At 36.1% G+C, this 62,964-nt stretch overlaps 3 protein-coding genes, 1 long non-coding RNA gene, 1 other non-coding gene and 1 pseudogene across 5 annotated transcripts; 3 read left to right on the top strand and 3 right to left on the bottom strand.

Annotated features, from left to right (window-relative positions):
• Window positions 1-15,770: 15,770 nt before the first annotated feature.
• Window positions 15,771-19,039, top strand: LOC141724643 (uncharacterized). Its single transcript, XM_074526858.1, has 2 exons — window positions 15,771-16,605; window positions 16,993-19,039. Exons 1-2 carry the CDS (start codon window positions 16,549-16,551, stop codon window positions 17,566-17,568), a joined length of 633 nt encoding a protein of 210 aa, XP_074382959.1. The 5' UTR covers window positions 15,771-16,548; the 3' UTR covers window positions 17,569-19,039.
• A 12,051-nt stretch (window positions 19,040-31,090) lies between these two features.
• On the bottom strand, window positions 31,091-32,116 carry LOC141660504 (uncharacterized). Its single transcript, XM_074467490.1, has one exon. It carries the CDS (start codon window positions 32,114-32,116, stop codon window positions 31,091-31,093), a length of 1,026 nt encoding a protein of 341 aa, XP_074323591.1.
• Window positions 32,117-36,131: 4,015 nt separating this feature from the next.
• On the top strand, window positions 36,132-37,079 carry LOC141660503 (uncharacterized). Its single transcript, XM_074467489.1, has one exon. It carries the CDS (start codon window positions 36,132-36,134, stop codon window positions 37,077-37,079), a length of 948 nt encoding a protein of 315 aa, XP_074323590.1.
• Window positions 37,080-45,513: 8,434 nt separating this feature from the next.
• On the bottom strand, window positions 45,514-46,182 carry LOC141724959 (uncharacterized). The gene is made up of 4 exons (XR_012576950.1): window positions 46,067-46,182; window positions 45,919-45,978; window positions 45,657-45,750; window positions 45,514-45,541 (listed from the first exon to the last, which is right to left on the bottom strand). It is a non-coding gene; the product is annotated as an uncharacterized LOC141724959 (long non-coding RNA).
• A 6,763-nt stretch (window positions 46,183-52,945) lies between these two features.
• Window positions 52,946-53,709, top strand: LOC141660502 (amino acid transporter AVT1I-like; annotated as a pseudogene).
• Window positions 53,710-61,837: 8,128 nt separating this feature from the next.
• On the bottom strand, window positions 61,838-61,944 carry LOC141662178 (small nucleolar RNA R71). Its single transcript, XR_012550304.1, has one exon. It is a non-coding gene; the product is annotated as a small nucleolar RNA R71 (small nucleolar RNA).
• Window positions 61,945-62,964: the final 1,020 nt, after the last annotated feature.

Here is a 62,964-nt window from a genome sequence, read left to right as displayed (position 1 = left end):
TTGACCATTGCCATTATTAGATAGTTCATGTTATGAGCTTCGTTTTGATATGTGGTTCGTTTGAATCCGATGTACGGTTTAGGAGAAACGACCATTTTAAGTAACGGCGTTTCGCGAACGAACCATTACCACTCGCCTTACTTTGAAACATTGGTTAAAGACCTTAAATGACTAATTGGAGTATGAAACTTTTATGTAAAGTGGATTAGGCAGTTGGTAAGGTGCTCGTGAAAGAATCGCCTTAAAACTCTTAATAATTATTTTATTGAAAATGGTGGAGCCGAGGGTACTCGAGCGACTTAAGAGAATCGTTGAGCGCAAAGCGAGCGTTAGAGTCTAATTGGTTAAAGTATAGATTCGTAAGCGACTTTGGTTTAATTCCAACTTATATGTGGTTTATAGGTTACCAGACTCATCCCAGGACTTTTACCACCCCCAGTCGCTCAGGCAAGTTTTCTACCCGTTATACTGTTGTTGTGATGTATACATATATATATGCATTATCTTGTGATAGATGCATGATGGTTAATGAGCAAATCTTGCGATATATTGGAGCATGTGATATGGTATATATGCATGTCTATTTTGTAATCTTGATATATATCTGTTGATTCAAATGCTTATTAGTTGCATAATACCGATGCTAGAGATAAGCAGTAGTTGCGTATACCCTTAGTATAGGGGACCCAAAGGTGGACATTTTCTAAAATCGGGAGTTGATGTTTCCGAGTATATTATATATATATATATATTTATATAGTTATAGTTATAGTTTTCAAAACTATTAATCGAATAAGGTTTATTCGATAACTTTATTTTTATTAATGAATATTATTTTGAATATTCATTCGAGGACATATGACTCCGTTTATTTTATTAATGAATATTATTTTGAATATTCATTCGAGGACATATAACTCCGTTTATTTTATTTAATGAATATTATTTTGAATATTCATTCGAGGACATATGACTCCGTTTATTTTATTAAAGAATATTATTTTTTAATATTCATTCGAGGACTTATGACTCCGATTATTTACTAATTAATATTCTTTATTTTATTAAAGAATAATGTGTCGATAATCAAACTTACTTTTGATTATTTAAATAAAGATAGTACTTTCGTATAAGTATATCTTTGGTTATTTAATATTAATTTAAAGTATAAGTTTAAAATCTTCTACTTCAATTATTTTTATAAAGATTATTCTTTATGCGAATATTATTTAAATAATAATATTCAGATATTTTCGAATATATTGGGACTAATAAATTTTATTAAATCAGCATCACTCCAAACATTCTTAAAAAATGTTTTCGAGTCTTCAAAATAATTTTTAAAGGTTAGGGCGGATCCCAAAACTCATTTTTATATTTAAAATCCTCCTTTCGAAGGGGATTTAAATACTCGCTCAAAACCTGAGGGATCCGGCTCTGTGGTGTATTTTCTATTCGCAACAAGGTTGCTATTCTGATAAAAGAGTTTTTGATTACTTACCCAACACTCGGGAAGTAAAATTCTTGGAACAAGTTAATCCATTAACAGGCATCGCCTGGGAAATATCGGTGAGTTTTCCTTTCCAACTAGATACGACTTCTTGGTGGAGCCGTATCAACAAGTTTCTACTTGGGGAAAAGGAGAACGAGCTTTACGTTTCAGGGTCATGGATTTCATCTGAACTAGGAGTGGCGTAAGTGGTCGAGTGGCGCCGGCCCAGCCTTATTATATTGGCCCAAGTGGCCTGGAAGTTCGGTTGACAAGTAAATCCGACAGGTTCTCCTCTACATGTAGAAAATGGTGGGGTTGCACTACTACGACTGATCATCGTAAGTGGTCTTCCTGGCGCGGCAAACTCCCGTAGTGAGTTCATCATCCAATTGGATATTTCTGCAACACTACCCAGAGCACTTTGATCAAAAGGCGACGGTTGGGCAATTGTTGAGTGTTGGCAGGGTCAACTTTATAAAATGATGTTTGCATCAAATGAAGTATCTCGTAACTTCATTTTATTTTGATGATATTTTAAAGATTGATTCTATACAAGTTTTGTCTTGTAGCTTAATCTATGGGATGAACTATTTATACATTGAACGGTGGTAGTTCAAGTAGTATTCGGAAAAGATATAAGTATATTGGAGTATCTTGTAACTTCATCTTTTAAACTTATATCTAGTAAATGATTATCTTGTGCATGTCAAAGATTTTCATAAAAAAACGTTGAGACAAGGTTAGATATATGTGATCACCTTGCAACGATATTTTTATACAGTTATAAACTGGAACTCTGTGTATATTATACATGTCAGAGGATTTCAAAGATTGTGAAAAGTATATATATATATACTGAATATTTTGTGACTTGGTCGCGTTAAGATATCAGCTTGGTTCATTTCTTCTTGACCAAGAATTTCATGAGTACTATGAGAATGCTCATGTATTGTTAATTATTATACATATTATTTCGGTGGGCTTGTGGCTCACCCTTGCTTTCTTCTTGCATCACACAACAATAGATAGAAAAGATGAACATGACCATGCTTCCAATTCGCAAGCGGTTAGGAAACGTTCCACAGTTTTCTGGAAGCGTTGATGCCGCCGTAGCTGAGGTAGAAATTACCAATAGGCTAGACTTTCAACTTCTGATGTACCAGACTTATGTATCTATATGAATTGTAATAATGGCAAAGAAATGTAAATTTATTCAGAAACCCTTTTAAGGTGTAACGGTTTATAATTGTGGAATAAAATGACTTGTATCATTTTTGGTATTCATCTCTGAGACTATAACTTGTGGTGTGTGTGTGTATATTGTGGGGTCACAGTACCCAGTAGTTGGTTGACTGTTAAGATTAAGTATTGATAAGGGAAATGGAACTCGTGACAACCCCAAAATCCCCGACCCCGGATTTGGGGGTGTTACATTTTTCTTAAATGCTACTACAATCAAATAAAAAAATATTAATTCTAGTATTTTAGATAATATATTAGGATTTTAAAAATTTTATTTACTAATTATTTTTATTTAAATAAAATAAATCAACTATAAAATTGAAAATAAATAGAAAATACATTTTTTTAAATCTAATTACATTATATAAAATACCAGAATTCACAACTTTTCATTTGGTTGTGGTAGAATTTATGAAAAATTTGTAGAACTTAATAAAATATTATTTTTACTTTTCCGCCACATATTTAAAGTTATCTATTTGATATTTACGATGAATTTAGTGATTTAAATGATATCCCGTTGATATCGATAACTAAAGTGATATATGGTCTTCATTTTAGTGACACCTTTGAGATTTAACCCTACGTATAATTCTAACACTTTAAAATTTTAGATGAATTTGTTTCTCAATATGGTATCAGAGCTCAGGTTCTCTTCAATAAAAAATGGGATTTCGAGTGAAAATAATAAACATTACCAACACGTAAATTTATACTAAGAAATAATACCATTTATTTTTTTTGAGATCGGCGAATTTAACACCTCATCCGTTAGCTAGAGTAGCTAATTCTATGTCTGGTCACGAGGAGTGGTTTTCTTACACCCTCCTTCCTTATCCTCCTTCCTTATCGAAAAAAAGAAGAAAATAATATATTAAAGATATAATTAAATAGACTAAAAGTATTTCCTTTAGTTAGACACTCAAAAATAGAACAAATACTTATCTTAAATCGGAGATCCTTTGATTAGATACCTCATAATAACATATTATAAAATATTCATATTTAATAACTAATTAAGTCATCTAATATGGCACACAATCTTTTTTAATGATATACCAATCTATCTCTATATATAATAAGCCAATCTTAAGGGAAAATGAGCCATAAATGACCTGTAAAATCATGAATATACCCCTATTTTACATAATATAACTGATTGCCATTATATTTTAATTAATATTAAAAAAGAATAACTTAACCTCTTTTATATGATACTTCAGGTCATAATCAATGAGGTAACTGACTTTTTGATTTTAATTTTAAATTCTTAGTACATAACTCAAGCAGGCGTCTAATCTCACATTATTGAACATTTTTTTTATTTAACTTTTTTTGTCAGATTTTTGTGTTTTTATTTTAACTTTTAAATAAACAACATTTATGATTTTTTTCATATATAATGTCCCAACATACACTTTTAATTTAAAATTATGAGACAATCAGACAATGACACATTTTATTTAGTTTGAAATGATCGATATACCCACATGCATGCCTTAAATAATTAGATAAAATATATAAATAAATTAAAATGAGATGTTAAATATGATAATATATTTTATAAAAAACTAGATCAAAATATAGAGTTGATATAAAAAAATTATGGTTCAAAAATAGAATGGATGATACTACATGAAGAAATTACATATATGATCGATAATACCGATCAATGAAATTTGAACCTTATTTAAATTTATGTAACTGTTATGCGCATATTTTTACTGGGCTTATAACCTATTGGGTCATTGAACAAATGAGCCAATTTCATGCCAGAATTCCTGGTCAGTCTGAGCGCACCCTAGTCAGTCTGGGCGCACCCATTATAGTCTGGGCGCGCCCTGGCCTGTCTGGGCGCGCCCAAACCAGGACGGAGGCCGGTGCCCGGCAGTTTCGTGGATAATTTGTTATTGCCTTATACTTTTAGGGATATGGATATGCACCTCGGGCTGGAAACTTATTATACTAATATGAAGGCCCTCGGGGATAAATGAAGGCCCTCCGGGGTGAATGAAGGCCCTCTGGGGTGAATCTCTCTTTGAAGGCCCAGATTATGTATTCTGGTGAGTTGCCCTCATCGAGGGATCATGGGTAGTTACCTCTCCTTGACTTGAAAGATCCTTGCCCTATATTCAGCGGGTGTCCTCGTCTGGGGTTTAGGATGCATCCTGTATTTGAGGGCATGCTAGCACTCCCCTCGCTATCCAATGCGCTCTCAAAGGACTTGCCCACCTCCTCAGGCCCGGGTCCAAGATTCCTTTGGGTCGAATAGTGAGACAGGGACCGGCCATGCCTCGTTGCATGCGACCTCTTTCAAGCAGGCACTGCATGCGACCTCTTTCAAGCAGGCACTCTGAAGGCCCACTCCGGTGGGTAAAATCCTGAAGGCCCACTCCGTTGGGTAAAATCCTGAAGGCCCACTCCGTTGGATAAAATCCTGAAGGCCCACTCCGGTGGGTAAACCCAAGAACTACGTGTGCTTGATCCACTATTTTGTCTATAAATAGTGGTACGTAGGTAAATTATGGGAGAACTTGGTCATTCGCGCATAAACCCTAACAGAGCTCTGCAACCTCTGTTAACCAGCTGCTACGGTGATCGAGTATCTTGTAATCTCAGCCCCCAATCTTTATTCGACCACCACGCTCTGATAATTAAACCGTTTTGGCAGATCTTTTTTCGGCAATGAATCTCAAACTTTGTTGATTACCCGATTTTTCCATCAACAAATTGGCGCTAGAAGGAGGGGTATTTTTACATCTTAGGAGAAAAGATGTCCCAACACGACCGGAAAACTGATTACAGCAAGGAGGATAGAGATTTTGATCATGATCTTTAAGAAGAAGATGTTTAGAAGGAGCGTATTTTTGGGAAGAACCTAGATCTCAATCAGGTCATTAATGGAGTTCAACTATGTTCTGGAAAAGTTTTGGGGGAGTGTAGGCAGATGGTGGAATGTAGGGTTAAGGTGGAGGACCAAGCCCATGAAATGAAAGAGATAACGAATCAAGCCCGTGAGTCTATAATAGGAGGGTTTCGTATAGTAACTCCTCAACGACTCAGTTTTGGAGAAGCAAATGCTAGCGAATGCGACCAGACTTTAGGGCGCGCCCAACGCCCAAACGTTAGGGCACGCACCAACTTCAACATATTCCTAACAGGTTAGGCGTGCCCCAACTTCAACATATTCCTAACAGGTCAGGACGTTAAGCTGATGAGGTAGGTGATGACCAGGTAAACCCCAAAATCCCTATAATAATATTTCAAGTAGAATTGGTAGAGATCTTTTGACAGTAAAGCTTGGCTTCAAAGCTAGACCAGGACACGTACTCATCTTTGGGCACGCCCAAAGATGTAATCACGGAGGAAGAACCTTTGAGATTGGAAGATGCATGCTTTTCAGGGCACACCTTGTTAATCCCATTCTTTTGCAGGTTGTGTATTCGGGCGACGATGCCCCAAAAACTTTTAAATGAAGTACTGATGAAAATTATAATTCTGGAAGATGGGATAACAATGTAGTTTTTTGTGGCAACAATGTTGCTAGAAGGAGAAATTATAATTTTGGAGGACGGAATATTAAAAATATAGTTGTTGTTAATGGTGATGTTGTTGAAAGGAGGAGACGTACTCCTAATGCATGGAGCGATAAGGTAGTTGATGAAAACAGGCGTTGTCCTGTCCACATAAAATCTCATATTTCGCAGGAAAAAGACGGAGGCAAAATCCCTCTTGTCTCTGCTACTCCAGAAGCTAATCAAACTCCCCTTGATATTATGGGCGCGCCCAATACTCAGGGAGCGCCCAAAATGGCGGAAGCGCCCGCCAATCAGGCAGCGCCTGTTCCTGCAGTTATACCTCGTATAAATATAATTTTACAAACTCTGCCAACGCAGACCGTAACCATCCTTCCGGTAGTTCCAAATATTCAAAATATACCAGAAATTGGCAATATTAATGTGGATGACTTGAAAAAGTTGCTTGTCCATCTTAAAGGAGGTAAAACTACTTTTTTACAGGTACCTTCACCATTTTATGCGGCAGTTAGGGAAGCACCCCTTTATGTCGGATACAGATGTACAACAGACTTGTGCTATTATGGGAATTCCGACCCCATCGAATATCTGAGTAAGTTTAACACTGATATGGATGTTTATCAAGTTTCTGATTTGGTTAGATGCAGGTTCTTAGCAGCAACTCTGAGAGAAAGTGCACAAATTTAATTCCAGAAACTGGGAGCTGGCAGTATTATGTCTTGGGACCAAATGCAATTATTATTCCTAACTTAATTTCAGGTCGTGGTGAAATATTCCCCGCCTGTCACTACTCTGGCTAGTGTCAAACAGAGATCTGATAAAAGTTTACAAGCATACTTCAAAAGATTTAATGTAGAAGCTACATGAGTTAGAGGAGCTACTGAAGATACTCTTAAAAGCTTCTTAATAGCCGGTCTCAGAATTGGCACTGATTCCTGGAAGCATCTTCAGGGCAAGGAACCGCCCACTCTGGCCGCCCTGTGCGTAGAGGCAGAGCCCTTTCAAAAGAATTGAACAGTCACTGGAGGACAGTGAGAAGAGCACACCTAATAATTCTAAGACGAAGAGTAAAAAGCGCGAGCGGAGCCTTGTCTCTAATACTTGAGGAGCCGCCTCCTCAGGAAGAATTTGTTGAAGGAATTGTGGAAGACGCCAGTGATGAAGAAATGAAAAGGCAAGAACCAGCCAGATAAAGGAAAAGAAGAGCTCCCATACCTGAATTACTGCCAATCATTGTATTGGAAGATGCCTCACCCGATATAGCTCCATCCCATTCTCAGGACGCGTCCTCATCTTTGGGCGCGCCTATTGACTTTGATCTCGATCCTAGAATGCCCCTTCAGATTGAAAAAATAGGCCCAGCGGAAGATACTGTTGACATTCAGGTTCTCAGATAAATGTAAGGAATTCTTCCAAGCCATCAAAGGAGTCACCAAAGATTTTGTTTGGACTGCTGAATGTGAAGAAGCCTTCCAAAAAATTAAGCAACAGTTGGGCGCACCCCCACTCTTGGTGAAGCCCCTAGAAGGTGAAATCCTTATTTTATACGTGGTCGTGTCGGAGTATTCTGTTAGTGCCGTGCTGGTAAAAGAAGAAGGAGATCTCCAATCTCCAGTCTATTATGTGAGTAAAAGACTACTGGATGTCGAGACGAGGTTTAAAAATATGAAGAAGCTGATTTATGCCTTAATTCTCGCAGTAAGGAAGCTCAGGCCATATTTCCAGGCCCATAAAATTGTAGTAAAAATAGCTTATCCTTTAAAGTGGGTTATTGAGTTAGAGCAATTTGACATCGAGTATAAACCGAGGAGTGCGATCAAAGGCCAAGCCTTGGCCAATTTCATTCTTGAATTTCCTCCTGAATTTGAGTAAGTTGAAAAAACTCTTGTTCCCATGGAAGTTACTAACTCAAAAAATCTGAAAGATGACGATATTCTAGAATAATGGCGGACTTTATATGTAGATGGAGCTGTGAATAATGAAGGCGTAGGTGTGGGCATCGTTCTAATCAGCCCCAAAGGGCACCGTCTTACCAGTGCAATATACTTCTTGTTCATGGCCACTAACAATGATGCCGAATATGAAGCTCTCATTGCTGGTTTAAAACTTGCCTTGGAGATGAAGGTGAAATACTTAACTGTTTGGAGCGATTCTATGTTGGTTGTTTATCAGGTAAACGGGGGATATTAAGCCTAAGCCCGAGGTCCAAAAACGGAAATGTATTTGAGATGTGCTAAATGACTTGTGCAAAAATTCAAAAAAGTACGCCTTCAACAGATGTCAAGGGAGAATAACTACAATATTGATGCCTTAGCAAAATTGGGTTCTCAAAAAAATGCCCAACTGTTGGGAGTGATTCCGCTGGAAATTTAGAGAAGCCCAGCGTTTTCGAGGTAGAAGTAATGCAGGTGGAAGACGATTCTTGAGTCACTTGGATGACTAATATATTCGAGTAATTAAAAAAAGGAAATGTATTGACGGGGATGAATGTAGATACATTATGAGAGGAATACATGAAGGAATTTCTGGCAATCACTCGAGGGGTAACTCCTTGGCTGAAAATTTTAAGGCACAGGTATTTCTGGCTGACTTTGAAGAAAGATGCTTTTGAGTTTGTGAGGACATGTGATAGATGTCAACGATTTGCTAATTATTCTCCCAGTCTGGTTACTACTCTTACTACCATGACCAGCCCTTGGCCATTCGCCATGTGGGGCATCGACCTGATCGGAGAATTGTCTAAGGGCAAGGGAGGCGTAAAATATGTTGTTGTTGCGGTTGATTATTTTACGAAGTGGGCGGAGGCAGCTCCCTTAGCCACGATCACGGCGAAGAAAATTACTGACTTCGTCCTCAACGTTATAGTTTACAGGTTTGGAATTCCTTACAAACTCATATCCGATAACAGGAAACAGTTCGATAGCAAAGAACTAAGAACTTTATGTGAGAATATGAAAATAAAGAAAGACTTTGCAGCAGTGTATCACCCTCCAAGCAATGGGCAAACTGAGGCCATCAATAAAATTATCAAACACACTTTAAAGGCCAAGTTGGAGGAAAGTAAGGGAAACTAGCCTGAAGAACTCCCTCAAGTGTTGTGGTCTAATAACACAACTCCTCAAAGCACTATAGGAGAAACTCTCTGCTCTCTAGCATATGGGTGCGAAGCCATGATTTCCATCGAAGTCGGTGCTGGATCTTTCAGGAGGGATAATTTTTCACAGGAAGATAATGAAGTCAATCATCGACTTCAGTTAGACATGATCGAAGAATTTAGGACCAACTCATAACTGAGATTGGCTACCTATCAGCGGAGGACGACACGATATTATAACACGAAAGTAAGGCCGAGGCCTTTTCATATCGGAGATCTTGTACTGCGAAGGAAGATGAAGGCATGTATTCGGTGTATATTTGCGACATATTCGAGGGCACCCAAAATTTTTAGAAGAAGGATACAGATTAACTAAATTCTTTTATATTTTCAATATTTCAAGAATTTGGGGGGTAATTGATATGCGCATATTTCTGCTGGGTTTATAACCTATTGGGTCATTGAACAAATGAGCCAATTTTATGCCAGAATTGAGTTAGACGCGTCCTGGTCAGTCTAGGCGCGCCCTAGTCAGTCTGGGCGCGCCCAAACCAGGACGAAGGCCGGTGCCCGACAGTTTTGTGGATAATTTGTTATTGCCTTATACTTTTAGTGACATGGATATGCACCTCGGGCTGGAAACCTATTATACTAATATAAAGGCCCTCGGGGGTAAATGAAGGCCCTCTGGGGTGAATGAAGGCCCTCCGGGGTGAATATCTCTTTCAAGGCCCTGATTCTGTATTCTGGTAAGTTGCCCTCATCTGGGGATCATGGGTAGTTACCTCGTCTCAACTTGAAAGATCCTTACCCTGTATTCAGCGGGTGTCCTCGTCTGGGGGTTTAGGATGCGTCATGTACTTGAGGGCATGCTAGCGCTCCCCTCGCTGTCCAATGTGCTCTCAAAGGACTTGCCCACCTCCTCAGGCCCGGGTCCAAGATTCTTTTGGGTCGAATAGTGAGACAGGGACCGGTCAGGCCTCGTGCATGTGACCTCTTTCAAGCAGGCACTCTAAAGGCCCACTCCGGTGGGTAAAATCTTGAAGGCCCACTCCGGTGGGTAAACCTAGGAACTACGTGTGCTTGATCCACTATTTTGTCTATAAATAATGGTACGTAGGCAAATTATGGGAGAATTTGGTCATTCGCGCACAAACCCTAACAGAGCCTTGCAACCTCTGTTAACTAGCTGCTATGGTGATCGAGTATCTTGTAATCTCAGCCCCCAATCTTTATTCGACCACTACGCTCTGATAATTAACCACCTTGGCAGATCTTTTTTCGGCAACCAAACTTTGTTGATTACCAGATTTCTCCATCAACATTAACAAAGTGAACTTTTATAATAGAACTATATATAGTATTTATATACATTTATTAAATTAAAATACAGAGACTGAGTTGAGTTTAAAAAGGATTTGATTTCAAATTTGCATTCGCCATAATATATAATGTATTCCATATATTAAAAAAATATTTATGTAAAAAATTGATTCATTTGATACAATCTAGAAAAATTAAAATATAAAATCTTATAAAATAATAAATTAAACTAGGACTCGTACCTCGTATGAGTTTTATTGATAGTTACAATAAAAAACCAACAACCATCAATTACGACTCACCCATAAAAACACAAAAACCATCAAATCTGACACAATAGTGTAATATATGAATACTTAAAAACATTTTTTTGACAAAATACTTTTTTTTTGCCAACGGCAAAATACTTAAAAATAAGTAATCAAATAACTTCAATTAAGTACCAACATTAATGCAATAAAGAGATAATAATTTTTATTTAAAAAAATCAAAATTAAAATATTAGACTATTAAAAGACCTAATAAATATAGCAATATAGATAAATATAAACATATGAAATTTTAAATTTAAAAACAACAAAAGTTGGATTAATCAAACACTATTAATAAATATAACTTATAATACAATACACATTTACTACTATTAAAAGTAATTAAAGAAAATTAAACGTAAACACTTAAAAGTAATATAAAACTTAAAAACATTCTAATTTTACAAAGTTAAAACGTAAATTATGCTTAAAAATTAATCAAAACTAACTACCAAGAAAATAAACTAATTACCCGTAACATCACCATCACCACCGCCACATAGCTTAACTACCAAAACAAGAATCTAGACGTAGATGATCCTATAATAAATGATCATTACTCCACTAAAAAATAACAAAATGCAATAAGTTAACAAATACAACAAACACAAGATATAATCAAGAAGGTTCACTTGAGATTAAGAAAATACTAACACATAAAGTGTTATACTCCATCTTGAGTATGAGTGTTTTATTGCTTCTAACCTCGGATGTACCTTCCATGACAACCTCTATCTTATCCCATATCTTCTTAGCGGTAGTCAGTCCTTCGACTACATTAAACATTTCATGATCAAGGGACTCCATCAAAGTTTGTCGAACGGATGTGTCCAAAGCAATTTGTTCGTTGTCAGCATCTGAAAAGGCCGCTGCCTTTTTGGGCTCAGACCGATGTGGTACAATCACATCTCCTTCTATATGCTCAGGAATAACAACCATTTGCATGAATTTACCTTTATCAAGGACTTCCAAATATTCTGGATTGACGGAGTCCAGGTAAAGCCTCATTATCAAAACCCATTCCTCATAATGATCTCGGTCGAACATAGGAATCTTGAACTGATTTTTAGGTGCCATCTTTATATGGATTTAAAATAGAGATAATAAACTTTTCTTATTACTAGTGTAGTAATGAAAAGAAAATTGAATTATATCAAGATAAATCAAAGCTCAATTGCTGGTCACCAAAAATTTTCTAAGTACAAATGACTAGGCTAAGTCGAAAATCTATGTACAACTTCTGCCTAAGTCGAAAATTTTCCCAAGTAGATAATTTCTCTAAGTCGAAAATTCCCAAGTATAAAATTTCTCCAAGTCAAAAATTGTCTAAGTCGAATTTCTGCCCAAGTCGAAATTTCTAAGTAGAAATTTCTCTATGTCGAAAATTTCTAAGTAGAAATTCTTACATGGAAATTCTAAGTAGAAATTTGTTGGGGTTCACTTTAATATTGAATAAACAATATTATCTTCAAAACACCTTTTTGACTTTTGAACCTTATCTTCACCTAATCCACCTAACACCCACGTGATAGGTACAAGCTTTTCTGACAATTCTTTTTGTGAAGTAGTAAGTTGTCCAATCAAAAGCCAAAAACACCTTTTTAACTTTTTGTCTTCTGAAAAGGTAATCAAAAATTTGCTGGGTTTGTCTTCCTTGTCAAGAACAGTGATGAACACCAAAAAAAAAAGTACCCAGAAAAATTCACAAAAATTATTTAAAATACACCTAAGCTCAAAAATCACACCTGGAGTATTAGAATAATTTTTAGGATGAGTTTTCACTATTAAACAAATTAAAGCACTCTTTTCAAGAAATCTTGAAAAACAGATCTGGAGATGAAAACTCACAAAACTCTACCAAACACAAGGATCTATGTTTTGTATATTAAACATGAAGCTCTGATACCAATTTTTAGGTCCAACAGTGTTGTAGAGGGGGGTGAATACAACTTTTCTAAATAAATGATGCAATAAATACTTTGCAATAAATGAACACACAGATTCAAGGAATATATATTTTATATATAACTTGAAGAGGTTGCTAAAAAATTCATTACAGAAGTATGACAGAAGTAAAGAGGGGTAGTAAATGATTCTAAGCTCTGGGATCTCTCTCTCTCTCTCTCTCTCTCTCTCTTTTACAAGTGTTTTTCTCGAATATTGCTTAATGTAAAATGTTACACAAGTACTTCTATTTATACTACTGTAATCTATGACATGTAGACTTCAAAAGATAAGATATGAGTGGCCCAGATGTTGTCCACATGAATCTCATCTTGAATTGAAAGCTTGGAAATCTGCCACTCAGATGATGCCATGTGTCATGTTGAAACTGCACTCTATGTAGAACTTCTACATAGGATTTCTACTAAGCCCTATCTCAAACATTAAGTAGAACTTATAGATATAAAGTTCTACATAGGATTTTTGAGATAGCTTCCCATGTAGTGTAAAATATTTCCAACTCCAGAATTTCTACTTAGACTCTATCTCGAACATTAAGTAGAAATTCGAGATAGAATGTTCTACTTAGGATTTTTGAGATAGATTCCCCCTTTGTGTACTTAGAGAAATTCTGGACTTCAACTTGAAACACCAATGCACATCTTGAACTTTTGATTTCTTCTCGTATTCAATATTCTTCAACAAGCTCTTGATTATGGATCTCTGTTATTGTCATGAACTTGCTATCAATGTCCTGACACTTGATGAAACGGTCTGGTTCATAAGTGACTAGTCTTGATAAGGCTCTTGCTTCTGAACAGATTACCATATTCAATATTAAATGTGGCTTTCCAATAAATGCTTTCCTTCATTCACTTGAAATCAATTGGCCTTATTGATACTGACAGTTATGATCTTGATTCTTTTAAGTTACAAACCATTGAGGCGTGAACAACTTTGACTTGAACTTCTTCCAGTGATTTCTTCTTTGATTGATCATAGTTAACATGTTGAATTGTATCAATTACCTTGTATTCATTTAGTATTGATTTCCTTGTGTTTTGTTGTTCTTGATTGATTTCCGGTTACATATCTTTTCTTTAGTTGAGTTACATAATTTACAGTGTTACAAGTTTAGACACTCCGCCTTTCACAGTTTCTACCTCAACCGCGGAGGTAGAATACATTGCAGCTGGAAGCTGTTGTGCCCAGATCTTGTGGATGAGAAACCAACTCCAGGATTATGGACTCTTGTTGAACAAAATTCCAATATTTTGTGACAACACTAGTACCATAGCTATAACCAACAATCCGATTCAGTACTCGAGAACCAAGTACATTGATATCAGGTATCACTTTATCCGAGAGCATGTCATTAATGGTACTGTAGAACTTCACTTTGTTCCTACAGAACAACAAATTGCAGTAGATGAATCCACTTTCTCTAGGCTCGTTAGTGAACTAGGGATGTTAAATTCCACTTACTAATAATCAGTGTTCAAAGAATGCAATTTGATGTTGATAAATTCACTAGTTGATCAATTCTATATTTTTAGGACTTGTGAATTTATCTACCTATCTCATTTTAAAGTGAAAATTATGATTATTTAAATACATCATGCCATGATAGAAGAATTTATTTGTTGGTATTTATTTAATTATAATTTATAAAAAATTAAGTGCTCATATTTAATTGATAAATATTTAAGCATTTAATTATTTAGTTTTAATTTAATTATTGATGAATTTTTGTTCTTAATTGAATATTCATAAAATTCATGGATAATAAAATTTAGGAGTATAAAATAATTTTATGAAATTAAATGAATTTATATCCTTCAATGGTATAATATTAATTTAAATGATCAAAATTATTTGTGAATTATTATTATTATTATTAGTAATTATGGTATTTAATGAATTATATTAGTATGTGTTTTTAGACTTTGGAATTTTTGCCATTTTGAGTCTATGTGGCGCCCATACAAGGGAAAACCCTGTATGAAGCACCCCATAACATAAAAGGCGCCCCATAGATTTATATATACATTTACTTAACTTCTTTTGGCCATGTTTACGTGGCGCCCATACAAGGGGAAACCCTGTATAGTCGCCCCATAAACTCTATGTGGCGCTTGTTTGTGCTTTTACAATTATACTCCGTATAGGTTTCCCCCGTATGGATGCCCTATAGGACTTATATTTTTTTGTTTTGTTAATTGTTTATATTATTATCTGTATTAGTATAAATAATTTCTTTTAAACCCTATTTTGTTTATTCTCATATCTTGCGCCCCATATATATACATACACAAAAATACACACATAGTGCGCCAATTAGATCAGTGATTTTCAACTGAACAAAAGACAAACTTGTTGTTATCCAAATTTAGATTTGAGACCATATTCAGGACCTACAAACCCAGAGCTTTCGTTTGACAATAATTTTGTGAAATTTGGTTTGATTTTTCTGAAAATTATTTTCTAGATCTCGAATCTTTGAACACAAGTTTGGATAAGTTTTAAAATTTATAAAAATTATTAAAAATAAAATTTGGTCTTAGAATTCCTCAAAGAACATCCTACTTAAATTTCATTTCATTTTGAGAAATTTTAATTTTTCGTGTTCGGTTCGTATTTTTCCGAAAATTTGTGTCGACGTAAATTAGAATTTTTTTAAAAAAAATTATCATTCATTTTAATTAAAATGGCTGCTAATTTTGAAATTAAAAAAAAACTATTTTTTGTCAAATTTAGAAACTGATCTATCACAAACTAGCATTTTTCAAAAATGGATCCGTTTTCTAAATGAAGGCTCAATGGTGTCTTACGCCTTTACTGCTAATGTTCCTTTATATTTTGATCTTTTAAGACAGGTGCACACCAAAGTTAAAAATTCATCTAATAGAGATCCATTGGCGTTCCGATTCAACGTCCAAGGGAAAAAAGTTGTAATAACTGAAAATGACATCAACGAAGCTCTTCACTTCCCGACAGAAAACTTTGAGGAGGAGCCGTCAAAGGATGATTTGCTCAATTTCTGTTTCTGAGCCCAAGTATCTACCTAAAGAATAGAACCTGCACTTCACTATTCTCTCCCACTCCTTCGCTCCGAAGATTTCCGGCTTTCATGGATTGTCGAGGCTAACTCAAGTGATAGGGTATGCTGTCACTAACAGTTTGAGGATCAATCTAGGTCACTTGATAATGGAGGAGATTTTAAAGAACCAGAGCTCAGAAAAAGAACATTACTGTCTATATCCAAGATTTCTGTAGCTGACTCTCAATTCCAAGCTGACTCCAGAACAACTCCATGTGTATCATAACAGTAGAATGGTAGCATCTCCAGATCTTAAAACTAAAACTTCCATGTTATTAGTTAATGACACACACTACCCCAACAATGTTATGAATGCACCTCTAACGGACTATATTAGACTGTTCTTTTTCTCTCTTCCTAAAGCAATTTCAGGAATGGAAGGACCATCTACTAGGGGCACTGGAGCTTGAACCTCAACTATAGCTGACACAAATCCTTCTCAAGCTGAGGAGGAGGAAAGAATTGAAAGTCCAATTTTGGAAGATGATCAAGGAGCAAGTACACCAATGATCACCACTGAGGCAACTACAATTGTTGAAGATGTCTATATGCCAGGGGCCACTGTAAGTACTTTTGACCCTTCAGGGTACTTCTTTGACTTGTCTTCTATCTTTGAAGACTTAGAAGATTTAAACATCATACAAAGCTTTCAATCTTTGTTGCACACACTCGTACCCCCAGTAGTACTAGGAAATGACAGTGGATCTACCGACCAACAGATTTATAACCCAGTCGTAGAACCAAACATATCTTGTACGCAATCCTTTTCTTTTAAACCCCTGCTACCCCTGAAGAGGAAGGCTGATAGAATAGATGAGGGTGAGGGAGTTCGTGTTTCTAAGGCACCAAATAAGGAAGGATCTGTATGTACCCCAACAGCTCTACCTCCCTTGGAGATTAGAAGTCAAACTTTTGAGGTATCTGCTAACCCTTCGGTAATCTCTCGACAGGTTATTGATGTGCTTCAAGGCGAAAAACCGCTTCTGGGATCACTTTCTCAACAGGGTGAGACCATTGAACTTGGCTCTTCATACGCCGGAGAAACCTGTAATGAGTCATGCACACCACTGGAACTCACTTCAGTGGAAGCCCTAATATCAATGTCTAGGACACAAAGTCAGGGAGTGCACTGTGAGGTTGCCACAACTTCAGTGGTCGAATCAACCATAGTTACGGTGGGTTTGACAGTTGGAGTGAGTGAGAAATCTTTGCCTTCACAGGCTTTTGAGAGAGGTGTGAATCCTTCAATGCCATTCACTGCAGGATTCAATACACTGGCTCCACCGAGAATCCTAACCTCGGCCCTTGAACAGGGGAGTTCCTACACTAGATGTGTACCGGAACGACAACTGGCCGATAATAGTTCCTTGAAAGGGGATGAGTCGGTTCAGGATTTTATTGCAGGTACCTCCACAACGGCGGCTATAGATGTGTGTGTGAGAGAAACAGTACCAGAACCAGTGAGTGATACACTACACCACAAACAACCTAACCAGAGTGTGAGTGAAATGAGAGAAACACCTTAGTTCCTGATGATATGTCTGTTGATCCCGAGGAGGAATTTGCAGAAGAGTTTGCTATTGACAACGATTGTTTGTTAGCTGGGGTGACTGAGCTGACTGCAAATGATGTTAAGGGGATTCAGTTTGCAAAGGAATTCACTGAGAGAAAAGCTATCAGAGATAGAAGGGCTAAGGAAAGGAGGCTCAGATGATTAGATATGGAGAAGAAGGTAGGACCTGAATGGGATCTAGCCAGGGAACTGTTTGTAAAGAAGGAAATCTCATTCCAATGAGATAATGAAAACAGAAAGTTCTTGGATTTCATTAGGGACTGCAGAATGAAAATTCTAAATATTCACTCCTTCTATGAAGCACTAGATCAAGAAATATTAAGTGTGTCTGTCAGTGCCATGAAAATTGGTTGGAGGATGTACGTAGCAATCATGCAGATGGGCTCGTTGATCGTATCTTCTAAGGCATTCCAGAAACTGAGAATTGTGGAGCTATATGTTTTACAAAGAAAGGTCATTCAGGGAAGCAACAAGGTGAATGAACTGATGAGAGATTTCATTGACTCTCAAGTGAAGGACATTGGAGCTGAGGCATATCTGGATCCACCAGTTGTCAAGTATCATAAACCTGGTTTCCTACACAATCTCACGTTGACGGATGAATGTTTAAAGCAAGCCAATCCAGGCTATTTGACATACATAGAAGGGATACTCAGATGCAAGAAGAACAGATCAAGGGAAGATTTAGATGCAGCTGAGTTGATCTATGCCTTCAGATTAAATCATGCTTCTTACTCAAAGAGTGAGTTGAAGAGAACAATGCGCTACTATCTAAAATCTGTCATGATATTGAATGCTGAAAAGGGGATGATACCGGAGGATATTTAAGACATGCCACCGTCAATAAAGAAAAATAAAATGGGTGACATGGAATACCACTACACCAAGGTCAACGGCAGGCCTACGAAGGTACTTTTCAAGGAAATTCATAAAAGTGGAGCTGAAGCAATTGCCACAATATTGTCAAGGTTGAGGAGATCTACTTCCAAAACTGACAAGAAAGCATTGGTGCATTTGGAATGAATTCTTAAGGAGAGAAATCAGAAAGAAAGAGAAAATGAGACTCTTAGGGTTCAAGGTTACCCTAACCGAATCACCGTGTTTGTCTTTGCCAAGAAAACTTCCTTGACTTTTGAAGGAGTTAAAACTATCAACAACATTCCCTACTTGAAAGAACTTGTTAAGAAGCTTGAAAATCCACCACCGGTGAACTCTTTAGAAGCAGAGGCACTTAACGTTGTTTAGGAAAGGCTCAAAGCTAAAAAGGAGGAACTAAGAAAGAATTGATCGATTCTCTCAAAACAAGTCAAAGACTTTTATTGAATATCTGTTCAGTCTAGAGGAACATTGTAAATCTTTGTACCTTCATTTCATTGTAAGGAATCTGGAAATGTAATATATAATCCAGAACTCATTTCATTTATTGTCTTTAGATTTCCTTACTTGCACGTCAGTTGAGTTATCCGTTACGGATTTGCTTGTCGAACTCTAACAACCAAATACGAGGAGATTGTAAAGCATAATGTAACACAAATGTAATCATGCTATCCGGTAACTCAACACAAGTAACAAACAGTAAATAATCTAAATATGAAGCACAGAAATCCAAAAGATTCAGAAGATATGATACATTTTGTACTTTTACAGAAATGGATTGTCAGAGAATCTTCAGAACAGTCACTAGAAGAAGTTCAGTAAAATGTTCAAGTGTCTGTGATGAATAAATGTTCAGAATGCCTTAGTGGGAAGACATGTAGAAAAACAGAATACAGATCAAAGGATTTCAATGGACAGAAGCACAAAATAATCTTTGGAAAAAATCTACTTGTATCATACAAGCCAGTGAGGATTCAATTATACGTTAGTCGTTTGTGAACCAGACCAGTGCACTAAACATCAGCAAAATAGAAAAGAATCAACATTGTGAATCAGAAGAATACAATGGATTGAAGTGATGTGTAACTGACAGGGAAATAAATCAAGGTCAAGATCAGAAGATATTTCCAAGTCAAAGTCAAGTCAACAGAAGTCAAGAATGTGATTCAAGTCAAATCAAGTCAAATGGAATGGAAATTGAATTATAAATCATTCTAAGTGCTAATAGGCGCCCCAAACATTTGCATACATATTTAGGCGCCCTTTAGAATGATTTGTGTGTCCCAGTAAGTGCTTGAGGCGCCCCATACTCGGGAATGGATGTATGAAGCGCCCCATACAAGTTGGAATGAATATTAGCTATGTACACAAGCTTATGAGGCGCCCCTACAAGGTAACACATGATGTAGGTGCCCCATAGCTTGTTGGTTGATGTATTGACTAAGTAAAGCATGTTTGAGGCGCCCCATACAAGGAACCCCTTGTACCAAGCGCCCCATACTTGTTTTATGCTCTCCATTGCTTCTAAATGGCGCCCCTACAAGATATTCAATGGACAAGGCGCCCTATAAGCTCTATTGGGCGCCCATACAAGGAAACATGAGTATAAAGCGCCCCCAAGGATTTAATTCGGTGAATTTTCTAAGTACGTTACTTGGTTTACATTAAGCCACGTAATTACACTGCAAAAGCCTATACTATAAGTGATTTGAATTGCGTATTCAATTCACATTCTTCATCAATACTAGCAACAGAAGTCGAGAGCTCCATTAACGCCATAACTCAAGAACACCAACTGAAATCTGTTGTATTTATTGATTTAGTCTCATTGTAGCTGGTCTTTGCATTTAAGACTAGAGTGTAGCAACCTCAGTGATATTAATATATATTTGATATTCCCCGAACTGTGTTTTGTTCTTGTCTTTACTAAACCATACGAACCAAAACATTCAAAACACTAACAATCCGCATTGAAAATTGATAAAACCCCACAATCACATTCAACCCCCCTTTCTGTGATAGTTTGGGACCTAACAAAGTTGCCAGTGATACTTTAGTAAAATCTTAAAATAATTACTAATAATTTAGTGATTTTGTAACACTAAATATTGATTTCCATAATACAAATTAGTGATTTATGTAATAAAATATAGTGATTGACTTAAACAATGCCACGTGGTAGCGTCACATCACCATCTAATGATGTGGCAGTGGACCACACTGCCACATGGCAGTGCCACATCATGACGTGATGATGTGGTAGAGGGCCCCACTGCCACGTGGTAGTCCCATGTCAATAGGTGGTGACGTGGCAGTGGGTCCCCCATGAAAATTTCTGAAATATAACACATATGGTATGCAAACTGATCGTTAGGAGATGTAGAAAAATATAGTGCAGTCGAATTTTTAAAAAAAATCACTGATTGACAAGAAAAATCAATATTGACGATTATCCATATTTTGTAATTTTGAATATTTTCATATTTAAAAGAGAATCATAAAAAGAATACTTATTAAATATGAGTCAATGTATGATTGATTCTATATATATATGAGTAAGGTTACGAGAGAACACCCTTAAAAATGAGAACGAGAAAACAACTTAATATTAGTTTTTAAAATTCACAAAATTAATAAACATATTTATATCATTAATATATTTACAAAAATACAATTATCAACAATAAATATATATGTGTAAAAATTTATTTGTGAGATTCTAAAAGTGATTTTAAAAGAGATTCCAAAAAAATTGTAAGATTTTAAAAAGGATTTTAATTTTTTTAAGATTCTAAAAGAGATTCTTAAAAAATATTCCCATAAATATTTTTTTTCAAAAATTTATTGAACTTTGAAAATCATAATATGCATCTAAGAATATTTACAATTTTTTATTATTATTAATTTATTTTTTTATGAAGTGTTCTCTCGTTCATATTCTCTCTAGAATCTTAGCGCACATATATATATATATAGTCCTACTTAGACCCGGAAAATCGGGTAAACGGATCGGTTTCGAATCAAATCTTCTTCGGATCAAATCCACTTTCGATTAATGTATATTTGTATTTTGGGACTCTTCGGTTCGGATCAGATTGGATTCGGTTCGGGTCAAATTCGGATTAAAAGTCGGATAAATTTTGGATTAAGATTGGATAAATTCGGTTTAATTCTTTTTCGGATTTTTACTATTCGGATCAGATCGGATGTAGGAATTTCCTAAATGTTTAAAAAATAAAAAAAATTATTTGGTTGGAGATCCTAATAGATCACTACTATATTAATAGTTCTCATAACTATTATTTTGTCACATATTATTGTTTCTATTTTTAAAATTATTTCTCGATGATCCAACTGAACGAATGTCAATATATATCTAATATAATGTTATTCCCAAATTTTCAAAAACTAAAAATTTAATTTGATTGAAGATTTTAATAGATCACTAGTAGTCTAGTACTACTATATTGACTAGTACTCGTAACGAGTTAATAGTTACCTCATTTAGATATCTCTTCGATAAGCGTTGTAACGCTTTCGTAAGGTTATGCAAGTAATCATTTTAATTATTTTTGTAAATTTTATTTTTACTTATAATTTTCTTAAAATTTTCAGATATACAGTAAAAATTAACAAAGTAGATAGGGAATATCATTACATTAGATATATTTTTTATTAAAAAATCAACATATATATTAATTTTTGTAAAAGAAAAATAAATGGCACGCTTGAACAAATGAATAAGTCATATCATTTATTAACAAAGTTGGCCACGTGATGATAAGTTAAAAAAAATGTTTACATGTTTCAAATTATTTTTCACACACCAATTGTGGAAAAAAATGAAAATTACAAAATCACTAATTCCGTTAATCTATATTATATTTTATCCCTTCAAAAATAAATAAATTATTTTATCATATATTTTAGGTTCGGTTATCTTTACTTTTGGATGTATATCGGATTTAATATATCAAGTCATATTCGGTTCTGAAAGTTTTTTATTTGGATTTGATCGGTTCCGGTTATAATCGGATCTAATATTTCGGTTCATTTTTTGTTAAAATTTCAGTTCGGTTTCGGTTCGGATTCGGATTATTTCAGTTTCGTATACAATTTCGAATAATCTATTTCGGATCCAATTTCGGATTCAGTTCTACATATTTCTGTTCAGTTCTTCGGATCCATGACTATTTTTCCCTGTCTAGTCTTACTCCCCTAGAAACCCCCTTAGAATAGAAACTAGAAACCAATGCTCAGCTCAACAGAAATAACTAATTTACACCACCGATATCATTAATTTTAACATCCCTGAAATTACTAAATTACACCTTAAAAATAACTAACCCACATACTCCCCTCCGCTTTTAATTTAATTTTTCCCATCAATTGACGAATTTGTTTTTTAAATCTAACTTCACCACATTTTTTTTCATCTTCCAACGATCAGTTTTCATAGCATGTGTTATATTCTACCGACTAGAATCTATAATTAAAATAAATTCACCATTTATTAGACCCGAACTTCAATCACTAAGTAATATTACAGAAATCACTAATTTGAATTATAAAAATCAGTATTTAATATTATAGAAATCACTAAATTATATATATCAGATGCACTAATAATGGAGGTTGTTGGAATAATAAAAGTCACCGAAATATAACACATATGGTATGCAAACTGTTCATTGGGAGATGAGAAAAAATATGGTGAAGTTAGATTTGAAAAAAGGTTCGTCAATTGACGAGAAAAATTAAATTAAAAATGGAGGAAATTAGATGTAGTTGTGTGTGAGAGGGTGTATTTGATTAATGTGTAAATGATCGTTTAAGACCATTACATTAGATTAGATATGTGACTTAGAGTAATTCCAATAACTTCCCTATTTGTTGTCTTATGTTAAAATATAAGTAACATGCTAAAAAAAACTTACTCCAACAGCTCCCTAGTGGAGCCTTAAAATGTTAGGGCAATCATCTCATTCCTTATTGATAAGGGTGTCCTACAACTTCATTATTTCACTTTTATTAATATAATATTATTTTCCCTCTTTTTTATCACTTCTTTTTTTCGTCCCTCTTTTTTTACAATTCAAATGTAATATTATTTTAAGAATAAGGAATGAGAATAAGAAAACTGTTAGAGTGCAATTATAAAAAAGATATCCTAAATCACTAGGATCTAATATTTTATAATATTTATAAGAAAACTACTAGGAAGCTGTTGGATTTGCTCTTAGATTACTTTTTAGTTTTTATTTTAAGAGTGATTTCTATTTGATCACTTGGCTATATATATATACTTATGCTATTATTACTTCTAAGTGTCTTAGTAACTTAAGTGTCTTAGTAACTTGGGTAAAGATGATGGACGCTCTGATTATTACTGTAGAGAGCCAAAATTAACCTTCTAAGGAAGTACAAGGCACCATCTTTTTGAGGATGTTAGGTCCCAGTTAATCTCAGAAGGGGGGTTGAATGAGATTTAGGGTTTTTGGCTGATCAAGAATTAAGTTCTCGAGTTTGGTTCAATAAACAGTAAACTGAATAAACAGTAAACTGAATGGTACTCGAAACAACAAATTCAGGGAATAATAGATATATTAATTAAACCCTTTGCGCTACACTCTAATCAATAGTTGATTAGCTGCAATAGATCACATACACAAATAATAATACTACAAAGCTCTCGAATTGAATGATCTTTAATGGCCTGGAGAATATATGTTGGTTGTTCCTGTGTATTGGTGAGGATGAATTGAATGCACAAACGTTTGAGCTAATTCTTCACCCTCTATTTATAATTTAGCCTTTTAAGTTAAATTAAATTAACCTCACAAATTGTTTAAGTGTGGAATTCATCAGCCATTACCTTGTTCTATCGCGACATAGCAAGTATATAAGCTAACTCGCGATTCTCCTTGTGTTGGCAATGAATCAATCACGACCTAAGAGTGTTTTCTTGACTTAGAATTTGCATGAGCTTCCTTAGCTCGCGATTATATAAGGCATGTAATGATGTAATAGTGACATGGCTTGTGACTTAGCCTTTTTCAACATTTGCTACTCCATCACGCGATTCCCCAGGGTAAGTATTGATGGCATCGCGACTTGGCTTTGTTACTTGGTCAATTTCTCAATCAAAGCCCCTATCTCGCGATTGTACAAGGGGTACAATGATGCCATCGCGAGATAGACTATATACTTGGCCAAAATAATTTGTTCCATTCTATCTTGCGATCTATCCAAGGCAATACTTGTTAAAATCAATTCTTTGTTTTCATGCCTTAGTCAAATTCAACCAATCCTTGTAATATTGACTTGAGAGATTGACTTGACATTGACTTGCCCTGTTTGACTAATTCTAATTTCACGTTCATTTCACTGATTCTTTAATTCATAACGATAATTCTTTTATGTTGTGCTGACACCTAGTGCAACTGGTCCGGTTCACAGATGAATAACACTAAATCGAATTACCTTTACTTAAACCTGAATAATCAGCTAACACTGTCTTGACACTTCTGTGCTTCGAACCACTGAAACCCTCTAATATTCATTCTGTGACTTCTACAATTCTTTTGATATTGAAATCTTCTGAACCCTTATTCTTCACATACGCTTGAACATCTTAATGAACTTCTTCCTGTAATGGCTCCGAAAACTTCTAACACTGAGTCCCTGTAAGATGTATCTGATCTTCTGTTCTATTAGGGTTTCTGTGCTATATGATTATATTATTTACTAATTTTTACTTGTGTTGAGTTATCTTTTTAGCATGATTACATTTGTGTTACATTATGCTTTACAATCTCCCCGTATTTATTTGGAGAGAGTTTGACAAGCAAATCCCCTAAAGGATAACTCAACTGAATATTAACTAGTGAAAGATAGTAAATAATTTAAAGTACATTCTAGATCATATCATACAATTTCCAGATTTCAACAATAATTACAAGAAAAGTTACAAAGCCCTATTGTTCCTTTAGATTGAACTAATGATATCATGTTCTCCTTCTTTGCCTTTTCTCTTCTGCTGCTTTGAGGTTTGCCTATTTGAGTTCTTCCATTTTCTGCTAAAGTCTGCTTTTGACAACATCACGAGCTTCTACTTCAAGTGTGTTTTCTGAAGGAGGATCTTCTAGATTTTTCAACAATTCATTGAGGTAGGAAACACTGTTGATCTTAAAGATAGCTTCGAACTCTAAGGAAACCTTCCTGGAAAACACAAATACAGAGATTTTCTTCGGAGCATCCTGAACTCTCTTAGTGTGTTCACCATTTCAGATAACCTTTTCTCCTTCAAGATCTTTTCCATTGGCTTAAGAGCCTGTTTGTCTTCTTTATTTGTTGACCTCTTCACCATAGATAGAACTTTGTAGATGGTTGTAGAGTCATTTTCCTTCATCATGTCAAGATAGGCTTTTACAGTACTCCCTCCTTTCCTGTTGTACCTGAATATCAGGCTACCATCTGCCTCCTTCAAAATGCATGACTCGCAATCCGGAATAACTTCAGGAATTTGAATTCTTTAAGTTTTTGTCATGAAGAATGCAGATACATAGCTTCTCTTTATGTTTCTAAGAGTATTCATTGTTATGTCCAGAGCTTGATTCAGCCTGAAAGTATATATCAACTCAGCGGCATCAAGATCTTCTTTTTTCTGCCTTCCTTGCTTCTTAGGTACCCCTCATAAAACTGAAGATGCATTGTATAGCTTCTCTCTAGGCATTCATCGGAAAGAGTGAGATTATGTAGAGTTGACGGCTTGTAATACTTTACTACCGGTGGCTCACTAAAGGCTCCAACTCTAATTTTCTTGATTTTTTCTTCAATCATGTTCCTCATCAGTTCATTTACCCTCTCACCAACCTTTATCACCTTGCACATCAGCACGTACAACTCCACTATATTCAGCTTCTAGAATGCTCTGGTTGACACAGCTAGGACTTATTCATCAGAGATATTTATGTAAATTCTCCATCCGTTTTGCTGAACACTTACAGACACGCTCGACATTGTTGAGTCAAAAGCATCATAGAAGTCATGGATGTTCATATATGCAGATCTCAAATTCCTCACCAAATCTAAGAACAGTCGGTTGTTTTTGTCATTCTCTTTCAATTCTTTCTTCTTGAGCAGATCACAAGCAGCTTCCCATACTGGACCTATTTTTGACTCGGCATCTAGACGTCTAATCCTTTCCAGTGCCCTCTTCTCCCTGAGCATTTTTCTTTGCATTCTTACCTTGGCATCCTCAACATCTTTGGAGACAAACTCGTCCACACCCATCCATAGATAATCATTATTAAAAGCAAATCATCGGTAAATTCTTCCCTTGGAGTAACCTCAATTTGAACTTCCTCCATATCAGCAGGCATCTGTATCAATGCTGGATCGATCTCTTCAGGAGTTTATGGCTCAAGGATCTCACCTTCCTCGAAATTAAAACTTTGACCAACTCCAGTAAATATCTCCCTCTGAGATAGATAATCAGGCATTTTAGCCTTACCTTTATCTTGAGCGGCCTTAGCCTTCTCCCCCTCAGTTGGGTTATTCTTTCTGATAGATTTAAGAACTTCAGCAAATTCGGCAAGCTTTCCCTCAAGTGTAACAATTTTAGCATCAGTATTGAATTTCAGCTCCTGTTGTTGCTAAAGAGATTGTTCTAACACATACTCATCTACCGTCAACCGCCTTTTTAACTCCCTAATCTCATTGTCTTTGGCCTTTAAAGCTGCCTCATATTCAGATTTCAAAATGAAGATTTCGGTGGTGGCTAAGGTGGTTGGGTTCTCACGTCGTTCTGCAGGTGTATCGCTCATTTCTCTCTCACACTTAAGGTTGGCTTAGGGGTTTGAAGTGTGTCACTCAAATGTTCTGTTTGTGTTTCACGCACTCTCATATCCTGCGCCTCCTTAGAAGTGGAGGTACCTGAAACGTGTACGGGCTTTTACACCTAAACTTTGATAATATTAAAGCACAAATAGAATAACACTACACTTTTATTTTGATGAATAATAAAAGTACAACACATAAAGGCTACAGCCTTGTTTCTTTTCTTACAACAAAGAGCTTCTGCTTCTTTTTTCTTCTGTTTTTCCTCTCTCGGTGTGTGTTGTTGTTTTACTAATACTGGTAGAACTGCTATTTATAGGCTCTAAAATGCTTATGTCATCGCTTACATATGTTGCTATATGTTTTCCCATGCAGCCTACCAAAACTTATTTTTCTGCAGTGCCCACCTTAATTTCAGGAGTTACTGTTTCTTTCTTTGACCAAGCCTTCTGGATAACATCTTCTTGAGGTTAATAGCCTACCTTATTTTTTTTTGGACATGATTCCAAGACCTGTAGCTTGTTATTATTGACCATGAAAAACTGCTGTATTTTCTTCTTTTCTCATGCACAACCATCTTTTATTTCTCCCATGTACAGCTGCCATTTTTCTAACTTATAATTTTCAACTGCTTTGTTTTATTCATTTAATATCCTAATGGAGAGTTTAATTTTTAACACTCCCCCTCAAACTCGACTTTGCATTCCGAGCTTGTTTTTCATTTTGTAAAACACATCCGGCTTCAATGGTTTTGTGAAAATATCCGCTAAATTTTCTTCAGTCCTGCAGTGCACCAACTCCACAATTTTCTCATTCACTTGTTCGCGAAGAAAATGATACTTAATATTGATGTGCTTGCTGCGACTGTGTGACACTGGATTTTTCGCGAGAGAAATAGCGGATTTATTATCCACGTAAATTTTAACTGGAACTTCCTCTGCAAGATTTAACTCGCCCAATACGTAGCCTAGCCACATAGCCTGACATGCGCATGCTGCTGCTGCGATGTATTCTGCCTCACATGTTGAGAGAGCAACTGTTTGTTGCTTCTTTGAAGACCACGAAAATATCGTTGAACCAATATGAAAAGCATATCCAGAAGTGCTTTTCCCATCATCCAAATCACCGCCATAATCACTGTCTGAGTAGCCAACTAATTTTGCATTTTGAGAATGAGAATAAAATAATCCATGACCAAGTGTACCTTTAATATATCTCAAAATTCTTTTAGCCGCCATGAAATGATTTTGCTTTGCCTTCTCCATGTACCTACTAACCAATCCAACTGCATACATAATATCTGGACGAGTAAAAGTTAGGTACCTCAGACTTCCAACCAAACTTTTGAATAGTGTCGGATTTACCGACTCCCTCGTTGAATCAACTCTGAGCTTTATGCTCGGTTCTGCTGGCGTGCTTACTGGCTTGCATTCCTCCATTTTGAACTTCTTTAAAATTTGCTCCGCATATTTTTTCTGAGACATAAAAATCCCATCTTTCTTTTGCTTCACCTCGACTCCAAGAAAGTATGACATTTGACCAATATATGTCATCTCAAATTCGTTAGTCATAACTTTCTTAAAATCATCAAACATACCAGGGTTGTTTCCTGTAAAGATCATGTCATCCACGTACAAGCACACGATCATAATATCTCCCCCTGAATTTGTCTTTGTATAGAGGGCATGCTCGTATGGACTCTTTACGAAACCATTTTTCTGAAAATATTCATCAACCCTTGTATTCCATGCTCGCGGAGCTTGCTTCAAACCATATAATGTTTTTTTCAGCCGATAGACTTTATCTTCCTTGCCTTTATGAACATATCCGGGAGGCTGCTCAATATAGACTTCTTCTTCAAGATAACCATTCAGAAATGCCGACTTCACGTCCATCTGAAAAATCTTCCATTGATTTTGAGCGGCAATTGCTGTAAGAAGTCTGATGGTGTCAACTCGTGCAACTGGAGCAAACACCTCATCATAGTCAATGCCATATCGCTGCTTGTAGCCTTTAGCCACTAGCCTCGCCTTGTGCTTTTCCACTTCACCATCCTGATTTGTCTTTGTCTTGTAGACCCACTTGACGCCAATTGCTTTATGTCCTTCTGGAAGATCTGTGAGCTCCCATGTATCATTTTTCTTGATTGCGCCAATTTCCTCATCCATGGCTTTGTTCCATTTGCTTTCTTCAGAAGCTTCCTCAAATGTAACTGGGTCACATTCAGTCATTAAGCAAAATAAGGAATAATCAAAGGTTGTTTGTACCGGACTTGTAGCTTCGTAGATATTATCCAGACTCCGCATCTTTCGTGGTGCTCCCCCTGAACTGCTGCTTCCTCCCGTGGATGGTGTTGATCCAAAAGTTTGTTGATTTGGACTTGGTGGAGGAGTTTGATCATCGTCTCCGTCATCTTCAATGTTCCGGTTATCACCGTCATCGTCATCATCATTGAAAAATAAACCAACAATTTTTCTTTCATCCTCGCTCCATCTCCAGTAATCTGATTCATCAAACTCAACATCTCGAGAAATGATTAATTTCTTCGTTAGGGGATTGTAGAGTCTGTACGCCTTGCTTCTTTTGTCATATCCGGTAAAGATGCATTTCTCGCCTTTATCATCCAGCTTCTTCCTTTTCTGATCGGGAACGTGGGCATAAGCAATACACCCAAAAATTCTGAGATGTCCAACTGATGGTTAGCTCCCGCTCCATGCTTCATTTGGAGTTTTATTTCTGACACTTTTTGTTGGACATCGATTCAACAAATAAACTGCACATAGAACGGCTTCGGCCCAAAAAGTTCTCGGTATGTGCTTTGCTTTCACCATGCTCCTTGCCATGTCAAGAATAGTGCGATTCTTTCTTTCTGCAACGCCATTTTGTTGAGGAGTATAGGCCGTTGTCAACTGATGATTGATTCCATGTGCTCTACAAAAGCTTCTGAACAGATTAGAAGTATACTCGCCTCCTCTATCTGATCTGAGTACCTTCAAATAATGACCACTTTGCTTTTCTGCCAGTGCTTTGAACTCCTTGAATTTATCAAGAGCTTCTGACTTTTCTTTGATGATATACACCCAACTTTTCCTGCTAAAATCATCGATAAATGTTAGGTAATATCTATTACCTCCAAGTGATGAGATATCAAATGGACCAGCAATATCTGTGTGAACAATCTCCAATGGCCTCCTGGCTCTCCATGATTTTCCAACGGGAAAACTTTGTCGATGTTGTTTTCCCTTTACACATGCTTCACACAAATTTTCTGGTTCATTGATTTCTGGCAAACCGTCCACCATTTTTGTTTTTGACAATAATTTCAGGCCAGAAAATCCAAGATGACCATATCTCAAATGCCACAACCACGAGTCATTTTTAATGACCGACTTTAAGCACTTCTGCATATTCGTTTGCATATCAAGCGTAAACAATCGATTCTTTGACATCTCCACATTTGCAATCAATTCCTCAGCTTGATTTCTGATGATGAGGGAATTGTCCTGCATCTGTATATTATATCCTTTCTCCACAAGTTGGCCAAGACTGATAATATTATTTTTCAATGCAGGAATATAATAAACATCATTTATATATTTCTTTTCACCTTTCTTTGACATGATCGTGACAGTACCTTTTCCTTTCACCGGAATCTTTGACGAGTCACCAAAAGTAACTTCTCCGCTGATTGTGTCGTCAATCTTCGTGAATAATTCCTTGTGACCAGTCATGTGATTACTGGCCCCTGAGTCAAGATATCAAACATTCTTCTTGCTTTCCTCGTCTCCTTTGTAAGTGAGGAACATAGCAGTGCCAACATCTTTGTCTTCTTTTGCTGCTGCAAAATGGCTTCTTTCTTCCACCTTTGGTGCTCTACACTCATAACTGAAATGACCATATTTATTACAGTTATAGCACTGATATTGAGACTTATCACCTCGTTGTTGATATCCGCCTCGTCCTCGGCCTCTAAAATTTTGACTACGACCAGATGGATGATACCCTTCAGATGTCTGGCCTCTATTGAAAGACTGCCTTCCTCGTCCTCGTCCACCACGGTAGCCACCTCTAAAGCCACCTCTGCCACGTGCATAACTGCTACTGCCAGAACTGTCACCAATGGACACCTTACTTTGCAACGCCTTTTCCAAATGGCTTACATCATCATACTGGTTCATTCGCTGCTCGTGGGCTTGAAGAGAACCTACGAGCTCATCAATAGAAATCGTGGACAAGTCTTTTGATTCTTCGATAGAAGTAACAACATAATCAAATTTTCTTGTTAATGAACGGAGCAACTTTTCTATGACACGAACATCGTCGAGACTTTCACCATTTCTTTTCATCTCATTTGTCACCGTTTTTAAATGCGTAACAAATTCACCAATATTTTCAGAACTCTTCATCTTCAAATTTTCGAACTCCCCACGTAGTACTTGGAGACGAACCTTTTTGACTTTCTCGACACCCTGGAATGATTTCTGCAGAATCTCCCACGCGTCTTTCGCCGTTTTTGCATTTGAAATTTTTTCAAAGGTTGATTCGTCAACTCCTTGAATAATTGTATATAACGCCTTTTTATCTTTTTTTCGGGTCTCTTTCAAAATCATCTTCTCAGCATTTGACAGGGCTGCTTCAGCGGCTGCATCTGTGGGCTCGTCATACCCGCTTTCGACAATATCCCAATTATCGTAGGAACCGAGTAATACCTTCATTTGAATACTCCAGTTCCCGTAATTTATACTCGTCAATTTTGGAATATTTGGTTGCACCATCGTCGCCATTTTTCACGAACGGAACCTTAGCTCTGATACCACTTGTTGGAAACGTGTATGGGCTTTTACACCTAAACTTTGATAATATTAAAGCCCAAATACAATAACACAACACTTTTATTTTGATGAATAATAAAAGTACAACACATAAAGGCTACAGCCTTGTTTCTTTTCTTACAACAAAGAGCTTCTGCTTCTTTTTTCTTCTGTTTTTCCTCTCTCGGTGTGTGTTGTTGTTTTACTAATACTGGTAGAACTGCTATTTATAGGCTCTAAAATGCTTATGTCATCGCTTACATATGTTGCTATATGTTTTCCCATGCAGCCTACCAAAAACAACTGTCACCTTTCAAGCTGTTCTTATTTTTCTGCAGTGCCCACCTTAATTTCAGGAGTTACTGTTTCTTTCTTTGACCAAGCCTTCTGGATAACATCTTCTTGAGGTTAATAGCCTACCTTATTTTTTTTTGGACATAATTCCAAGACCTGTAGCTTGTTATTATTGACCATGAAAAATTGCTGTATTTTCTTCTTTTCTCATGCACAACCATCTTTTATTTCTCCCATGTACAGCTGCCATTTTTCTAACTTATAATTTTCAACTGCTTTGTTTTATTCATTTAATATCCTAATGGAGAGCTTAATTTTTAACACTCCCCCTCAAACTCGACTTTGCATTCCGAGCTTGTTTTTCATTTTGTAAAACACATCCGGCTTCAATGGTTTTGTGAAAATATTCGCTAAATTTTCTTCAGTCCTGCAGTGCACCAACTCCACAATTTTCTCATTCACTTGTTCGCGAAGAAAATGATACTTAATATTGATGTGCTTGCTGCGACTGTGTGACACTGGATTTTTCGCGAGAGAAATAGCGGATTTATTATCCACGTAAATTTTAACTGGAACTTCCTCTGCAAGATTTAACTCGCCCAATACGTAGCCTAGCCACATAGCCTGACATGCGCATGCTGCTGCTGCGATGTATTCTGCCTCACATGTTGAGAGAGCAACTGTTTGTTGCTTCTTTGAAGACCACGAAAATATCGCTGAACCAATATGAAAAGCATATCCAGAAGTGCTTTTCCCATCATCCAAATCACCGCCATAATCACTGTCTGAGTAGCCAACTAATTTTGCATTTTGAGAATGAGAATAAAATAATCCATGACCAAGTGTACCTTTAATATATCTCAAAATTCTTTTAGCCGCCATGAAATGATTTTGCTTTGCCTTCTCCATGTACCTACTAACCAATCCAACTGCATACATCATATCTGGACGAGTAAAAGTTAGGTACCTCAGACTTCCAACCAAACTTTTGAATAGTGTCGGATTTACCGACTCCCTCGTTGAATCAACTCTGAGCTTTATGCTCGGTTCTGCTGGCGTGCTTACTGGCTTGCATTCCTCCATTTTGAACTTCTTTAAAATTTGCTCCGCATATTTTTTCTGAGACATAAAAATCCCATCTTTCTTTTGCTTCACCTCGACTCCAAGAAAGTATGACATTTGACCAATATATGTCATCTCAAATTCGTTAGTCATAACTTTCTTAAAATCATCAAACATACCAGGGTTGTTTCCTGTAAAGATCATGTCATCCACGTACAAGCACACGATCATAATATCTCCCCCTGAATTTGTCTTTGTATAGAGGGCATGCTCGTATGGACTCTTTACGAAACCATTTTTCTGAAAATATTCATCAACCCTTGTATTCCATGCTCGCGGAGCTTGCTTCAAACCATATAATATTTTTTTCAGCCGATAGACTTTATCTTCCTTGCCTTTATGAACATATCCGGGAGGCTGCTCAATATAGACTTCTTCTTCAAGATAACCATTCAGAAATGCCGACTTCACGTCCATCTGAAAAATCTTCCATTGATTTTGAGCGGCAATTGCTGTAAGAAGTCTGATGGTGTCAACTCGTGCAACTGGAGCAAACACCTCATGGATATAGAATCTGACTCAGTACAGGATGCCCTGGCCTTCGGGCAAATTTCAATAGCACTTGACTTTTGAGAATCAAGTACCAGAGATGGTTCAAATGCCTTTTCAACCGTTGTATCCTTTTGGGAAGATACACGGGGCTAGAAGATGCCTCTAATTGTGTTTTCTGCTTTTTCTCCCAAGGCAGAGCTGCGGGTTCCCTCAACTCACCTTCCTGATTTTTTATCTCAAGGACAGTGTCTCCCCCACCCTCAATTGTTGGTTCCTTTCTCTTCAGAGGTGTTAAGGAATGAGTTGACTCTTTAGAAGGCTCTACGGTTGGGTTATGAATCTGTGGGTTGTTAGATCCACTGTCGTCAACGAAGGTCTCGAAAGGCAGATCAGCAGTTAACAGTTCAGAAAGCGTCATACCTCCCTCGTTGACAGTAGAGAAAAACTGATCCATCTAAGCTTGTTTTAGGAGAGGTGGACAATCATTTATAGGAGCCTCTGGTATGTATTCCTCAACTGTGATAGGCACCTCTGTATCATGTTCTATGACCTGATCATCATCAATATCTCTAGTACAACTGACATCATCATCTGCTTGAACAGATTCACTTGAGTCAGTTTCTACAAATTCTTCTGTGTCCACTGGTACACCTCCAGTTTCTGACCTAGATGCTGCAACCTGTTCGTCCGCCTGCGCACTTTTAGAACTTTCCTTAATAGCATTGAAATATTGTGTGATTAGTTCTATCGTACGTGCAGGGTGTACAATATTAGGATAGTGTATGTTATGTAACAATAACACTGTGGGTCTTAGTGTCATTATGTGTGACGCCACCAATGCACTATTTACAAACCTTTCTCTCTAAGCATCCGTTAGTCTGTTGTTGAGAGTAAGTTGGAGAAACCTCGGATATACATAATGCGCTTCTCGGGAGTTGTTCATGTTCTTCAATATCTCCTACATGATCAGGTGCCCAAAATTGATTCTTCTACTAGAGGCTGCTCCAAAGCCTATATATTGAGTTAGCAGGGGCAGCCCATGAAGGCCTCTAATCTTGGCTTACATGCAGTACGATATGATTGAGAAAAAAGTGTTCCACTTTTTCGGAAGATGATTGACATACAGCACCCTGGGGATCTGATCATTATCGTCCAGTCTGCTGTTACAGATATAGCTACTACTTCAGCTACAGAACAAACAGAGTGGTCAACGGCAGTCAACTCAAGTGTGTAAAATAGAATGTGGCGGGAAAAGTTGTTACAAGTTGTTACTTTTTCCTATTATTCATTAGTTGTATAAATACTGATCAAGTATTGTAATCAAGTTTAAGAGATTCAGATTAATCAATTAAGACTTTTACAATCTCTCACTCTCTCTGTGTGTTTATTCTTGTTTGCATTTGATTGTTCAGCTATGATGTTCATCTTCAATTCTGTCATGGTATCAGAGCTTCATCTCTAATTGATCTCTTACATAATGCGATCATATGCTTCCGCTTTAACTGCTTCAACATCAGGAATCAATTCCTCAAACACCATGGCTGAAATACCTGTAATCGACATAAATCATCCATATTACCTTACTTCTTCAGATCATCCTGGCTTATCACTCGTTAGTGAATTACTTACAGATCAGAACTATCATCATTGGAGTCGATCAGTCTCTATTGCTCTATCTGCAAAGCTTAAGCTAGGGTTTATTGATGGATCTCAAGCTAAACCTGCTGCAAACTCTCCTGAATTGGCCTTGTGGATGCGCAGCAACGATCTGGTAATTTCATGGATCTTAAACTCCGTTACTTCTGATATTCGTAAGAGCGTTGTGTATATGTCTACTGCAAAGGAGATTTGGGATGATCTCAATCATCGATATGCTCAGAATAATGTACCTCGCTTGTTTAATTTGAGAAAAGAACTAGCCTCTTTAACACAAGGAACTAAATCAATTACTGCTTACTTCACACAGTTTCGTGGATTAATGGATGAATTAGATAATCTAGCACCTATACCTAGATGTATTTGCTCCGCAGTTGCTTGTACTTGTCAACACACACAAAAACTGATTTAATATGAACAACCGATGAAATTAAGTCAGTTTCTTATGGGACTAAATGAACATTTCACCTCTATTCGAGGACAAATATTGTTAATGAATCCGTTAACTGAATTGAGTCATGCTTATGCAATGATTTTGCAAGAGGAAAATCAAAGAGAAAGTGCTAGTCATGTGTCAATAATTCATGAGAATGCTGCTATGAATGTGAAATTTGGTCAAGGTACCTCTACTGGTAAAAACAGATTTTCTGGACCTCGAAAAGAGGACAAGAAAATACTTGAAAATTCAGTAATATGTGACTACTGTAAACTGGCTGGGCACACAAGAGATAAGTATTTTGCTTTACATGGCTACCCGGACTGGCATCGACTTTACGGACAGCCAAAGCCCAAAGTTAGGTCCAATCATGGCACCAAGAAATTAGTGAATATCTCTACATCTATAGAGAATCAATCAGGGGCTGTGTCAGATGTGTTAACTGCTAATAAAGGAACTGAAAATCTGTCTGAGACTCAATGTCAACAGCTTATCACTATGCTGCAAGCTAAGCTACAATCTTCATCCCCTGCTACTGCAAATCTTGCTCCTTGGATTAACAATGCTAGTAATCAATGTGCAGGTATACATAAGTTCTATACCAATTCTGTTATCTTTGCCAATCATACACAATTATCTTCCTCTAATCACTGTTGGATAATTGACTCTGGGGCCACACACCACATTACTCCTGATTTATCTCTTCTTGACAGCTCTACAGCTGTTAATTCTGAAATATATTTACCAAATGGAGATATTTATGTTGTCAGTCATATTGGAACTGTGCAACTTACTCCTTATTTGTGTTTACAAAATGTGTTAGTAGTTCCTAAGTTTCAATGCAACCTTCTCTCTGTTCCTCAACTAACCAAATCCCTTGCTTGTCAAATTGCATTTGTGTCCACTAAATGTGTCTTGCAGGTCCCTGCATTATAGATGGAGAAAGAGATTGGTGAGTTGGAAGAAGACCTGTACAAGCTCTACAAACATAAATTGCTACCTATGTCTCAGGTTCATGTTGTTAGTAGTAATTCTAGTCAAATTGATCATTGGCATTGTAGATTGGGTCATCCATCTAGAACTGTACTTGATCACATTTCTTGTATCCCTACGAGTACTACTCTGTCCAGTACTCATTGTGATGTCTATCATTTGTCCAAACAAAAGAGAGCCAGCTTTCCTATTAGTACCTCTGCTTCTGCTGAAACATTTGATTTAGTACATTGTGATGTATGGGGACCATATAAACATGTCACCCATGGAAAATGTAACCAGTTTCTCACTTTAGTAGATGATTGTTCCAGATGCACTTGGGTATTTCTGTTTAGTGAAAAATCTCAAGTACCTTCTTTACTCAAAAATTTCATCATATATGTGCAAAATCAATTTCACAAAACCATAAAAACCCTGAGAACAGACAATGGAACTGAGTTTATTAATCAAGATTTATCCTCTCATCTATTGTCTTTAGGAATTATTCATCAGACTTCTTGCTCTTACACCCCACAACAAAATGGGGTTGTAGAGAGAAAACATCAACATTTGTTAAATGTTGCAGGATCTTTAAAAATTCAAGCACAATTGCCAATATCACTATGGGGAGACTGTATTTTAACGGCTACACATCTCATCAATATGCTTCCTTCTTCTGTCCTACAGTTTAAGTCTCCATATGAAATTCTTTTTAAAAAATCACCAGATTATTCTCAACTGAAAGTATTTGGGTGCTTATGCTACATTTATGACCTTTACTCTCCTAAAGATAAATTTTCTGACAAAACTATCAAGTGTGTCTTTCTTGGATATCCTTTCAATAAGAAAGGATATAGAGTATTAGATCTTCAAACTAAAAGAATTCATATTTCCAGAGATGTGACTTTTATTGAAAATTGTTACCCATTTGCTTCGAGCAATGACAATTATGATATTCCTCCCTCACAAAATGTTCCTTCTACTCCATCCACATCTCACATTTTTCCTGATTGTCCTCTTTCTGTGGTGACTGATGATACTTCTGATATTCATGTTCCTCCTTCTAATGCATCAGATGTAGTTCACACTGAATCATCTCACCTTGAAATAATTCCTGAATCTGAACCCAATTCTGATTCTCTTCACTCTTCTTAACATAACATATCCACTGAATCATTGCCTATTGTCATATCAAAACCAGCCAGACATAAAACTGTTCCTGCCAAGTTCAAAGATTTCACGGGTCTTCCCACATCCACCATCAATCTCACTCACAATGCAGGGACTACTGCTGCCAATCCAGGTACATCTTCTTGTTCATATCCTATTCAACATTACTTGTCTTATAATGCTTTTACACCTAAGCATATCAAGTACTTGTGTGCTACTGCTAGTGTTTCTACACCTTACACATATAAACAAGCCTCTACTGATCCTAAGTGGCTTGCTGCCATGAAACTTGAACCGGATGCCCTAGAAAGTAATCACACCTGGCAGTTAGTACCAAAACCCCTCAATCAACACATTGTTGACTGCAAGTGGCTTTTTAAAGTGAAATATAATCCTGATGGCTCTGTTGAGAGGTACAAAGCACGCTTGGTTGCAAAAGGTTTTACTCAGACGTATGGTCTGGACTATTTTGAGACTTTTGCCCCAGTGGCAAAAATGACAACTGTTAGGCTCCTCATTGCTATTACAGCCGCGCAAGGTTGGTCCATCTCACAATTGGACATCACCAATGCCTTCCTTCATGGTGATCTGAAGGAAGTTGTGTATATGAAAGTGCCTCCTGGATACTTTCAACTGTCTTCTATCCCTACTCTGAATCAGATTACAGATTCAACTAATTGGGTTTGCAAACTGGTTAAGTCATTATATGGACTTAAGCAGGCACCCAGATGCTGGTTTACTAAATTTTCCGATGCCTTAAAATCTGTTGGTTTCACTCAGTCTCATTCAGATAATAGCCTGTTTACACTTCATACTTCAGCTGAATTTGTGACCGTTTTGGTCTATGTGGATGACATTCTTGTCACTGGTAGCTCTAAGGTAGTTATTCAACGCATCATTGCATTTTTGAGTACCAAATTCAAGGTCAAAGATCTAGGAGATTTAAAGTTTTTTCTTGGAGTTGAAGTGGCCCGGTCTTCAGCTGGTATATATTAGCATCAGAAAAAGTATACATTGGACATTTTAGCTGATACAGGTTTGCTAGCTGCAAAGCCATCTGTAGTTCCAATGGAACAGAATCACTCTCTTCAGAATAATAAGAGTGTCGTTTTATCTGACTCTGACTGTTCCTTGTATCGGAGAATTGTGGGTCGACTTCTGTATTTGACTGTCACCAGACCCGATCTTAGTTACTCTGTGCAAGTGTTGTCACAGTTCCTTGCTAAACCTAGGATTGATCATCTCACTGCTGCTTATAAAGTCATCAGGTACATCAAAGGATCACCTGGTCAAGGTCTAATGATGTCTGCTACTTCGTCACCAGTTTTGACTGCTTTTTGTGATTCGGATTGGGGAGGCTGCCAAACTACTAGGCAGTCTCTAACAGGCTATTGTGTTAAATTAGAGGACTCTTTGATCTCCTGGAAATGTAAGAAATAACACACCATGTCTCGCTCATCAGCCGAAGCTGAATATCGTTGTATGGCTGACACATGTTGTGAGTTGGTTTGGCTGTTAAGCCTGTTCCATACCTTTGGTTTTTATAATATCACACCTGTTACTCTATTTTGTGATAGTAAATCAGCTTTGTATATTGCATCTAATTATGTTTTTCATGAGAGAACAAAGCACATTGAACATGATTGCCATATTGTGCGGGAAAAGTTGCAGCTTGAGATTATTCAAACTGCTCATGTTTCCTCTTTTAATCAGCCTGCAGACATTTATACTAAGGCTCTGTCTTCTCATCAGTTATCACTCTTTCTCTCCAAGTTGGGAGTTTGCAATCTGTTCAAACCCTCCAACTTGAGGGGGGATGTTACAGATATAGCTACTACTTCAGCTACAGAACAAACAGAGTGGTCAACGGCAGTCAACTCAAGTGTGTAAAATAGAATGTGGCGGGAAAAGTTGTTACAAGTTGTTACTTTTTCCTATTATTCATTAGTTGTATAAATACTGATCAAGTGTTGTAATCAAGTTTAAGAGATTCAGATTAATCAATTAAGACTTTTACAATCTCTCACACTCTGTGTGTGTTTATTCTTGTTTGCATCTGATTGTTCAGCTATGATGTTCATCTTCAATTCTGTCACACTATACGAATTTGAAATTTTATTTAACTCCCCCGACGTTGGATAAGCCTCAAAATTGTCAATAGGGAGTTATAGAGCAGTGTTGATGTTGTTCTCACTCATAGTGACGTATCTCTTATCAATCTTTAATTTGAATCCCAAGATGTCACCTTGACTGGCTCGGGTAGTCATAGCATAAACCTGTCTAATTAGATTGACATTGACCTGTACGGGAGTGGTTAGTGCATAACGACAAATTGACTCACTGTTCAAGAACCAAATCCAGTTAACAAGAAAGTCGGTTCGTGACAAGTCAACCTCAAGAATTGATACGTAATTGGTCTTTTTGAATACTATTTGACAAGCCATTTTAATTAAATTTAATTCGTCAAATTTTAATCAAAAATACTAAATTACATGAATTTTTTATTAATACAATTAAATATTCGAGCCAAAAATTCCAAATTTCACAAAATTTTCAAAAATTATGAAATTTGACTATGTTAAGCTATTGGAAATTTTATGAATATTGGTGATTTTTAATTAATGTTAATCCACTTAAAATCAAATTAAATCGATGAATCAAGAATCTATATCTAGTTTACTGTTCGAACAGATGTGGGTTACTAAACTTAACAATCAGCCTACCAAAATGAAGCTTAGAAACTAAACAACACTAATCTGGTCTCTAAACATGATTTGACAATGATTTGTTTAAGATTAAAACCAATCCAAAGTATGAACCCTAAGTCACGAATGTGTGTGTATGTCTGTGTGTATGCCTGCAACTTGCGATTCTAAATAAAGAATTAAAAATAATGAAATTAGTGTTATTTATACTAAAAAGTAAGGTACACACAAAATTCCTAAGTGTTATCTCGTAATAGCACAGGGGAAACACTGATAAAAGCAATTAACAGTTAACTCGCGATTTAAGGCTATCTTGTGATTACCCTAGGGAAACACTGAGGGATCGCAATATAGTGGCTTTATTTGAAAATTAATTAAGTAATATGCTATCTCACGAATTTATCCTGTCTCGCGATTACACAGGGGAAACCCTGATAAAATCGCGAGATATGTTAAATACTTAGAAAAATATCTAACTCGCGATAAACTTCCTAACTCGTGATTGTACATGGGAAACCCTGATAGAATCGCGAGATAGGTCTGTACTTAGCCTATTTTCAAATTCACCCAAAATTTATAAATTTCAAATAAACTTGAATTCAATTAAATTGAAATCCAAATTAAATGTTTAAAATTCAAGATAAAATACCAACTATCACAAATAATTTTTATAAAAATATTGACAATTATATTAATTAATAATATAAGCCAATAAAATTATAAGAATTATTTTATGCTTCTTAATTTTATTATTCATGAATTTTATAAATATTCAATGTGAATCATAATCCATACATAATAAAGTTCAATCAAAATTTAGATAATTAATTGCTTAATCATTTTTCAATTAAATCCAAGCACTCAATGATTATTGTATTATAATTAAATAAATACCAACAAATAAATATAGCTAGCATGCATGAGGTATTCATTTAATCATAATTTATTCAACAAAAAGAAAAATTAGGTAGGTAAATTCACAAGTTCTATAAATATAGAGTTTATCAACCAGTGACTTTACCAATACTAAATTTTAGTTTTTGATCACTGATTGTCAATCAGTAGAATTTAACATCCCAGGTTCACTAACCAGCCTAGAGATGGTGGATTCATCTAGTGGTTTTGTGAAGATATCTGCAATTTGCCGTTCTGTAGGAACAAAGTGAAGTTCTATAGTACCATTCATGACATGCTCTCTAATAAAGTGGTACTTGATATCTATGTGCTTGGTCCTTGAGTGCTGAACGAGAATGTTGGTTATAGCTATGACACTCGTGTTGTCACAAAATATTAGAATTTTATTTAACAGGAATCTATAATCCTGGATTTGGTTCCTCATCCACAATATTTGAACACAACAGCTACCTGCTGCAATGTATTTTGCCTCTACTGTTGAGGTGGACACCGAGTGCTGCTTCTTACTGTACCAAGACACCAACCTTTTTCCCAGAAATTGACAGCTTCCCGAAGTACTTTTCCTGACAATTCTACGACCTGCAAAATCAGAGTCTGTATAGCCACATAAGTCAAAACCGGTGCCTTTAGAATACTAAATTTCCAAATTTGGATTACCCTTCAAGTATCTAATTTTTTTTCACGGCTATTAAGTGAGACTCTTTAAGGTTAGCCTGAAACTGAGCACATAAAAAAGTTGCAAATATAATATATAGTCTACTTGCAGTAAGATAAAGTAGAGATCCAATCATATCTCGATAGCTAGTGATGTCGACACTTTTACCTGATTTGTCATCATCTAGCTATGTGGCTGTGGCCATTGGAGTTTTGGCAGGGGCTGAATCTTCTAGTCCAAACTTCTTCAGTAATTCCTTGATGTACTTGGACTGACATATGAAGATTCCGTCCTTTCTTTGAATTACTTGAAGTTCCAAAAAGAAGTTGAGTTCCCCTATCATACTCATCTTGTACTTACTCTGCATTAACTTAGCAAATCTCTTGGAAAGCTCATCATTAGTAGAACTGAAGATAATATCATCTACATAGACTTGTACTAATATCATACTACCTTTGTGCATTTTATGAAAGAGAGTCTTATCTATGATACCTCTTATGAAACCACTTTCAATTAAAAATTCAGAGAGAGTTTCATACCAAGTTCGAGGTGCCTGCTTGAGTCCATAGAGAGCTTTGAACAACAAGTATACGAAGTCTAGGTGATCTTTATTTTCAAATCCCGACGGTTGTTCCATATACACTTCTTCTTCTAACTCCCTATTCAGAAAAGCACTCTTCACATTCATTTGATATAACTTAAAGTCTGAATGTGCTGCGAATGCTAAAAACATCCTGATTGACTGAAGTCTGGCTACTGGTGCATAGGTCTTATTATAATCTATTCCTTCTTCTTGCGAATACCCCTTAGCAACTAGCCTGGCTTTATTCCTCGTAACTATGCCATCTTCATCCACTTTTTTTTCTGAATAACCATTTTGTTCCAATAACAGATTTTCTTTTTGGTCTGGGTACCAGCTTCCAAACTTTTTACCTATCAAACTGATTGACTTCATCTTGCATTGCAATCACCCAATCTGGATCTTGGAGTGCATCTTCAACCTTTTTAGGTTCTTCCTCTCATAGAAAACCAGAGTACAGACATTCATTCCCAGTTGCTCTTCTAGTCCTCACTCCACTCTCTAGATCACCATAAATTAATTTAAAGGGATGGTATCTGCTCCATATCCTTTTTCTAGGAAGATTAATTCTTGATGATTGACCTTCTTCATTATTATGTTGAGAGTGACTAGCTGATCCATCATTTGTTCCCCATGAGTTACATTAATGCTTTTAATAACCTTCTGATGTTCAATCACAAGAAAAAAGTCAATAGACATCGTTTTTTGACTGATGTCTATGTTATTTGTCAACCGATGTCTTTGTCGGTGATGTCTATTCTAGACATCGGTTAAACACCGATGTCTGTCAGAACTTACACATCGGTTTTAAGCTTAATTACTGATATATATAACCCTCATAGACATTGTTTTTTTATTTTAAACATCAGTTCTTAACCAATAAAAGTGATGTTTAATAGTTTTCAGACATCAGTTTTTATCTAATAAAAGTGATATAATCCTAGTATTTATACATCAATTTTTTCTTTAAAATTATGATGAATTTAAACCCAACAAGCACCAAACCAAAAAAAGGGAAAAATGAACTAACAATACACTTATATTAACCAACATTATCAAGTATAAATTGTTCTTACAAAACCAACCAAAACCAAAGTAATAATTATTGACCAGCTAAAATATTAAGTACATTAGAAAACTAATAAGCTTAAAATCAAAATCAATGTTGAATTCTAGTATCCCCAAAGGTAGATATGGAACTGAAATGATTAACATAACAAAGCTCTCCTTACAAATAGTTCGCCCATGTCCTAAAAATTCATTTGCTGTGAGATGCATATCGATATTTTCAGCATATTCATGTCATCAATGTCCGGCAGAACAATCATCAGAGCTGGGTGTCAGTGATCGCACTTGTTCTTAACATACCTGTAATTTTAAATGACATACCAATACAGGATTTTGGAGGTAGATAAGTGTGATATATGACCAATTAGAAAGACAAAGATATATAAAGGAATTGCAAGCCGAGTTACACTCATTCCAATAATGTAACTAGGCTGTAGTGGCTTTCTTGGGTCACGAAAAACATTTGTGGCGATCTGAGGTATCCAGTAGGAGTGCACAACCAGAGTAATAACTGGAAGGAATTTAAGGAACTCATACGTGCACAGAATAACTCCAAAAAGGATACCACCTGCAAAACGTAAACCATAAAGATGTGTGAGTGTGAAGTAGCACTACTTCCCTACTAAGAATAAATATCCATAACTTTTATTCCACAAAAAAGTTATACGCCATCAAATGTTTTTATCAGAAATCTTATTTTACAAGTACACAAATGCTTTTCTTTCAAATGCAGAAGAAGAGTATAGCTTAGGATTGCAACTGTTCTAGAGCAGAACTGGCAACTGTATATATCCACTCAAAAGAATCATGATTATGTTTTCTGGTATAATAATATCTTCTGTTATTAGAATGAACCTTACATATACTGCCAAACACTATAACAGCACAACGTTGCACAAGCTCATGCAATAAAATGATCATAATCTTAGCATTGCATGTACGAATATCAGAACACGTAATCCAAGTAACAGAGATACATGTTAGATTGGGGAAGCAATTCAAAATTTAAAATTGAAAAAGGTATCTTCCTATACAGAGTGGCCCGAGATTCAGGTATAAGTGCATTCATAGTGATAAATGTTCAATGTGAATCTCAAGTTATGAATTTCAAAGGTATGCATACAGAACATAAATTCATTACAAACAGCTAAGCAAAATTTTTACTCACAGAAATAAATACAAAGAACTGAAAGTTCACGCCTCGCTTCCACACTCTGTATGTAATTTGTAGGCCTATTTGCCTTCCATATATGGAGAAAAAATCTCAACTCACAAAAAGAGAAGACAACAAACTTAAAGAATGCAGCAGTGGCAAATGCGTTATATAATTGTTCTGCATACATGAAGAAGTGACGATTATGGAGAACACAAGTAGTGAGAAATAGTTTTTTAAAAATAATATAATTTGGTCAATGCCAAAGACAGAGAATAAGTTTTATTCTAATTACCAACTGTGATTCCTGCAGTCAGATGTAAAAGACAAAGGTATGCATCCATGATAGCCTGTTGTCCAATTGTGAAACTTGAAACTTTGACAGCTCCCTGACAGTAGGATGGAATATCCGTCAGCTAGTATATAACGAAACTGCAGATATCCATAAAATAAGAACGGTACAAGTGTCTCAAAACAACAAAACTGCAGTAGCTGATCACTGGCACAAATTGAGAATCCTACAGAAGCAACATATAGGATCGAGATGGAACCCTTACAGATTGCGTGTTGCTATGTTTCCTTTGCTGAATTAACAGGAGAACTTGAAGGATAGAGATCTAATATATGGCAGACGATTAAGGAAAATCAACCATTCTCTATCTATCAATACATAATGTTTGATCAAGTAATGTTAGAGAAGGATACAAAAGTGACCATCAGGTTGTAATTAAATGCTTTGTCAAAAAACATCTCAGTGTTTACAGAAGTTGCATTCAATTGCATGGGCGGCAAACAATCTCCATTGTCATCCATCAAAAATCTTACTATTGCAGCTTCATCTAAACAAAGTAAAGGCACATGATAAAATGAATAACATTGTAGGCCACTACACCCAGCCGGAAATTATTTTCACACAAATTTTGAGCAATTATGCCATTAAAAAGATTTTTTTTATAAATTGCAAAATTTTTAGGATCCTAAATATAACTTACCATTGGGGCATAGTGCAATGGAAGACATAATACTTTGCATTATTTATATTATAATTTCTGAAACTGAAAAAGTAAATAACATTGAGAGTTTACGCTCCATGGAAAAGGACGTACTACTTTGCATGGACGGGACACGTGATATCCGAGCCCTTACTGTGATGTTACAATGTTTCTCTATGTCGATCACATGTGCTACAACAAAAATGAATAAGTTAGTAATTAGTATGGACTCTAGCCAATACAGAGTTAGAAAAAAATTGCAAATAACGAAGTAGATATCACACAGAGTTTTCTGTTCCAAATCTTGACCCATTGAAACTCTTGAAAATCCTGGGATGTGAGAAGTCCAAACTGTTTCAAGGCATAGCACGTCATGTAAGTTAAAAAATTTCAAAACTCCAGTCGAACACCCCCCCCCCCAACTCAAAAAACAATTATAAGAACAAAGTGTTCTTAGGATGGTCACCTCAAAAAATCAAACATGAATAATTAACTAAAAAATTAAACAACTTAAAATTAACCTCAACAATCTTAGAGAAATCTTACTTGTCAGTTCCATGATTCCGGATTTGCTCCAGTAATATATCATCTTTCTGAGACACAAACATTATACACCAAATCAAAATCGAGTCCAAGTACAAAGGTCCGGTAAAAAAATAAATTTAAAATAATTAGGGTATAACAAGTAAATGAAACCCCCAATTTAAGAAATTAGGGTTTTGATTTTAAAACCCCCAATTTAAGAAATAAGGACTTTAATTTAAAAAAACTTACCAATTAAAAGCAGGAGCACAAAGATGGTGAGTAAAGAAGACCCTATTGGTGCAAAACAGAAACCCATCGATGGTGAGTAGAACACAGCAGCGCAATGGTGATGGTGATAGTGATAGTGAGTAGCAGCAAAGTAGAGCAGAGCACGAGTAAAAGAGAAGCATATGTGAGCAGGGCATCGATGGCGGTGGTGAAGGTGATTTGTATGGAGGTAATGGTGGAGAGAGTATGGTGAGACGCGAGAGAGATGTGCGAGAGAGGGGGTTTTACGAGAGAGAGATGTGTGAGAGAGAGAGGGTATGGTCAATTTTTTAGTTTTTAATTTTTTTAGTTTTTCTACTTTTTATTCGATGAAGGAGAAAAGAATAGGTATAAAGGGCAGAAATTTTGAGAATATTTCATTAAGGGGGGAAACAAAAGAAAGGAAAGCGCGCTGAACTTTTTTTGGGAACTTTAGACATCAGTTGTTAAATAATCGATGTCTTCAAACAACAAAGACATCAGAAAAACACGGGATGATGTTATTACATCTTTTAACATCAGTGGCATCAGCAACCGATGTGTAATGTGTGATGTCTATTTAACTTTTTCTTGTAGTGATAACTAAGAAAAATTCCTTCATCTACTTTAGCATCAAACTGGCCCAGATGCTCATCTTTCAATACAAAACATTTTCCTTCAAACACATGAAAATATTTCAGTACTGGCTTCTTGTTGGTCATTATCTCATAGGACGTCTTTTCTAGATCTTTATTAATCAGGGTCCTGTTTTGAGTGTAGCAAGCTGTGTTGACTGCTTCAGCCCAGAAGTATATTGGCAACTTTGATTGACTTAACATTGTCCTTGCAGCTTCAATTAAAGTTCTGTTATTCTTTTCCACTACCCCGTTCTGCTGTGAAGTCCTTGGGGATGAATACTGTCTTGATATACCTCTTTTAGTGCAAAACTCATTTAGAACTGCATTTCTGAATTTAGTTCCATTGTCTGATCTGATTGTCCGCACAGGCAATCTAGCTTCCACTTCAATTTTGTTTATGTGATCAATTACCATATGAGGTGTCTAATCCTTTGAATGTAAAAATAACAATCACTAATGCATATCTCTTCTTCGATATTGACTTGTCCAAACAAATCCATATGAATGAGTTGTAAGGGCTCAGTGATGTTAGACATGTCTTTGCTTCTATTTGATACTTTCTTCGACTTCCCTTTTTCACATGCTTTATAGAGTCCTTCTTGATAGAATTCCATCTGCAGCAGACCTCTCATCAATTCTCTTATAAATAAAGAATTCATCGCCTTGAAGTTTAGGTGAGATAATTTCCAGTGCCATAACCAACTTTCTTCAGAAGAAACTTTTTCATAGAAACACTTTACATCACTTCCACTGGCAGAATTCAAGTCAACTACGAACAAGTTTCCTTTTCTTACCCCTTGCAGAGCAATCTTTTCATGCTTTCTGTTTGTGATCAAACACTTCTCCTTTCTGAACAACACATCATATCCCTTATCACAGAATTGACTAACGCTCATCAGATTGTGTTTTAACCCTTCAACATAAGAGATGTTATCAATGATAACACTTCCAACTTCCAGACTACCATATCCCTTTGTAAACCTTTTGTTGTCATCTCCAAAGGTTACTACCGGACCGGTCTTCTCTACCACATTGATTAGCAGGGTCTTTTCTCCTTTCATGTGCCTCGAACATCCACTATCAAATCCACATGACTTTTTCATTCTTTTCTGTGCCCTGCAATCACAACATGATTAAGGTTTCTTTGGCACCCAAACTTGTTTGGGTCAAAGAAATTTAGATGTTTTTGTAGGTGGAGTAACAGGTTCAGTTCAGATTTGACTGAACTCGAGACTTGTTCCTTAGCCTTGACAGGAGTGTCTTTTGGCTTAGGGGTCTGAGTATCCTTCCTAAACTTAGGAGGACTAACAGTCTTTGCCCTAACCTTCTTTTAGTCATGCTTTCTTTAGCTGTGCAATTACTTGACATAGATGCATTCATCAAATTAAAGTATGCATGCTTGATATTAAAAGAACATGGCATACAACCAACAATACCACAGGGCAAATGTGAATTATTTATGTTAAACAAGTTATGTACAGTAGGAACTTTAGTATCTACTTTAACCTTTGTAAATGCATGTGTAAGATGTCCAATAGAATTGCAATTAGAATATGCTTTCCTAGGTGCAGTGGGTGCAGGTGTAAAAGGATTAGCAATATTAACACCAAATTTCCTATTTTTTTACTCCTTTTCTTTTTATTCTTGTTACCTGATTCAGTTTTAGCATTTTCAATTTAACTGACTTAACAGGGGTAACAACTTCTTCCTTAACATCTACAGATTCCTTAATCTCAGCTTCATCCTTAAGCCTAATCTCATGGTCTCTTATGATCTTGTCTTCTTCTAATGGTTCAAGGACAGTCTTCTTGAATAGTGGATTACTAACATTCTTAAGGATAACAGGGACAGTCTTATTTTATTTTTCTTTTTAAGATCTGAGTAATCAAAGCATATGCTAGTTTTAGTGTCTGGACTTTGTTGTTCAATTATTGACTTAGTTAAATTAGTCGAGTTCTTAAAAGCATTCAATTTTAACTCTAGCTCAGAAACCTTAGCCTCTAGTGCCTTCTCAACCTCTATATTACAATTAACCTTATTCTACAAATATTCATTCTTTTTCCTAAGGTCATTAATTGTTATGGCTACAAGTTTTAGTTGCTTCTTTTCAGACTCTAGTTTAGTGATTTTATCAACTAACCTATCATTTTCACTTTCAGTCGCTAGCATGCTTGTATGAATATTGAACATCTCTACACTAAGTTCTTTAACAATTTTGTTATACTCAGACAGAGATATGTCAATAGTGGTGAGAATGGGTACTTGACATGATGAGGATTGCTCAGAGGAATCTGCCATCAATGCAAAGTTCACGTACTCTTCCACCTCATATTATTTAGTGTCATCTCAGCTTTTACCCTCAGCAATGTAGGCCTTGCCATATTGTTTTGCCAATAGGGCATCCAGCTTCTACTTCAACTTCTCATTTTCCCTCTTCAGATCATCATAACTTTTCCTTTCATAAGAGCTTTTCTTTTCTTTGAAATGCTTAGGCTTTTTGCACTCCGTAGCGAAGTGTCATAGTTCATTACAGTTGTAGCATCTGAACTTGCTTCGATTAACCATGTTTGACTTTCTTAAACTGGAACCAGATAATGATCCACCTTTCTGAAAGCAACTATAAGAACTCTTCTTGTACTTGGGATTCCTACAGAACTTGATATGCTTGAAACGTCCCGCTAAGTACGCCATTGATTTGTCCTCTAATTCCTCAAGCTCTTCCAGAGTATAGAAATCATTTTTGTCTTCATCTTGGGAACTAGCTTCCACTTAGCTTCTATAATCACCTCTCCTCCAGCTTTACCTTCACAAACCTTGCTTTCAGAATCCTTTGTATTTTCTACCACTAGAGCAGTGGTCTTTAACAATGCCTCTTGCTTACTATCTATAGATCCGGAACCATAGATGATCAGACTTTGCTTTTGTTCCATTTCATAGGTTCTCGATTTCCCATACAACTTCTCCAGACTCATGGTATTTAAATTATCCCTTTTTTCGTATGGATGAGACCTTATGCTCAACATAATGTGGTAATATAAACATGAACTTTATGTTCGTCTCTCTCGGTGGATATACCTTGCCATGGATACTCAGTTCATTCAAGAGTTTGTTATATCTCTCGAACACTTGAGTAATTGTCTCTCCATGCATGGATTTAAACGCTTCATACTTGACATCAGAATGTCCAAGCGATTCTCCTTCACTTCTTCAGTACCATCCATTATCAATTCAATGGTATCCTACATATTTTTTCCACTGTTTTAGTTCATTATCTGATGACTCATGTCGGAATCCATAGATTCAACTATAATCAATTAGAGGCCTGTGTCTAATGCAACAAATTCCTTTTCTGTGTCAGTGAATTCTGTAGGATCCTTTGCAGTAGACCTTTAAGGAACTCATACTCCATCCACTGTCGTTCCGGGAATCATCTTCATTGGGATAAACGGTCCGTTCTCTAAATTGCCCATGTACAAAGGATTAGCTGCTTTAATGAACAGTGTCATTTTCTTTTTCTAAAGATTGTAGTTGGCTCTATCGAACTGTGGTACTTTGATACTTCCGATTTTCTGAGAACTCGTATTGATACTCAAGAATCTTAAATATCCAAGAATTGAATCTTAAAATATTTAAAACAAATTTGAATTAAAATTTAAATTTTGAAAATTAAAAATTTAAATTTGAATCCTTGAAAATTAATATTACAATAATTTCATAAATTAATTAAATTTAAAATCTCAAAAAATTTTGAAATTGAATTATCTTTAATTAATTAAAGAAAATTTAAAATAAAATTTTCTAGATCTCAAAATTTAATTTGTTATAGATCTTAATTTTTAGAGTCAATCAACAATCTTTGATACCAATTTTTAGGTCCAATTAATCTCAGAAGGGGGGTTGAACGAGATTTAGGGTTTTTCGCGGATTAAGAATTAAGTTCTTGAGTTTAGTTCGATAAACAGTAAACTGAATGGCACTCGAAACAACAAGATCAGGGAATAAAAGATATATTAATTAAACCATTGGTACTACACTCTAATTAATAACTATTTAGCTGCAATACATCACATACACAAACAACAATACTACAAAGCTCTCGAATTAAATGATCTTTAATAACCTGGAGAATATCTGTTGACTGCTGCTGTGTATTGGTGAGGATGAATTGAATGCCTTAACGTTTGAACTGATTCTTCACCCTCTATTTACAGTGAAGTCTTTTAGGTTAAATTGAATTAACCTCACAAATTGTCTAAGTGTGGAATCCATAGGTAATTACCTTATTCAATCGAGAGATAGCACGTATATAAGCTAACTCGCGATTCTCCTTGTGTTGGCAATGAATCAATCACGACCTAAGAGTGTTTTCTTGACTTAGAATTTGCATGAGCTTCCCTAACTCGCGATTACATAAGGCATGTAATGATGTAAAAGTGACATGGCTTGTGACTTAGTCTTTTTCAACATTTGCTACTCCATCTCGCGATTCCAGAGGGTAAGTATTGATGGCATCGTGACTTGGCTTTATTACTTGGTCAATTTCTTAATCAAAGCCCCTATCTCGCAATTGTACAAGGGGCAATGATTCCATCGCGAGATAGACTATATACTTGGCCAAAATAATTTATTTCATTCTATCTTGCGATCCATCCAAGGAATTACTTATAAAATCAATTCTTAGTTTTCATGCCTTAGTCAAATTCAACCAATCCCTGTAATATTGGCTTGAGAGATTGACTTGACTTTGACTTGCCCTGTTTGACTGATTCTTATTCCACGTTCATTTCATTGATTCTTTAATTTATAATGACAATTATTTTCTGTTGTGCTGACACCTAGTGTAACTGGTGTGGTTCACAGATGACTAACACTGAATCAAATTGCCTTTACTTAAACCTGAATAATCAGCTGACACTGTCTTGACACTTCTCGGCTTCGAACCACTGAAATGCTTCGAACCACTGAAACCCTCTGATCTTCATTCTGTGACTTCTACAATTCTTTTGTTATTGAAATCTTCTGAACCCCTATTCTTGACAGACGCTTAAACATGTTAATGAACTTCTTCATGTGACGATTCTGAAAACTTATGACAATGAATCCCTGTAGAATCTGTTAGGGTTTATGTGCTACATGATTATATTATTTACTGACTTTTACTTGTGTTGAGTTATCTGTTTAGCATGATTACATTTGTGCTACATTATGCTTTACAGAGGACATGATTCAACGGTCTAAACGTCCTCTCACGTCGTATTTCATGTCTTTAATTATTTCGCCTCTAAAATTTTGATTTTAATTCATGTGTATAAATTATATTAATGTAGTTTTTATTATTCAGGTATTGGTATTATTTATCGATTCCTTATGCACTTTCTCAAGGAGGATGACTCTCTTTAATCATATTTTTTGTACTAGCACTTATGTGTTTCTACACATGATTGCTTTTACGTCGATGCATGGATTCGAATCCCAATATAAAATCTTATCCTGATATTGGTAGAGTGGCCTTTGGAAGAAAAGGAAGGGTTGTGATTTCAACTTTTATGTATCTCGAATTGTAGTTGGTTGTTGTAGAGTTTCTTAATTTAGAAGGTGATAATCTACTTAAGCTATTTCTGTACGTAAATTTACACATCGTCGGAATAAGTATTTCAGGAAAACAAAGCTTTGTTTTATTTACTTTTTTAGTGGTATTGCCTACAACCTAGCTAAGAAACTTGGGATTGTTGGCATATATTTCTGCTGGTGGTGTTTTGTCTTTTGTTATTTTGATTTGTTCAGTTTTCTGGGTTGGTGCATTTGATGGTTTTGGATTCGACGAAAAAGGTAGATTTTGGAATTGGAATATGTTGGCTAATGTAATAAGCATGTATACCTTTTGTTATTTTGGCCATACAGTGTTTCCACCCTCTGCAATTCAATGAAAAATAAAATGATTACTTGAAAGAAGCTAATAGATCTCAAATTATTAATCTGGTAGAACCTCTATCCAAAAAGGATATTATGTCAATGGAAGATAAAGAGATCATTCAGATTCTCAAGGAATTTATTGCAAAGGAGATGGCTGGATTTGTATCTAGTGAGCTTCAAGCCAAGAGAAAGAAAGATGATGAAAAGAAGAGGAAGAGGAAGGAACAAGAAAAATCTACTTCCAAGAGAAATAAGGAGTATGAAAAGGAAGAAGAAAGAAGGAAAAAAGGAGGATGATTCAGAAAAGAAAATCTTTAAGGAAAGACAGTTGTGATAATGTACCTAACAAATCTCAAGACACTATAACAATTGATCTTCCAAAGAAATTATCTATGGCTTCTAAAATTGTTCTTGCACCAAATACACCTAAAAGCTTAATAAGAAAATCTCCAAAGAGGTTTCTTCACAAAGTAACTGCACATGGAGTGATAAGGAAAGAATTGAAGAAAAATCAAATCTCAAATCTCAAATATGCCAAGCATCTAAATCTCAACACTAAATCAAAGCTTCACTTCAAGAAACCTACTAGCTCATTGTTAGTAAGGGTTCTAAAATATAGAAAGCAACTCACTAATTTGGCCTTCGGCATAAACATTGAACCTCTGGATATAGCCATTGATAAAGATGGGCTTCAACAAAGGAAAACTAGCCTAATCAAAGATGTGGAGATTAAAGATGATAAAATGATTTGGCTGAAGATGGTTGATGGAGAAGAAACACAGTTTTGTCATACAAATTTTACAAATAGAACCTCCTCATTCATCACTAAAAGAGTCATTAGTCTTCTAAAGAAACATCACTACAGTGAAGTCACTTTAAGGAGAATTGAAATGGCTAAGTACTTGGTTATGGAAGCTGAAGAAAAGAAGGTCAAACAAGCTGAAAATAAAAAAAGCAAAGAGGCTAGATTGAGAAAATAAGCTGAAGATGAAATTTTGGCACAAAAATTGAGGAGAGATGGAAAGTGTAGGATTCTTACAAATCCTGGCAGAATTGAAGTTGAGTATCACCCAGGATCTATCACAAATCTAAGAATGGATTGTCTCAAGTATTATCTAGTATTCACCTTACAAAGGGTTGCAAACTCATTGGATAACTCTATGCTCATTGAAGAAACCATAGCAAGAGTATAAATTCTGGAAACCATATAACAACTTGAAACTAATAAAGTAGCAAAAGCCCAAGCCAAAGCTAATGCATACTTTGTTGCTTACAAGGAAAAGGTTGGATAGGCTTGCTATCCTTAGAATTTGTTCAAGGAAATTTCTCTCACAAATTGGGGGAGATTGTTGGAACATGCAAGACTACACCAACAAAAGAATTGTCAGTTGAAGAATTCAAGGTCAATAAAGACGTGCTCTTATTGCAAAGAATGAAGTCTCTAAGCTGGAAGTACTCCATGAATTAAAAGGTGTTTATACAGTCATGAATAAAATTCTGGAAGAAGTTCAATACAAATTGTTCAAACACCAGAAGAAATAAGGCTGCAAGTTAAATAATTATTCAAGAAGAATTTTGGCTAAGTTTTTTATTCAAGAAGTATCAAAGTTATTGACTGAATGATTCGAGAAGTACTTATTCGACTTGTTCAATCAAGAGTTGTTAGAGAAGTATTCATTCAAGTTGTTCAAGCGTTTGATAAGTACTAAATAAAGATCTTGTTCGAGTAGTATGGTGAAAAGGGATTCGAGTTATGTAGAGCAAGTATACTATTCGAGAAGTCAATCAATCGAGTAGTATACATTCGAGTAATGCAAAGATGGTCAAGTCATAGAATCATCGAGAAGTCCCAGAAGTCATTAGTGAAGTCTTCATTGGACAAGTTACACTGAGAAGGATTCGAGAAGTAGAGACAAATAAAGGATTCGAGGAGTATAGAATGATGTCCAATCGAGTTGTCCGAGGGAACCTAGTTCGACAAGTATATTGAACACTTGGACTTCACGAATGCTAGAATACTCGAATCAACTAGTTAGCATAATGCTGGCAGTATAACAGAATCAACAGACTTTTGGTTGTGCAGTTAAATTAGGAAATGGTCCCCAAGTATTTTGCCACCGCACATAAAACTACAAAAGAAGTTTGGTGGGAGAAAAACAAACTCTGGCAACAACACACAATAGAAAGACGAGTACAGAAAAGTTGTTAGAAAAGAATTACTATTTCTAGTTGTATTCATATAAAAGATGAATTTGTAATCTTTTCTAGAATAGTAATAGAGCAAGAGGTGTGCATGTGGTCTAGACATGTTTTCGATTTAGCTAGACATGGACACCATTTTTATATATCCTTGATTTTATAATTCTCCTTGTATTCTCTCATCAAGAATCAAGAAGCTGAAAATACTACTATTTTTGGATTGTAGCAAACTATTAAATCAATAATACATTGGTTTAATTTTAGTAGCGTGTTCTTGTTGTTCATATTTTTCATTCACTCTATTACACACACTACTACTACATAAAAGGTCAAAAAAGTTATTATGTACATTCACCCCCATGTATATATTCTAGAGACCGATACATTCCACTTGAATCACAGAAGATTTCCACCTTAGATATTCACCTTTTAACACACTACTGTGAAGTTTTGACTGTGAACAGACATAAAAATTATGTTGATGTAGGCTTGCATGTTCCAACAATAAATGTAGCAGAATCTCTTGTATTTTGGTGTGTTTAAAAAAATATATAAAATACATCATTTAAAAAAAAAGATATATAAAATACATTGACATCGGACTTTAAATCAAATTTGACCATTAAAAGTAATTCACTAAAAATACAGATTCATACATATTATTTTTAAATTATAGATTTTTATTTATTATATTTGATTTAAAATTCCACTTAGAGTTGATGAATTTTACGCATAGTTGATTATAAATTTAGCAGAATATCTTATATTTTGGTGAGTTTTTAAAAAATATAAGATACATCTTTTAAAAAAAATAGATATAAAATATATAGAAAAATATGATTAAATCTATGATATATAAAATTCTTCCGTATTAAAAAAAATTTAAATATCTTAAAATTTTAAAATATTATTAATAATCTGAATTGACTGATTCTGAATTTTAAATCTGGGTACACCTATATTTTGAATTTTAATTTAAAATCCGCATAAGATAATCCCAATATTCTCGACAGAAAACAGCCTTTAAGTCTATAATCCATGCCCATCGAAACGTCATCGTTTATGTCCATTGTCATTGTGCCACAATTACCTTCTAAAACCCTAACAACTTTTAAAGTCTTGAACCCCCAAATTGAACCCAAAAGACAGAAAGACATGAAGAACATCTCAAGTCAAGTATCAATGTTGTTGAGACCAAAGACTTGTTACATTTACACAACAACTAGTAGTAGTTTGTGTACAAAAACTGTTGGTTTGGAGACATGCACGAAGAAGGAAAAAGAGAAACACTGTACAAAAGACTTCGTGCATTTAGAGAAACAGATGGTGATATTACATACACACTTGATACTTGGGTTGAACAAGGAAACTATGTCAAGAGGTTTGATATCGTTGCGTATGTTAATTCCGTTGGGTATAATTCTAACTAAGTAACAATAAAACACGAAGGTAATAATAAACTATAAAGACTGTAATTGACAAAGAAAGTAAAGAAAACTTATCTTTTATCGCTTTCCAAATTCTGATAAGAAGAAGAACACAACAGCTGAGTCGCCAAACCCTTCAAGAGGACTTGACTATTCTTGAAGAGATTATTGTCCCCCACTTAAGCTGTGATGTAATGCAGCAATATCACTTCCAGGATAAAACAACAACAGATCAATCTGGCCACAGAACCAACAATGATCAACGGCGACTCGCACCTCAGTTTGCCCAAAAAATCTATGCAACTCATATATGTTTGCGAGGTAGGCACCGAGACTTGTGTCATTTTAATCTCAAGTATACCTCTCAATATATAGGCATCTCAAATTTCTCTTCTTCTATTTTACTCGATGTGGTACACCAAGTAACAAAACAGAAAAAGTAAACAAAATGGGTTTTCCTCATTATTTATATTATATCCTGATTAATTAATATTAATATTACAAAATATATTCAGAGTATGATTAAAATAATCCTTACTAAATATATTTTATATTAATAATTAAATAATCAATATAAATAATTAAACTTGTAATAGAAAAAAAAATATAAGAGTTCCCACTAGCACTGGGCCACACAAGCATTCCACTTATGCTAGTAGTTGTAAACAACACTAACACAAGATGCTATATAAACTCAATATCTTTCTTTTACAATATCAATGTGGGACAAAATCCCCATAACCCATTTCAAACAAGCAACTTTATCTCAATATATTCATGGATTCCACTAAGAAAATATCTTAGATCCAAATATGAAAGTTTAAGTCCTCATGTCAAGGAACAACCTCCAAGTGTTAGTTTCCGGAAAAATCATATCAAGAACATATATAAAATATGGCTCAAACTTTCCATTTTCTAACAATCCCCCACAAATCCATAATTAAATTGCATACCAGATTTTATCATGACTTGCTTTTCAGAGTCGGTACCCTCCCGGGTTTGAACCCTCCTAAGTCCTCTACTTCGATGGCTACCAGATACAGATGGAATGTTACACCTTGAAGCTTTATCCATTGGGTGTAACCACACTCCATAGACGACGACAAGTCAAGGGCTATGGTGCCAATCTACGGCTTTGAGACGTTAATGGTCATGTCTCGATCCTGTTCGTCGAATGTTTCGAGGAATAACCCTTTCCTCTAATTGCGACCACACAATTACATTCACTTAGCTCGACATCTCCAGAGATGTACTGCTATCATCTCGTCAAATGACTTGACCCCATTCAGAGTTCAAATAACTCTTGCTAACTAGCAGTTCAAGTACTTTTTAAGGTTTTATAGGGGATAGACTCAGATACATAAGTATCTAAATGTACATGGTAGAGGTACTACTAATTCATCCTTACAACTTGTTTTTACCACATTGAATACACTTCGAGGGATCTCCTCTCAGGTGTATTGGGTTCCCGCTGTTGATGAATTATGATGGGTTACCAGTCCCATCCCCAACCTCGACTTAAGGACTATATCATGCTCAATCCCTTTAGTCAGCGGATCAACTATATTATCCTGAGTTCCTATGAACTCTATAGCAATAATCCTATCAGACACAAGATCCCTTATAGACTTTAGTCTAACTTGGATGTGTCTCTTTGTTTTAGCATTATACTTTACACTTCTGACTTTGTCGATAGTTGTACGGTTATCACAATGAACAGAAATGGCAGGAAGCGGCTTGCTTACTACAGGTAACATATTCATGAGTCCATGTAACCATTCAGCCTCCGTCCCCGTGGCATCAAGTACATACAACTCAGCCTCAAAAGTAGACTGATTAATCAAAGTCTGTCTAGAAGACTTTCAGGACACTGCTCCACCCGCAAGGGTAAACACATATCCAGTCACTCTATTGGAACCAGATTTCTTAGCTATCCAACTTGCATCACTGTACCCCTCGAGTACCCCCGGAAATCTCTGGTAATGCAAGCCAAGGGAAATAGTTCCCTTCAGATATCTAAGAACTCTATCCAGTGCCTCCCAATGAGTCTTGTTTGGACAGCTTGTATATCTAGCCAACTTAGACACAGAATAAGAAATATCTGGCCTAGTCACATTAGCAAGATATTACAAACTCCTAATAATCTAAGAATACCTTAACTGAGACACAGGAACTCCTGAACTATTCTTGACTAAGGCAACTTTTGAATCATATGGTGTACTAGCGATTCTACAATTTGAATAACCATACATCTCAAGTATAGATTTCTCTATATAATGAGACTGTGACAAAATTATTCCATCAGTTGACTGAGTCAACTTGATCCCAAGAATCACACTAGCTTCACCCATATCCTTCATCTCAAAGTGCATCTTCAAGAAACTCTTTGTCTCATTAATAATCTCAATATTGGTTCCAAACAACAAGATATCATCTACATACAAGCACACGATCACACAATGATTACCTCTAACCTTATAGTAGACACACTTGTCACTTTTATTAACTAAAAAATTCGAAGTCTAAAACAGTTTCATTAAACTTTTTATTCCAGTTGATAAGTGGATTTTATATCCACTTGGAATGCTTTATTACAAGCTTAAATTGGTGTTTTGGACTCAAGTTGTTGGTATTTTGATGTGTTTTTGTGTTATTGCATTTCAGGTATCAGTTAAATGAAGAAAAGAGATTTTAAAGGAAATATGATGAAAAGTGATCAGAATTGGAAGCCAAGGCCATTGTCAAGTTGTAGAGAATCTCAATAGCTTCGCATGGGCAGTTGAATCGCCTAATTCTGACGAGGAGAATTCAAGTTATGATCAAAACAAGATTCATCAGAATATTTTTCTAGTCAGTAGCTGAGCGCCCGCTCAGAGAGCTGAGCGCCCGCTCAGGAGAGCTGAGCGGCCGGTCAGGAGAGCTGAGCGGCCGCTCAGGGCGCGGCTGGTCGCTGATTTCGCTGAAAAAGCCTTTTTTGAGTAGAATTTGACGATTTTAAGGGTCCAGGTCCACTAGGGGCGTATATATACTTAAAAAAAAGGATTTTCATCATCCGGGAAGATTGGGATACCAAGGAGAAGACCTAGAAGCACAGAACAACTCTGAAAAAGAAGATCTTATTTTCAACTTGTGATTCTTTAAATTAGTTGTAACTTTGGGTGCTCGTTTTCGTTCTTGTTGAACCTAGATCTCGTTTATACGTACTTTGATTATTATTCAGTTTATTAAGACCTTATTTTATACCATGCTTTCATTGGAACCCATGGCGACGATGAGTTTGATTATGGGCTAATCGTTGTCATGGGGTTCTAGCGGATTTACTTATGGATTTCAATAGTTAATTGTTTCGATATCTTGGTGTGTGGTGATTGATTGATATCCTAGTATTAGTTGTGTTTATTCGTCTTATGTGCGTAGATAACATATAAGATAGCGTGTTAATCTCTATTGAAGCGACAATGAATATAGAGGTTTAGAACTTGCCATGCTAGCATAGGTTCATGTATGTGTATGCATGATTCGTAGGTAACTCTAACCATTTTACTTGCCCTATGTAATCAAGATAAATAACTTATGTTTAAACCGTTATGTTGTTAAATTCTATAGACATATAGGGTCTCAATATAATTGGTGCCTATTCAGCTTCTATCTCTTTTGTGGATGTCTGGTAGAATGGTACTCGTGCAACGAAAGTTGGCGTTTATCACATGCTAAGGTTAAGAATAATGACTTTGAATGAAGTAGTAATGAAGTTAGAATCCCATGTTTGTCATATATAGTAATTCAACCTCAATTCTCTTAGTTAATGTTATTTAGTATAATCTCTTAGTTTAATAAAAACCCAATTTGTTATTTGTCTTAGCATTGAGCGATAACCATACATTGTTGCATAGGTACATAGATTGAACATAACCTAAATCAGTCTCTGTGGGAACGAATCTGATTTATATCTTATACTACTTGCGAACGCGTATACTTGCGTGAATATTAACGCGTGTTTTCGCCCTAACAAGTTTTTGGCGCCGCTGCCGGGGACTCGGTGTTAATTTTTAGTTTATGTGCTTGCATCAGTGGTCGTTAAAGTTCACTGACTCGGATTCTTTTACTTTCACAGTTTATTTGTTTGTGTTTCAGGTACTCATTACAATGGGAGATCCAGCAGCACGAAAGAAAGCCTTGATGGACTTTTCTCAACCCAAGATCAATGACATTCAATCTAGCATTGTTCGGCCAGCTATCACAGCTAATACCTTTGAGATCAAGCCTGGCATAATTCAATGGGTGCAGAATTCAATCTAGTTTGGGGGTTCTCCAACTGAAGATCCTAATATGCACATTAGGGACTTTATTGAGATCTGCGACACCTTCAGGTTCAATGGCGTTTCCGAAGATGCTATTAAGCTGAGACTGTTTCCATTCTCTCTGAGGGACAAGGCTAAGAGCTGGTTACACTCTCTACCAGCTGGTTCGATTACTACTTGGGAGGATCTTGTTCAGAAATTCCTTACTAAATTCTTCCCTATGGCGAAGACAGCTGCAATGAGGAACGCTATTACTCAATTTGTGCAGCAAACGGGAGAATCACTATGTGAAGCTTGGGAGCGCTACAAGGAGATGCTTAGGAAGTATCCTCATCATGGAATTCCTGATTGGATGATCATCACTTGTTTTTACAATGGGTTGGGAGCACAGTCCAGACCCATGCTTGATGCAGCATCAGGTGAAGCATTATGTGCAAAGAGCTATGAGGAAGCTTATGATATAATTGAACTGATGGCTGCTAATGAATATCAGTATCCAACCCAGAGATATCCACAGGGCAAGGTAGCAGGAGTTCTTGAGGTGGATACAGCTACGGCTATCACTGCTCAACTAAAGGCGTTGTCTATGAAGATCGATTCTCTGGCTAACTATGGTGTTAAGCAGATAACCAGTGTTTGTGAGCTGTGTGCAGGTCCGCATGCGACAGAGAAATGCGCTATATCTAGTGACTCAGCTCAGTTTGTGAGCAACTTTCAGAGATCGCAACAGCCAGTTCCTGTCACTTATTATCCTAACAACTGGAATCATCCTAACTTCAGCTGGAGCAACAATCAGAATGCGATACAACAGCCATTCCAGCAGTTTGCAAATAAGCTATTTAACCCTCCTGGTTTTCAGCAACAATTTACACCAAGACAACAACTCCAACTTCAACAACAAACTAATGATGCAGGTCTATCTTCGAATGAAAAATCTGAATTGGAGGAGTTGAGACTTATATGCAAAAACCAGGCTCTTATATGCCAAAGCCAGGCTGTTTCTATCCAGAATCTGGAGAACCAAATAGGGCAAATTGCTAATGCCTTATTGAATCAACCACCAGGAACGCTTCCTAGTGATACAGAAACAAATCCAGGCAAGAGGGAAGTTGAAGAACAGGTGAACGCCATCACCTTAAGGTCTGGAAAGATCGCAAACCCCCAAGTTCAGCAAGACGAAGAGCCTGAAAAGTCTCAAGTTCCAGAATCTGAAGTTTTGGCTGAAGAAGATGTGCAGAAGGAAGTAGAGGTGGAACCAAGGAAGACTACTATGGAACACACTCCTCCGGAGGGTAATACAGGGGAGAAACAGATCTATCCTCCACCTCCTTTTCCTAAGAGGCTACAGAAGAAAAAGCTGGA

The sequence above is a fragment of the Apium graveolens genome, chromosome 5, assembly GCF_009905375.1.
Source record: "Apium graveolens cultivar Ventura chromosome 5, ASM990537v1, whole genome shotgun sequence".
In the NCBI taxonomy this organism is placed as follows: domain Eukaryota; kingdom Viridiplantae; phylum Streptophyta; class Magnoliopsida; order Apiales; family Apiaceae; genus Apium; species Apium graveolens.
This window is presented reverse-complemented; position numbering and strand designations above follow the sequence as displayed.

What these genes read in the sequence shown, in the direction of transcription:
- LOC141724643 (XM_074526858.1), top strand. Translation starts at nt 16,549, where the DNA reads ATGATCACCACTGAGGCAACTACAATTGTTGAAGATGTCTATATGCCA. An exon ending in TCTATATGCCAGGGGCCACT is followed by an intron (nt 16,606 to 16,992) that starts GTAAGTACTTTT and finishes ATCTCTCGACAG; the next exon opens with GTTATTGATGTGCTTCAAGG.
- LOC141660504 (XM_074467490.1), bottom strand. Translation starts at nt 32,116, where the DNA reads ATGGCGACGATGGTGCAACCAAATATTCCAAAATTGACGAGTATAAAT.
- LOC141660503 (XM_074467489.1), top strand. Translation starts at nt 36,132, where the DNA reads ATGAAATTAAGTCAGTTTCTTATGGGACTAAATGAACATTTCACCTCT.